Consider the following 72,089-nt stretch of genomic DNA (forward strand, 5'->3'; position numbering starts at 1 on the left):
CACAGAAAAGCTAACACAAGAATAGCTAACCTACAAGGTTACACATTGCTATTGGGGGACCCTACGGATGCTGGAGTGGATCTATGCTGTCTTTATGTTGGTGGCCTTATGAAAACCTAGGGGTTGTTTTGTCTAAGGAAGACATCTCACAAGCAGCTGGTGTGGAAGCAGTTAAACTTTTGTTAACAAGACTTTCTAGTGAAGTCTAAACTAAGTAAGGGCTAGTTCCTTCACAAATTTGCAAAGGTACAAAGTCTGCATTCTCCGAAGCATGCATTAGTATCGTGCTGAGTTAATTCTTTTTTATTTCCTAGGGTATTATTTAACTTAAAAATAAACAGCTATCTGTATCCTGTGCTCCGAGTTTTGGCAAACGTAGAAGTTTAAGCAGACCTTTGTCTACTGATTCCGACACTCTGCTATCCTTTTGGGAGTTTCATTAGGCAAAATAATAGTTGTACAGATAGGAGAAAAACTGGTCGTGAATTGAATTTGATGTCTAACTGGCAACTTGTTCTAAAATGCTAGCTAGGATTTCCAGAATTTCCTCTGAGCCTTTTCATTCTTTTCATTTGCTCTACTGTTAATACAGTCTGGAAATGGATAGCGACTTAAGTCTGGGAGAAACAATTCTTCAGATAGACTGAAATGGTTACAGTTCAGAAAAATATAAGCATTTTAGGAAAGAATGTCATTTAAGAAGTGATTCTCGATTCAGGAAGGTTTGCTGTAATGCAGGCACCCCTCCTAAGTGAAGAAATGAGTAAGGCTTGGCCTTGCTATGGGGCAGCTCTTCTAAGAACCTGAGTAATCCCAGTCGAGGTGCGGTGTCCAATACTTTCAGCCTGAAGGCCAAATGTTAATTTGAAAGAAGTCAAGGGGACAAAATGAAGTTGAGCTATTGTGGCACGCTGAGGCAATGCCAGAAAAATGCCTCTCTAAATCTCACCAGGATTTCCAGTGCTGTTGAGCAGACTGGCCTAGGGCCGGGAGTTACTGCCCGTGGGCAGCCTGCAGGCACTCCGCTGCAGATATATACACGTGTGGCTGAAACGGGCAGTGCTGCGGTGGCTTGGGGTAAACGTGGGGAATGCTGATTCTCTCTTCCTTCTTTTCAGGGAGGAAGCTGGGCTCAGAAAGGTCTGGTAGCATCCCCAAAGAAATGCATATTCAGTCTGGCCAGTTGCCTGCAAAATCCACAATTTAGGGCCACCAAACTACCGTACCAGGCAGTACCGTGGGAAATGGGTAAGGGTGTTTCTGCTGGTGTATTGTGGAAGAGCCAGAAAAGTAGAGTAGAAAACAAATGGAACACTGAAAATCCTGGCCTCTTGAAAATAAAGTGTAATTCAGGAAACAAGGATGATTTTCAATTGAATTTCACAGTAAGAAACACATTCTATAGCTTTTGTATTATGCGGAATTATACGTAAAATTATTAAGCAAATAAGATAATGTAAACATTAAAGGATTCAATGTCTTAACCTCCATGAAATTATAAATCTAAGAGCAACCCTTTGGCTGATAATGCGATGTGTCACACACATGCTGTGAATGTTTATTGTTATTTGCTTATACCAAGCAATTCTATTTTGCACACGCTGTTTGAAAGTGTTCCCTTTTTCTTAACAGTAAGATGGAAACAAAGAGTGAAATCTAAACAGCCTTCCATCATTGAAATGTACCGTGTAGTAGATTAATGGCTAGTATCATGAAAGGGAGGAGATTTAATTCTAACAAATTCAGCAAATTTAAACATACCAGTGCCAAGGATTTTTTCCTTCCAAAAAGTGTGCACAAACACCATCACCTTCTTGGAGTAGCTCTGGCTGGAGACGGCCACACTGTTTTGGTGCAAAAGTTTCGTGAATCAGTGTAAGATCTATGACAAGCGGTCACTTCCAGATGCTTCAGAGAGAGCTTTGGACAATTATTGGACAACTTTATACATCAGGTGGACTTTAATTTACTAATAGTTAATACCCCATATAAAGTAAAAAGTACTGGGAGGAGGAAACTCTTCTTGAAAATTGTAACGTGCTAGAAGTGTGCAGGCCCTCGGGTTACCTCAGCGAGAAATATGCCAAATGGTAAGTGAGCAGGGCATTGGGAGGAGAAAGTAGTTTGAGAATGAAGTCAAATTGGAGAGCTTGCTTTGTGGAAACACAGTGGAGATCAGTGAAAGAAACGTCTCAGCTTCCTTGTTAGGGACAATGTGCACTTTTAATAGAAAATTAATAAATTAAGATGGTGACTACTAAGAAAGCAAGCTTGATCACAATTTGTGGTGATCTAATGTTGAACTGCTAAGGCTAAGGAAATGCAAACACATTATATGAGCAAAGTCTGTGAGAACTAGACCACCAGGTTTTGGGGGCGCGAGCAGGAGAAAGGGCACATTCCTTGAGACTTGCAGGAGTGAGGGTAGGGAGTGCTGAGAACGCTCCAGGCAGCCCATTCGAGGAAAGACTGGACACCAGTCTTAAAGTACAAAATCTGGAAGCCTGAGGGATTTTTTGCTCTGCAATTAGCAATGAAGGAAGAAAGGACATATAGAAGAGGTGATGAAGAATAACTTTTTTGCCAGGGTGAATTGCATTAGGAAGTCCCAAGCAGATACAACTGGGGGGAAACAAACTGTTCTTTCTGTAAGAAGGGAATTATTCTTGAGAAAAAAAAAATCTACTAGATTAAGGAATGAGCATGCTGGGGAGGGGTAAAATCTCAAGCATGGTATAAGGCCAGAGTTCAACCAGAGTGCCTCAAAGCCAGCATAATTAGGTCGTTTTAGCCCTTTTATAGATGCCCAGTGGCTTTCTAACTGAAAATCAAAGTAGTGCGGGTCCCTTCTACAGAGAAGACCTAAGTAACCCTTACCAGTTGGAAACTGTACAGCGGAGCTCTGCTCTCACCTGGTAACATGTCACGTGTACTCCTCCAAACTGTTTTTCCTATTGAACAAAGAAACGTTGGGAAAGCACGCTCTGTCGGCCTTTGTCTGCTTATGCAAAAACTGAGATGGGGAATTGCACTTACGTTCATAGCACATGCCCTCTCTCCATGATTTTTTTCTTTCCTAAGAAGTCAACATTCAAGCAAACGGCCACTTGTTACCATTTGGTAAACATACAACAAAATAAAGTGTTTGCAGAGATTTGAGAGACTGAGTTTGGGGTTGTACTTTTTAAATGGAAGGCTTTTAACTGTGCTTTGTTATCTTTTCAGGTTTTGTCACACAGGGAAATATTTTTTACAAAGTCAGTTTAAACTTGGTATATGTTCCCTGTAGAAAAAAGGTAGCTGAAATCTGCAGTACTCGCCCTAAGAAGCTAGGTGTTTAAACAAATGTAGAGATTTGGGTTTGCTCCCCAGGATTACGGTGCAGACTCTTTTGAACGTGTTCCACATAGTAAATCAAACTGTGGAAGCCTCCTTGCTTTTGAGGCCAAGCTAGAAATTTCTCAATTACATTTTTTTAAAATCACATGTTTATACAAGTTCATATAGAATATTTATCGGCCTCAGCAACACTGCTGACAGGCTCACTATAAAACATTAAGGTGAAAATATTTAAGAAAAAAAATCAATTTTTAGGTCACCAAAGAAAGGTTCTCAAAGTACAGTGCTTTCCTTTGCTTCTGATTTCCAGCAAGAATCTGACTCGAGGACTGTTTCTTGATCCCATCTGAAGAACAGATTCTTCTCATGGAAATACTGCAAGTCTGACTTGCTCCATATTAATTGCTTTTAGGAGTTAAAATAATCCGCTTTTGTTAGTAAAAGATTAATCGGCATATGCTGATGTATCAAAAATGATTCTGATATAGGCATTTCTTAAAGAAAAAAAATTTACAGCATTTGAAGCTAATTTTGCTGCTTCTTATATCTGTTAAATGCTGTTTATTTACTCACAAAAGCTTCCATTTATCTCAGCTGTTTGCATCTTCATTAACACCAGTTCAGGTTTCTAGTGACATTTTCTAGTTTCTAATGACAGTCGAACTGCTGCTTGGATAAGCTCTGCAACACTCACACAGATTATATTGCTCCTCCCTCATTTTGGCATTAAGACATCAGTTTACTTCATAGTCTAGATTTCAAGAAATATATGAGAAAGTGAAGTAGAAACTTAGTGGTGAAAAAAATACTAAAAGTATACAATTAGCATAGCAATCAAGGTATACATAAATATATATAATATAGAGAGAGTGGATACAGTAAGTAATATTACTTTAAATGGTAAAAGAATCCTGGAGTGCATGAGGGTATCCATAATCAGGTATGTACTTGCATTATAAACCTGTTCCTGAAGTGTCTCTTCTGCTAACTATATACACAGATCACGTTTATTTAATGATTTGCTGGCATCTTCTCTCTTTATACGTCTACAGTATTCCTGGGTAAGTCTGAGAGCTGCACTAAACATAAGCTGATACTTGTTCTTGGTTTTTTAGAAAACGAACCCAAGCAGGGAACTAACTTTTATCTGTTTCACATTTAGTGTATAGTTTTTGTAGTATATAGTATTAGCATATAGTTTAGTATATAGTAAATAATAGTATATTATGCTTAGTATTACATTAGTAGTACATTTAGTATTAGTATGCAGTTTTCATTCTTACAGGGTGAATATTGCACTACATATATATGTGCCATCTAATTTACCTGTATGAAAAATCAACATTAAAAATATAGATCTATTCTTAAAATCTTCCTCTGTTAAACCAGAAAAAACCCCACACCAGGTAAAACACCATTGGACAGACTTTGTTTCATTGTTTGCAAAACACCTTTTTTTTCCTCCTCTAAGATGAAATGAAAATATCTATTGCAAATTTTTGTTAACAACATGGGTCTAAATTCTAAGTAACGTATCACAATTTTGGATGGAGGTATGTATAAGCTATACAGTGTATTATGAATAGAAAGGAAGAGAAATCTTCTTATTCCCCAGACTGCATTGTGATACGGACCTGATTCCTGCACGAAAACTATTTTCATGTGAAAAATTCATATACGCACAGTTCTGAATTGAACAGTCTTATTTCATTGCTGGCATCATCTCAGGGAAATAATTTAACATTCTTAAAGGATCTACAGTGCATTTTTTAATAACATAAATTCAGTTGGATCATTTAAGAACTCCACTTCTTTAGTTTCTTTGTTTGATAATTGAATGAAACAGCAAAAGCGTCTTGGAAGCAACTTACTTTTTTACTTTTGCCCCCAGGAATTATTTTATTGCTGATTAAAATGCTACATGGCACCATGATTAGGCCCAGCATTTTACATTAATTTGTCTGCAAGTGGGGCCTAGTTTTGTCTCTCTACAATTGCATTGAGGGAAATTAAATGAGAGAACAAAGCTGTGCACTGCGCGTGTTGTTTGCTAGCACGACAATGGCAGCTGTTGCAAAGCGAATGTTTCAGCCATTCCTTTCCCTGAGAGCCTGGGAACCAGATTGCTTTGTACCTTTTGCAAGCAGTTAAATGGAACTCTTAATGTAAAATCTACGATTATCGTCGGGAAAGGCTGTTGCAGATTTCTAAGGTATCTCTGTAATTGCAAATATAAAATTCAGCAGAGCAATAACAAATCTAACTTCAGAGTTAAATAAGGTGAATAATTGAATCACAGACACACACAAACACATTTTGTACATGAGCCCTTAAAACTTGCACTACAGGAAGACACTCGTGTGTGTTTATAATACAGTCATTTTGTCACTTGTATGTTAAGGAAGCGGTTTACTTGCCAGTGATAACATAGGCTGCCTTTTGCTTTTGAACTGAGCTATGGCAAAAGCTAGAAACTCTGCCCAGCCACTGTGTAACCTGGGCTGTAAATCTAAATAGATCAGGTCAGCGTATTTGGAATAGTTTTTATTTGGTTAACCGGTACAGTTACAGGGCCATCACACAAAGATGGTTAGGCTTCCATCAGAGACAGACATTGCTACGTTATCCTCACGTCATGTGAATGCTCGTACACGTAAGGGAGGGCCTTGATGTTAGCTGAGGAACTGGCTGGCGCTCTTCCCAGAAGCAGCATACCTTTGATTTCATGGCTGAATTATTGTATTACTCTTCTCCATTGCTGAGCTCTGTTGAATTGGACAGATCTTATTGATCCATCATGTGTTTGAATGAACAAGGGCTGTTCGGCTGGGCGTGTGGGTCGTAGTTGGCCCTGCTACTCAGCAGGAGATGACCAGTGGGTTGGACAAGGACTGGCGACTCTGCGCCTTCTCCAGAGGTTGGCGTTGTAAGAGTTCACAGGCTGTCAGCTCATGGTAAAGCGTATCTAGGACTTCGAATAGGTGGGCTTTTCCTTTTAAAAGAAAATTGCAAACATTATAATTTGAACAAAAAGAGAAAGTTGCAGTTTAACAATCGTATCACAAGCTCTTTTCTTCATAGGTGCCATTGCAAGTTATTCACATAAAATATCTAAATTTTGAGACCAATTAATGAATTTCTGTCCCTATAAAAATGAGAGTGGAACTGGATTCAAGGACCATTCTCTACTAGTTCTCTTGCTTGATTCATTGTCCACTGAGTTCTCATATACTTGTGTGAATGAAGACTATTTCATGTCATAATAGAGAGTTCCCAATCCAACCATCCACTTAGTCTTGTCAAAGAGGAAGAAGATGTTTGATTACAAAGACTTAGGAAAGCTGATTAAGTCATATCAAGTGCACAGCCAGAAAATCAAAAGCAGAGAAGATGAGCTGTTTATGGCAATAGTGATGCAGAATGGACAGAGCTCTTCAAAAGGTTACTTCACTTGGTGTCATTTTAGGAAGCTGAGCTGTGCTGCCCTTCCAGAGGGAGGTACTTTGTTTCGGCAGCATCACTTGGAGTCTGTTCCTGGGCAGGATAATTAGTAATACCTTCTGGACACTTGTGAGCTGTTGGTACTAACAGTCTCCTCTTCTCTTGTGCTCACCAGGGGAATATCTGACCTATGTCTTAGATATGGTTTCTCTCTGTGTTGGTGTCCCGGAGCCAACGAAGGTCTGTCTTTGCCTTCTTTTCTCTGCTTCCTCTGCAGCCATGCTGGAATGGCACAGCTTAGCTCTGGGCTGCCTGCGTCCTGAATTGCTGGACACTAGTTATAACAAGGCTTTGAAACTGCAGAACCCAGAATGGTTTGTGTGTTATTCTCCGTAAATCACTGTTATTAATATTCTCCAAAACTAAACCCTCAGGCCACATCTAGTCTTTTATAATCTTGTCTTTGACTACAGTCTGCACCTCAAAGCCCTGTTCTTAGGCTTGGTACAGGATGTTCATTTCTTGAAGGTAAGTACAAATGCTCTGCTAATAGGAACAAAGTAATCAAATCTAAACCTCCGGGCTGTGAGCCCTGTATGGTTCCTACAAAGGCGGCTCTGGTGCACCAGACCATTGTCAAGGGAGAGGAGTTTGCGAGTTTAATTTTCTTAAGAGGAACATGAAAGGCTATTATTAGAGTGCAGGTTTGATCCAGTTTCTTTACAGAAATAACTCTGTTTTGTATATTTGTTTGTGTTGCAGCAGAGGAATACAACACACAGTGGAGTAGCAAACCTGATAAATAGGTGCCTTGCATACTTGGTCGTGTTTTCCACTTTCTCATATCAATGAAGCCCTACAGACATTAGTGGGATACTGAATTGTCTCCCTAAGGCCAAATTCTAATTAAAATTTGGCTAAAAAAAGCCCACGATGTGTTCCTGTTTCTAATGTGTCACAGACTAGAATGCATCACTTTCTACAGGTAATCTTCTTGCATAGTACTTCTTTCTCCCTAGCCTGTCCCCCAGTATTTGAAATATCTTTTTCCTACTCCTCCGTTCATTATCTAGTGTTTTTCCCAAAAGGACACTTTGCATGTTTCTTGGTCTTTATACGTGATTTATTTTCTTACCAGGTTGGGGGTCGCGGCAGGATTCCAAAGTGCTCAGCAAGATTTTCCCCAAGGCTCGCTTAGATATGTTCTTTAAAAAACAAAATAATATTATGGCACAAATATGTCCTTCACCACTTTAAATGTATGCCAAAAAAACTATGCACAGTGTATTTGCATTTGAAAATTAAAACAAAATGAAACTGAATCCTGATAACATGAGACCTGATATTAGCTTTAGTTTCAAATATTTTATCTTAGATACTGCTCAAGTAATAGCAGTTTGTGGAGGGCTCCAGTTCCTTAATATGGCTGTAGAAAGACAAACAGCAGTTATTCAGTGGAAAACAACAGAATTTTCCAGAGTGTGTGCCTAAACAAATCTAGGAGCGCAAGCAGGGCACGCACAACAAAAGCTTGTTCGGTTCTCTGCGAGGCCTGTGTTGAAAGGCGCAGGGACAGACTTGGTGGTGTGATCTCAGAAAGAGGCCTCGCAGACCCATCTGCTCTGGGAATCACTGGGAACCATTTTAGGTATAAACAAATTAGAAGAGACTGTATGTGTCATGTGGCAGGCCCACTGTTACTTGTATACGGAGATGTAATAAACATTAGCCAAAGTGAGAGGATTGTAAAAACTACTTAGGATTTGGATGGTCTTTTTCAGTGGTAGTTTTATATTAGAAATCTGTTGGGACGTTACATAATGTGTCTGGAAATATAAACTCTCTTAATTTGCTGTTGAAACACTAATGCATGCTTTCTGGGAGATGGTCTTGCAATCAGTTTAATTAGCACTTAGAGCGCCGTATCTGCAGGGACAGGTTGTTCTTGTTAAAACTTGAGGAAGTGAAAATAGATGGAAGCTATTCTGGAAGAAGGACGATGTATCTGCCAGCAGCTCAGGCAACACTGCCCTTGCTTACTGACGCTGCTCGTCTACCTCTGCGTCTCTGCCTCAGTGGGGACTGGAGCATAGTGAAAAGCGGTTTGCAGCCAGCTGGGATTACATGTGACCTCTGCAACACGGTGTGAGATTTTAACCGTCCTAACAGAGCACGCATTTGCCTTTGACGGTCATTGCTTTGCAGTAGATTCTGTTGCAAATGAGATGCTTGGGGTATTTAAAACACGAATGTGAATATGCTGGGGAAGTGACACCTAAACCCACAGTTTCTGATGAATATCCCATAAGGGATTTAGGGGATCCTTGCTAAACTCTGCCGGGAATGCTGTGAATTATCTTGTTCGTTGACAGCATCGTTGCCTGTATTGGTGCTACGGGAGTTGGCAGCACGCGGTGGCATGTTTCCAGCAATGATTAGCATTAAGTGCCATTATCACAGAGATATGGCACGTGGTGTGATGGATTGTCTCCTCAGCAGAAATTATTTGCAATAATACACCTGACCAGTGAATGACATGTTGAAGACTTGACACAAAAGGTTATTATGCTTTGTTGCCAGTCATAGTCTTTACTATTTTAATCCTTCACCGGATTATTATTGATGCATGTGTCAGAGTCGCAATATGAAAGTAGAACTTCTATGTCAAGTGCTAAAATAAGTTACCAAATTATGAGATATTGCACTTGTTCCCTAGAGTCATCAGTGGAACATGAGCGTACTTCAAAGTATAGTGATCATCTGAGGAAACATTCTCATCTCACACAGATTAGGCAGAGCTTTGCTGAAAACTGAGGAGAACCCTCAGTCATTATCAAAGAAATTAGCTCCTAGCAGTCCAGTGTGGCTCCCAATCCAGTTCACCGGTCTTTTGGCCAGCCCTTACTATTATCATTCCCAAACAGGAGATTTAAACTTGTTTTCTAAAGGACTTAACTGCCATACCGGCCACATATTTCTGGCATGTTATTACATCAGCTTTTATAAGGCCATGTTTGGATTATTAATTGGGTAAGAAACTTCTCACAAAAAATACCTTCTTGATATATAGGACGGAGTTTTATCCCTTTAATACTGACTCGGTGCCACTGTAGGATGCAGTTAAACAAAGGCCCTTTTCGAGAAGGAAGAATGATCTTATAGAACCTTTCTGATTACTAGCATTTTTGGTTTCCTTGCTTCCTCTGAAATTTTGTTTAGAGGATAATAAAAGCTTGGGGATCTACCTGCAAGGAGATCTCTAGGCCTCTTAGAAAGTCAGCCGTAGAGGTCTAAAAGTTTTCTGCAACCGCCAGGCAGTTCCCAGGGCAAACACATGTAAAAAGGTTTCCTGATGTAAAAGATTTTGTACTGAATAGAAGGCATGAACATCCTTTTTAGTTTGGAAGGGACACTATCAAAAACAGTTTTAAGTCTCTGGACTGCTTTCTTGCCATACCAAGTCTCGAAGTTGTTGAAGAAGCTGTAAAACATCCATGAGCTTTTCTTCCACCAGTGACAGCCTAACTCTCTCAGTCTCCAACATCTGCAGCTCCATCTTCAACAATTCGGTCTCCTCCACCTTTTGCTGCAGCTCACCTAGCAATGGGCCTTTCATCTGGACAATGACACAGGAAATTAAAAGCACTGGAGCTTTTCACTTTCTTGCCCAATAATTGCAAAGCTAATTTTTCCCCCTTATCTGATAAATGTCAGTTCACTCCAGAAGATTACTTTGAAAGGAAGTACATTTTTTTTTTAACGTCCTACATAGTGAAGAATCAATAGTTGCTAGGAAATGCGTGCTTTGCTCTTGCGTGTAATGGCAGTTCATTCAACACTGGATGCAAGCAGATCATTCAGAAATGTTAAGTACTAGCGTTACTATTTTAGTTTTCTAATCTTTTGCATTCCTGTTGTCCCCTATAAAGCATAACTAATTTGTGTGCCCTCACCGATGGGGTCATATTTTTGTCTAGCAACTCCTACATATCTATCGTCTGTACATTCAGTGAAACAAGAAGGTAAATAGCTAATTTCCTTGAAATATTTTGATTTAAAAAAAAAAAAAAGCATCTTAAGGAATAAAAGAAATGAAGATTCTGGTTCTGCAAAACACTGGCATGCTTGCTTGGTGAAGCACTGGTTTGCAGCTAAGCACAGAACAGTCCAGAGTCAACAGGACTTTTGAACACTACAGAAGTCCTCAGCCCGAGGGGTCTCCTCAGACCTGGACCTTCCAAAGATGAGCTGACCTGTCAGTTGTCTCAGACCTCCCTGTGAAAAAATGTTCGGGATTTGAAATGTTACTTTTGTTTCAATGCCAAATCTAAGTGACATATTTTGAACTACAAAGCTGCCACATCATTTGCAAAAGTAAATATCTTTGCTTGTCGCTGACCCAGGCCTGTGGCAGGGACACGGCCAAGTTGCTAAAAAGAGCCTGAAAAGCATTCCCTGGAAAATATGTCACTTAAATATTAATTTTGGACCTTTGAGAGCATGGACAGATTTCAGTTTTATTAATAAAAGTAAACTTATTTCTCAATCATTACTGTGCCCAGCATTCTGAAATGAAATTCTGCAATTTCTTGTTGCAAAAACAATTTCAATGTATTTATTAATATTACACTGAGAAACAAAATCATATGGGCCAAGTGCCAAATTTGCTGGCTCTGTTGAACTTGAAAAGCTGAAGGCCTTAATATGCACTCTATTTAATACATTTTTTTTGGCGGGAATTTGTATCCTAATGAATTTTAATAAATGGGAAAGAACTTCAGTTCCCTAAAACACAAGTGTCAGACTGAAAAAAGAAAACAATCCCTGATCCACGCTGCGCCTTCTAGAAGGTCATTTTAGTTTCTGACAGTGCTAATAGTATGCGTGAGTTGGCGCTTACTCCCCCATCAGATGGAAATCAGCCTGTTCCACTAGCTCTCCATGAGCTTTGCCCAGTGAGGTGCTCCAGCTCCTCTGAGCTATACCACGGCTACAGAAGTTTGGATCACTTAATCTGGTCCATCTGTCAAACGGGGATTTCAGCATCCCTGTCTGAACTCCCCTTTTAGATGAATATTCTAACATTTTCCTGTATGGAGAGCCAACTTGGTTACCACCAACGTGGCAGCAGTCCGACCGAGACATCACAAATTAGAGGCTGTGGGAGGCCTTCACTGAATTAAATACGTGGTTTCCTTTATTATATTGCAGATTGCCTCCGCATTGCAAATACCACCTGGCGTAGACATGTACTAAACACTTGAAGTAGTAATGTTCCCCTGTACAGCTGAAGCAGTGTCATGTCAAATAACGGAGAGGTCAAAAGGTCGTTATTTTTAAGTGTAAAATAGACTTTCCCAATATGCAATTAGCCAGACGCTCATGGAAATTTGTAGCGGGTGCCCATCTATCCTGGTCCTGCACTCTGTCAGGCCCCTGCACCCCTAACATCGCTTATCTGCTGCCTTTGGCTGCTGCTTTAGTCATGCTCGCAAAACTGCCGCTCTTGGAAAGCCACACAGGGACGCCTCTGTCCTCTGCTGGGGGTTACTGAAAGGCTGTAGGCTCTGCAGTGGGTCTCACATCCAAACATGAATAGGAGAAGGACACTTTCTCCTCTTTAGTATGCACGCCACTCGAGTTCTCCAGAGCTGCCTGTGTCGGGACCAGCTGCTCGGTTTTTATGGAGAGCACAGGCAATATGCTCAGCTGAGTGCCACTAGTGCTATTTGGGCAAAGCATTTGTTGCTGCGGCCTCTTTTTCCTCTTCATTTTGACTGCTCCTACAAAGCCCTTTTTGTTTGTATTTCCTATGCTATAGCTTGCAAACGGCAGCTATACCTTAACAGTCACCTGGTGGTATATCAGGATGCGAGTTTCCTCATACCTTTATTTCATTTATATGTACGGCTATGCAGGTTTTTTTCTTATTGTGCTTGAAGACAGTGGCTCAGTGTGCCATTAAAACATTCTCCCACATTGTCTTCCCTAGCTTGGTTACATCTAGCATCTGTTCTTACCTTAACGCTTGCAATAAGATAATGATGATAGTTAAGCGTCACCTGGTTTTGAAACGTAGATCCTGAGGAGGGATGGTCAGTAGTTAAGTCATAGGGCTCAGAGGAGTGGGTTTTGTTTTGAGCTCTGTCAAAGTCCCTCAGCAGAGCCTGGTTTTGGATCTGTGCCGTGTTTGTGAAACGGAAATATTACCTTGCCAAATACCAGTTCGGAGAGTAAGTCAGCTGCTGATATCCAACCCTTTTATAAAAGGGGATTAATGCTATGGGGAAAATCTGAGCTCTGGAGTTGTGTGTACAAATAAATCTAGGACAACGAATAATTAATATGCAAAAATCCCTTAAGGAATGTAAGATAAAGTAATTCTATTCTATTTTCTATGATATTTAAGGAGGCTGTCATATTAGAGTCATTTTCACAAGCAGTGAACCTGAGAAACAATTTTCAAAATGGGGAGAAAACAGTTAACAGAATGGCAGAATGAAGTGCGGAAGCGTGTTGTGCAGGTTAACTTTTAAATCAGTTCACTCCCAAAGGACTGGAGGGTGGCAAATGTAGCACCAGTTTTCAAGAGAGGCTGATCTGAGGAACAGCAAATCACCTCAAAAGTATCGGTAATTCTGTCAGGCAAATTGATAGGAACCATAATGGGGAAGGGAATTGGTGAATATATAGATGAAAAAGGTGAGGAATCGATTAGATTTCTTTGAAAGGGTCTATGAATATATATGAATAATGCTAATTCAGTTGATAGAGTGAATTTTGAATCTGCAAAAAGCTTTTGATAAGGTTCATCACCAAAGACTCAAAGATATAAAAAAAAGCAACTGCCACAGGGCAGTAGCGCAGGTCCTGCCATGGACTTACAGCTGGTTAAAAGGGGAGGACAGAGCACAGAGTGACAGACCAGGATTGAAGGTTTCACAGTGGAAGGGGATAATCCTTAGGGTCTCCCAAGGAGCTGGGTTAAGAGCTGACCTGTTCAGCATATTCATAAATAATTTTTAAAACAGGTGAATGTCAAATTGTATTGCTCTCAATACAATTTTTGGGGGTAATCAAAACTAAAGCTGCCTGTGAAGAATTACAGCAGGAGTTCATGATATTGAATAGCTATGGACAATAAAAGCTCAGAGGAAATTCAGTGTTGATAATGCAAAGCAAGGCATGTGGGAAAGGTATACAATGTCGTACTTATGCAGTAGTGATGACTGCCACTCAAGAAGGAGATACAGAAGAGCTGCAATCTCCCAAAAATAGCTCAGTGGTCAGCAGAGGTCAAAAGGATACAGGTTAGGAGCTATCAGGAAAGGAACTAGGGACACAACAGAAACTGTGAGCATGCCATGAAGGGCTTGCATTTGAATACTAAGCGCATTTTCAGTTCTTATTCAAAAAGGGTAATAGAGCTTGAAAAGTACATGGAATAACACAGAATAACAGAAGTAAGCAACGGTTTCTATACCAAGGAGCTGAGGGAGACTAGGAATTGGGATAAGCGAGGTAATATTTCTGGTGTTAAAAGTCTGTAAAGTTATGAGGGAAAGAGCATTTGCTGATTCCCAAGCACAAACCCGAGGTGACAGTGGATGATCAGGCTGCAGGTTTAAAGCTAACAAAACCAAATCCTCAAAACCTCTTCCCTTCTAACTAGTATGTGGAGATACCAAAAGCATTACTAGCTTTCAAGAAAGAAAAGGTGAATTCATGGTAAATAGCTCCAATACTGGCCATTAAACATGATACTCCGTGCACCATCCAGTTCAAGATGTGTCTGTCCCTCGTGTACTGGGAATCAGGTGAGTAATACCAAGAGGAAAATCCTCTGTACTGTTTCTCATTGCTTTCTTTAAGCAACTGCTGCTTGCCATCAGGCGCGTGATATTAGGATGAACTTTTCATTTGACCCTGTATGGCAGGTCATAAACTAATTGTCTTTTTAATTAAGCTGACAGTTTGCATGTGAGCTTTTATAGAAAATCATTGGCATTTCTTTGCAACACTACACTTGGCAGCCTATCACTTTATTTTTAGAATTCGCTCATGTTTTCTCCATCTATTATTCCCAGGTCCTGACACCTTCGTCACCCTGTCTTCAGTAGAAACTATTTTTAAATGTTTGGTTGTTGGAAAGCAGAACTTTCTAGATGTGACAAATTTCAGAACTCTTTTATCCCCTGGTTTTGCAGTCTTAGACTGAAGCAATTATTAATTGCTATTTGAGAGTGTTGCTTTCCACTTGCCTGCTGAGTTTGTTACTTGTTAGCTTTGTTGTTTGTCTAATTTTCAGCATTAAGCAGGTCCAAACAGAAGTATATAGAGCAATGTATAAGGTAGTTTTGTCAGGTCATCAGAGAAAGTGTTCTTGGTGGTTTATTTATTAAGCCAGTATATTTAGTTGCAAGTTAGATGAGAGAGAGAATTTCTCAGTCTTCCAATTTGCTTTGTGTTGATTACAGGAACAGTCACCTTTTTGAAAGCAATTACTTATTACTTGTCTGTCTGTTCTGTAGTATCAAAAAAACCCCGACAACCTGTAACCGCACACAAGAAATAAATGCTGGCTAAATAAAAGTAAGAAGGTTTAAGAATATGAATTTCTAACAGGCTCAAAATGATTCATCCTACTGATTTTAAATTCGTGCTGCAGTGAGTTGGCACTGTCTTATTCACCTCCCTGCTTGTCTTTAAATCAAGACCAACTGATTCCATTTTTTTCCTGGGATTTTGTATTCATCTATTGATAATAGCACATTTCTGAACAAGGTGCACAGAACTAATATAAATCAGCAGAGATTAAAAAGACGGCAATATGATACTGCAGAAGAAGATGAGTACCTTAATGGAAAAAAAGGAGAAGAAAATTGGCACTACCTACAGGAAGGTGGTTCATTTAATTTAGTCAAGGGGGAAATTGATATGAAATAGTAATAAAAATCAAAGGATGGCAACATGTAAAGAAGTTGAATATTTTACTCTCACTTTAAATAGTTTACCGATTAATACAATCCTTCCAGAACTACTGAAATCTTTACGCTCCTCTTAAAGAGGGGATATAAAACGCTGAACAAGCACTAACTGAGCCTTAGGACAAAGCAGACCAAAGCAATGCATATGGTGTGCTATTGTTGTTTCACAGAAAGATTGCAAGCATTGAAATCTATGCCCATCAATGGCTGAAGTTTGCAGTATTTAAATGGTAAGATCACACGGGACTACTAGGATGCTGCACTGAGACTTTTAACTACCTCTGCTGAAGGGAAGTTGAACGTGCTGCTAAGCCTGGGAACTAGTTTTTTAAAATTTATGAATACATTGGTCTGAGCCTGAGAACCAGCCATAATAAACTGGATGATTTCCTCTGAAGGATTCCAAAGCGGTGAGCCCTGCAGCTCAGCCAGCTGGTGGGGTTTCTTGAAAAGTCATTGTGCTCCCAGAGGAGCTGGGTGTCTTGGGACATGTGGAGTGCTTCATCCGCAGCTGAGGAACCACTCAAAGCTGCCTGCAGCAACCCTGTGGTTAATGTGCAGCTCTTTGGTCTGTACTAGTATCGGTCCCAAACACAGCATCAGTGAACATGTTAAACCATTTAAATAAAGGGTAGGATTTGAAGAGCCTGTGTCTGACTGTGGCTGGTGTACATCTCATCCTCCAAAGGAATGGAGGTTCAGGGAGGAACCAGCCTGGAAATGCAGGTGTTACAGGAAAGCACTGGATGTTTGAGCTGACGAACTAACGGCACAGGGAGAAACATCAGCAACAGAGAGCAGAATGGCCAGAATAAAATATAAATGCATGTGGATATAAATGCTGCTACTCAAAGATGCATAACTAACTCTTTCACACTCAGCTTGGCACCTGTTACCTCTTCCATATTTGTTTCCAGTTTCTTCACTTCGTGCCCTTTAAGCTCAAGCTGTTCAGTTAGTTGTGTGATTCTCTCCGTGAGCTCCGTAGGGGCTGTGTCGTAGCCATCGGTATTGGTGGTCTCCAAGTAAGACATTAGCTTTTTCCACATTTTTTCATCACATCTATTGAAAAAATTAAAAAGTTAGTGAAACCTCACAATGAAGCTGTTTGTAAAAGCCAGTTTTCCTGCAAAACACTTGACAGCACCTATCACAAATCGGTGTCCTATCTGACACCAATTAGGATTAGGCAGGAATATCCAGCATGTTGTTTCCCCTGTGCCGCAAAGGATGCGCAAAGGGGCCTGCCGATTTTGCCATATAGTGGTAACTGCTTCTTACTGGAGTCATAGTGCCTTCAGGTCATGAAATGGCCTCTGCGAAGGACTCAAACAGCACTGATCTCAGAAACGTACCCGCTACCACAGCAAGGGAGCTTGGCCAGTATTTTCTTCATTTGGTCCACCTGGGATTGCTGGTCACCCGCCCACTTCTCCTCCTCTTCATCTGAGGCAGCCTGGCCTTCCACAGACCGGAACAGCTGATCTTCTGCTCGAGAAACCAACAACCGCTTAGCAACAACACAAGAACCCTGATGAGCCACAGCTGTGGCTTTTTAAACTCCTGAGACTAGAAAGAAGTGCGATTTGAAGAACCCCAGTCAAACAGCACGCAGGGTCCTTCAGCAGCCATGGGAAGGGCCTATAAAGCTGAGGCAAAGGGGCCTCAGCAAAGATCATCATTTTAAGAGTTTTGACTACTTCAGCAGTCTTTTGCAGGTAACTTGTAACACTTTCACTTAAATTCTCTTTTTTTTCCTTTGAGTAACTATAACATAAAGATAAGTGTGAAGGATTAGTGTGGTATTGGGGGGGGCAATTACTCTTCTTACTACAACTGAGTATACACTTTGCAAGAGGAACGAGAAACTGTTGTACTGTGTAAGATTGGTTTGCGTAGTCATTGTAGCAGTTGAACACCTATTCAGAGTGCAGGAATTTGATACAAATGTTCTCTCATTCAATCTCTTACTGTGTTTTGAAGGGACAGTGATTTTAATATATAAATATTAGCTGTATAGCTATCTAATGTTTAGTTACATTTTTTTTACCTAAGCCTCATGTCTCCTCACGTGCCAAATAAATTATAAGTGAACTGTTTATAACACTTGTAAGCATGTACTGATATAGTAATATTTCAATACTCTTTAGCTGTATCTTATAAAAAAATAGTGCATTTAACTCCTTTTTATCACAAGAAAATACTTACTGAGACTTAAAGGACTATTATGATGCTTGTAACTTACGTCTTTTGAGACAGCGAGTACATGGAAAGCACCGGTCGCATCTTTATTCTGAATGTTTATTTTGAGTTGACATCAGGTTAAGCTAACGTCAACGTGATTTTAAATTTTATAATTATTTACCTTAATCACTGTCGGGCAATTAAACAGGTTTAATGAAGTCTAACAGAGCAATCAAGTCAAATGCTGTTTTTTCTTCAAATACCGAAACCCATTTGACCTTCGGTAGCAGTACCGGTGTTGTGCGCATTTAGTTCATTGAGCCCAGGAGGGGGGGGGGCTCAAGGGGATGAGTCGCCCGGCAGAGGCTCTCAGGTAAACGACTTGCAGGGTGGTTTCGAGGACAGAAGCGCCTGCGGTTGAGGCCGAAACACCATTTTGCAGTTGTGGCCGTCCGAAGGAGGCGTACGGCGCGCGGCGTGCCCAGGCGCGGGCCGGCGGGCAGCGCTCGCTGCCACCCGCGGAGTTTGCCAGGGCGCCCTTCGGGGGGCAGCCGCGCTCCACCGCGCCGCCCGCCTGCAGCCGGGGCTCTGCCCTCTCCGCTCTGCGCCCAGCGACGAAGGAAAAGCGGCCTTTTTTTTTTTCTTTTCTTTTAGTTAACGCTCAGCGTATATCTGTTTACGCAAGTTTCGTTCCAGTAGCATTCGATGTGCCTAATTTATAGGTTATTATGTTCAATAATTTATTGCTGAAGCAGGAACAAAGCTTAGTTGCATGCAGTATTGCTTTTTAATTAGAAAATGAACGTCTGCATTTTCATGGCAATCCTTACTCAGTACAAACTTAACTTATTTCTTTCTGTGAGGCTGTGCACTGCTAAAACAAACAAACAAAAAAACCCAAACAAAAAAAAAAGACTTTCTATTTTCAATCTGTGATACCTTAGTAGTGAACTTTTTTCTATCACGATTTATTTTCTTGCCGTAGGAGTTCAAAGGGATAACAACTAGAGTTTACAACTGTTGTGGCAGCCATGGGAACTGATCGCCCAACACTATGAATTCCTTGAAGAGCTTCGAACTGGTATGTTTAATCCAGTAAATTAATTGCAGCCTCTGGTATAGCAGGCACTCGGATTAGGTTTTAAAAATGGAAGAAGTCTTTTACGTTCCTCTTGTAGGTTATGATTAGCAGGACTGGAAACCAGAGAGGAAAAGCAAAAGTTCTTATGCATCTCTCTTAACATCAAGCCATTATTTTATTAAAATTCTTCTACTGAGCTAATATTGAAAAAAAAAAAAGTATATATTCTGTCAGTAGAATCATAGAGCCCTTTATTATTGAGATATTAGGCATTAATTTGTAAACTAGCTAATGTCAAATAACTTGCCAAATTCCACTGATGCAAGTGCTCTTCTGCTTTAAGAAATTAATATTTATTAAAGTATACATGAAAAATATAAATAATTCTGCATCTAGATTTACTTATCTAGGTTGATCCCTGATGTTCACACAACCTTTTTATTTGCTCAACTTTCTGAGTTATTTTTCTTTTCTGCCTAACTAATCCTTTTTATTCAATGGAACACTCTTGTATTTTTAAAGCTATAAACCCACAATTTATTTGTTTGTAAAGCTTTTGCTAAAGAGCTGTTTGTACTTGAAATATGGGTAGTATAGGTTAGACGTAGGACCTGTCTTTGAGCTGACAAAGCGTCTGATGTGATAAAAATATTTGTAAAAGCAGGTTTATTTTATAAGTCTAGCCACGTGGAGAACAGGCTACAATGTTAATTGTATTTACATGTCATTATTTTTAGCATTCCCAAGCAGCTGCTTGCCAGTTAGATTCAATACATACCTAAAAGCTAATTTTCTGTCAGCTCTCCAGACTGCAGTAAAGATGCCTTGCTACTTACAGTTAATTTCAGATAAGTGGGTTTGTCTTCTTTGAACTAGAAGGTAAGCCAAACTTGCCAAACTGCATTTGCTGTCTCCTTGGCATGTAAACCTAGCATAAATATGCCTCACCATTACAGCAGCTAAATGATGACCCCCATCCCCAAATTGCCATCTCTTTGAGAGCCCTTGTAGCTGTCTGCTCTATAAAAGCCTAGTTGAGGTTACTGACGAGAGCCAGCCTTGGCAAACCCAGTGATTTTAGAAGACTTTCTTTGAAAGCTTCGTGCAGTCCCATGAGAAATTGCATATGTGCAATGTTGTGGCAGTAGTTAGCTCTACACGTGCTAAACAAGTTGGACCTTTCCAGAGTTACTGAAGCGGCCAAGATGTTTCCAAAGAGTGTGACTGTACAGAATATTAACTGCAAATGGGTTCCTTGGAAATTATTTTAGCTGAAGTTCTGAGTTTTATTTATGAAGAAATGAAAACTTCATACTTTTAATCCAGAAAAAAGGTTTAGGTGAGATGAATCATATAGAAAAGAGCGGTTTTAAATTATAGCTCTTAGTGACTTGTTCAGACTTTCATTAAACACAAAATCTTGTGGGGAGTGGGAAGTACAAAGCTGGGATATTACCTTTTATGTAGGTCTAGGATTTCAATATTCATTAGGATTTGTTTGTGGCTTTGGTGGTTTAATATCTGTATTAGTTTTTCTGTTGAGGATCTTACAATCAGTGAGGAAATAAAGTAGTTGGTTACTGGGTTTGATACCGTTCTCAGAAACACCAGCTCCACCAGTGGGAGATCGTCGATCTTGTTGTGCAACAGACAGGCAGTATCTTCCATCTGGTAAGGCTGCTCCCTCTTTCTGCTCCGGGCTGCTTCTTGAGGGAAGCTGAAATCTCACAATTTCTGACCTGGAGAAGAAGGGTAAAGCGGACTTGTAGGAAATCTGAAAAACCAAGGTGAACGCGCACAGCGTAGAACATGAATGACTTCGATTGAATGAAATTGTTCAGACTTGCTATAGATGAACAAGGGGTATCTACCTTCAGTCCCTGAGGGCTGCATTTGGTTGCTTCGCTAAGAATCAAAGGAAGGTTCTTTAGGTTAATAAAAACTAAATGTTACTTATAGCTTTTAGTTCAGGTCAAAGACATCTAGAAGCTGTATGTGGAAACAGTCTACTCTGGCCATAAACTCTCCCTTCTCCACTGACAGTGACACGAGGGCATGCTTCATTTTCCCCATGGGCACCATAACACCATAGCGAAGGTAGCAAGTCTTGCATCTGGTCACTTGGACTGGTACTAAGACTTAGAAATATCAGGCAGTTTTGATCTCAGTTGTCCGAGCACCTGAGGTGAAGCAGTGTCAGAGACTGAGAAGTCAAATAGAATGATACATAAAGAGAGTGGCACATCTGAAAAACAGTGAGTTACAGGTAAGAAGCATCTCGGCAATGGGCTTCTGAATTGCTGACAATCTCATCTGAAATTGTGTGTTTTTCTGAGTGGAATGTAGAGGATATTACATCTACGTGTTTTAAAGGAAACAGCTTTCAAGGGATGGTATACGGATCAAATAATGTAGCTGATGAATGAGTCCTGAAACTTGCCAACAAAATAAATTTTGGGGAAAAAAAAATATTAAATAATTCAATGAAGGATAATGATTGTTCAGACTGAGGAACTTATAGCTGCCTAAATGGACAGCGCTGGGGCAGTACCTTTAAGGAAATTCAGGGTAGCACACATTAGAGGAAAAATCCGGAATATGTTTACATGTAGTTGAGTAGAAAATGTTCTTACCCAATCAAGAAAAGACCCAGGCATGTAAGACAGTATAAGTCATTCTTTGCAGTAAAATGGAAACTTTTACTGTACACAAAACAAAATCTAGAAAATAAATCTATGTTATTAAATTTGTTAACAATCTAATAAAATGTTAAGTTTTGGTAAGAGTGGGAATGGAATGTGAACTGAGAGTCACGTTGAGTGCATTGGAGCTACTACTCTTTATTGGAACAGATTTGGTTTGGGTCAGTTTGGCTCCCCTCTTTAGGGACAATATCGCTATTTTAGAGGAAATACAATGGACATATGCAATGTAGTTGACAAACAGAATTAATTCAGACACTCCTATTTACATGCCAAATAGTAAATAGAGTCCATGAAATTGAAAGGCAACAAATTATACTGAATTTATTTTAGGAGTCTTGTTTTTTCATACAATATACATAATATGTAACTTTATTCCACTGAATGTTACTGAAAGCAGAGCTATGAAGAACTTAAGAAATTAGACTCTTGTAATGTAGTAAGAAACTCATAGTTACGTTGGATAAATGGAAATTTGGCATATCAGTCCACACGTGTGAGGTTCATGTCTAATGTTCTCCAATGTATGAATAAGCTACCTCTCAGGTATGGAGCTAAATGAACGCAAGTCCAGTCCATTACAAGCTTGTGTACATTGTGTAATGTAATATTATACATTTCCTAGAGAGTACATCTCCACTGTTTCCTCTTTTACTATTTAGAAAACAGTTTACTTTCAATGTTTTCATCAGGATACTTTCCAAATTAGCCCATATAATAACGTGGTTATACTTTTCCCAGTAGGAGCTGTCATGTAGTTCACAAAGAATCTCTATGCAGAAGAAAGCAAACCGAATTAAGGAGTTTTATAGTAAATTAAGTTCCCTCCAAATTCTTCTGAAGATTAGTTTTGGTCTGGTGAATATTGAATATTCCTTGAACTCAATACGTTAAATATTCATCAACAGAAAGTGAGTTAAAACACTTAGCAAATTGGTCCTGCTGAAACAAGTTGTATAACGTGATCTTTTTGTACAAATCTTCTAAATGCTTCCTGCCTGTAAATTCAGCTACTGCTAGAAACAGGACTTCAGATGCAGCAATAGAAAAGCTGATGCCAAGTTAGAGATAAGTAGCGCAGAGAGCTTTTGTTTAATCTAACACAGCTGCTGTCAGCTCCTGAAGAACCACACCAATATTGGATCCCTTGTTGCTTGTGAAAGTACGCTAAGGAAATAAGATTGTGAATTTAGCAGCAACAAAAGCCAGTGTTTCAAAATATCTGTAGGGACAGAAGCTGAGGTAAACCATGCTTAGGAACCAGCACTTCTTTTACCCCCTGGAGTAGAGCTGACTGCATAAAAACTAAGGATGTATTTCACTTACAATTTCTGGTATTATTTAGCTTAGCAACAATTGGATTTCCTGTAAAGTCAAGGGAAATAGCGGTCTCCAGAATGGAGCCTGGCTAGTCATTTAGCTTCATTAGTTCCAGAAAAAATAATTATGAAGTAGTGCTCAAATAGCAAGCACTATTAAGCCTGGACGTTCAAAATGGGGGCTCCTGGAAGCATCACAGAGCTTCAGTGTTCTGGACAATTAGCGCGGAATATGGTAACATTTCCTTTCACAAGAATGTTATATTTTGTTTTTCTGAAATGTGTTAATTTCCTTCATTTTAAGACAAAAATATTTTGGGGTCTGGTACTCGATAAGAATCCTTTACAATCTCTTGAGGACTGTAGCTGGCGTTGCACAGATTGCTCTCTTAGTTTTGAGCTGCAGTATAATTTAGATCTCTTTGGATTTCAGACATTTGCAGAGTTAGTTCACAATACAGAGATGTTGATGTTTCAGTGAATATTCATCATAGTCTCAAAGTTGGTTAACCCATAAAACATTGAGAATGTTAAAGTATCATGAAAATATTTTCTCACGAAAGTGGGTAAATGCTGTGATGTTTAATGGGAGATCTGCTGGTGGTGTTAACTTTGTACATCTGGCAGCCTGGTTCCAATTTAGCTGGTAGTCCAAGGAACATTAAGAAGTTTGCAGAAAAAACTATCCTTCCCATAAAATTTAGGACTTAGAAGAGCAGACTCCCTCAGCTTAGATGAGATTTAAGACAGACCGAAATAATAGCTTTTGCTTTCCGTAGTTCTTGTAAGGGAACTTATAATTAGTTGATGAAATACAAAGTACAAACTCTGATTATTCTATAGTAATTTCCTTGAGTGCACTTCATCAGGTCTCTCTTAGTGTGGAGTAATTAAAGGAGCCATACAGACAGCGTGTTTTGTTAGGCCTTTCTGACCAGTATAGGGCTTAAAGTCAGCTGTGTTTGTCTTCTCTGGAGATGTTCTTCTGGGAAACTAGAAAGAAATGTAAGTTTTCAGCAAGGGTCTTCAGACCCAGGTGCTCCAGAATTGAAATCTTGGTTCTGGCACAGGCATCCATCATTTGCATCAAATCACATTGTGCCTTAGTTTCTCCAACAGAAGAAATACGGCAAAGGTAGTGCACCTTACACCCTAAATAAAAAGGCAGCACAGATTAAGATACAGCCTTGTTTTCTAGAACCACACATGGAAATTATTTCAAGGTGTTCAGGAAAGGGGCAGATTTTAAATGTGCATGAAGGAACATGTGGCCAGGCGGGCTAGAATTTCAGACCTCATCTAGATAAAAATGAAGAAAAAAAGCTAGCAGCAGCATGAGTATATACAGAAGTTTAAAAAAAAGAAAAACAAACAAGAGATTTTATATTTGATCAGCCAATATATAATATCAAGGGTTCATTGGAAATAACAAAACTGGAAATTTGCTGGTTTGGTATGTCTTGCCAAGACTCCAGTATAAAGTGATGCCGGGCACTGATTTATCCACAGTAGTGACCAGGGAAGGTGACAGGAAAGGATGAGACCAACAGCCTAGTGACAGTGGTGAAGGGAGGGGGAATTTCCTGCACAATAGAGTTCCAAAGGAGGGACGGATAAACACAGCTGGCTTTCATTCATGTTGTCCAAAAAGAGTGTAAGGCAATAGTCTACCAAGTTTGGTGCCAAAGATGAGGAGGCAGAGCTAGAGATCATTTTGGCTTTACAGAAATTGGGGGGGGGGGGGGGGGGGGAAGGGGGCTGTAAATACTGGTCATGTAGCTGCAAGGGTAAACATACCATTCCTTTAAACTGTAACTAGGAACTCAACATGAGATGGGTGGAAGAAGGTTCTCATTATAGATGTTGCACAGAACTAGAAGAATAGCATTAAGGATGCTAATGAATCTTTGCTGTCTATTGGAAGAAAGGGGCTGTTTTCTCCTTGTAATTTTGCCATTGATATAGGATCCTACATTCACTTCGGAAGATATTTCCAATTTCTGACTGGATTTTCTCTTTTTCTCTGCTTTTTAGACTTTAAAGCAGACGCAACCAAACAGTACAGAAGGCTTAATTGCTTAGGGTTGCTTCATGCTCCTTAGTTTATTGTTGAAGTACACGGCATTTCATCCTCATTCCCAAGTGAAGTGATAGAGGCATGAATGGAGTCATGGTGGTGCTCTTTGGTAGCAGAACAATGAAACACCGTGATCTCCTGATTTCTCATGTGATTTAACCACTAGGGCATTTTTTTCTATCTGGCAGCTTTTTATTTTGTTTAATGCCAAACCCGCACTCTTGATTTTCAAGTGGCAGAGGTTTCGGGATTTAAAGGAGAGCATAACGTAAGAGGCCAACTGGTATGCTTTCGCTGTCATGGTAAATGCTAAAAGAAGGAATCTTCACTCATTCTTAAACATAGGTTTAATTCTTTTCTCATTAGTATTCATACAGCATCAAATGGGTCTTCATAAATGAGAAGAAAAGTGAATAAACAGCACGGTTATTTAGGGCAAAGATCAGAGGGGAAAGTAGTGCTGAAGATGCCTGGGAAGTGTTTGTGTAGGGTGCAGTGTGGCGAGGCTTCCATGGAGACAGGCAAACAGTCCACATTCATTTTAAAGCCTTTGTACTGAGGATAATGGGCAGCTCGAGAGAAGGAAAATTGAAGAGGGGAGAGTTTGCAAAGTACTGGACCTTAAAGTAATGTCCATGACTAATTGGCTTTTAATTGGCACTCCTGTTATTGTTATGGAAACTTCTAACTGCAGCAAAACCCACCTGCTTCTGGCACTGAACAAATCTTTAAGTTCAATAATTCCTGACTAATCATAAAATAACTCTGAGGAATTACTTAGCTTCACATTCATAGGTCTTTAACTAGTCTTTTTTTAGACATGTTTGGAGTAGATCAAACAGCTGTGTGAATATGTGCATTGCCCTAAGTACAGTTATACAAGCTAAGTTACACATTATTTTAAAAGTGTATGAGTTGTGTTTTTTAACCAAAATTAGGTGTGATTTTTATTTTTGTACTACTTTACCCAAACTATCAGAGTTTGGGGAACTCGGAATGGTTTTAGTTTTGGTTTATCCCCTACAGGGAATGACAGAGTTTAGAAGACGTGCATATTTTTTATTTATTTATGATTTTCCAATAATGTTTAGATCAAATATGTTTTCACACTGGAGCCAAGTGTCTGTGTAGGTTTTCTGAATACATCTGTCTTTGGTTGGTGCTGCAAGCTGTGAGCCCCTCTCCAACAGAAAGTATGAAAAAAAATTTCTGTGATCAATTCGGATTTTAAATTGCTTAATCTCAGGTTTTAAATTGCTTCATCTGTAAAGCATTAAATACAAATTTTTAAAAGTATGAATTTTTAGTAACTATAATAAAGATGACTAAATATCCTGGATTTATACTGAAATAAGGAGAGGTTTGTAGCTCAAGAGCCTCTATAATACTGGTTACAGTTCTCGGAGGTTTCCTGTTACTGACCGATGACTTTTATTTTCTTGCCAAAATCACCATCCTCTAGAAAAAAAAAAAAATAATTTTGCTGATGGCAATGTGTTTTCTTGCAGAATCTTTCCATTTTTCTGCACAATGTATATGAACAGGCAAATCTTGCAGTGGTACTGTCACCCATAGCAGAGTTGTGCCTTGCTGTCGTGCAGCGCTCTTCCTATGATGATTTCAAGTGTTTTTGGGACAACACAAACCATTGTGCAGGTGTAGTGAAAATACAGAATAGAAATGTGCCTTTTATGGTCCACACTGTCCCATTCCAAAGAGCAACTTCTGGAAGCTCAGCCTGGGGGAAATTGTTTTTCAGAAATTAGCTACTCTTAGCACACGTCTTTATCGTTCATTTGTCAACTGCTTTCTTGTTACTCCACTTCTTAAAAATCTGAAATCGGGTTAGAAAAATGTATTTCCTGGGTGGTACCTTGGTGTTCCTGGCTTTTTTGATTCTCAGAGATTTAGATGCAAAGATCTTCCATTGCGTATTGCTTTCCGTGCCATTTGGGTTGAATTTCTCACAATCCAAATATTTCTTAGGCTGATCTTTTAGGTTTCAGGTAAGCAAGAATAACACAAGTAAATGCATTTCTAAAAGGACTTGTATCTCCTTTGTCTGGAGCACCAACTGTTTTTAAGAGCTTTGAAGTATTGAATGTGCTCCAGTCCATGGCCGTGCAGAACTATATCAAACTTTGCCAACAGTTGTGAAACTATGTTTACGGTAGGCAAGCTGGCACTAACGACCGAGGATGGGGTCAGGAAGATGTTTCCCTTTTGCACTCTCGGTGCTCATGCTGGCGAGGACACTAGCACAGGGAGTGGTGGCTTTGACATACTGGAAAGACCAGAGGACTTTTTTACACCTGAAGGACTAATTCCAAATAAATTTGGAAGAAAAATTCCCTCTTTCTTGCCATCTCTGTCCTTTAACGCCACATCTTCTCAAGCCTGATCCTGTATTCTCTGAGTTGTGCAAGTGCTTGTGCTGCTGTGAACCGGATATGAAATGACATGTGTTTAAAATATCTCATCCTGCTTTTATTTTTGGAGAGAAGTATAAAATTTGGATCAGTGCATAGCCCTAGGAGTTGCATCTTTCAGGGGATGGCAAAATGCAGGCTGCGACATGAGCGAGTGGGTGGAGAGACCTGGGGTTTACTGCTGATGGAAATGTGACTGAATTACACCCTGAATGGGTACAGTGGTTAAAGTGAGAATGAGAATTACAGCAACAGCAGACTTTAACATGGAGAAAGGAGACGGGATTGGGGTAGTGATAAAGGGACACAAGATGAAATATGCAGAAAAAAGTGCTTAAGGGCCAAACACACTACCTGATAAAATTTGGGATGCTATCCAAGTTCTTGAAGTCTTGCCATTACTTTCCTATCAGTATATGTTTGGGAAAACCATCCACAAATTAATTTCTCCTCCCTCTCTCCCCCACTGCAAGTCCACATGGAGGATGATAATTTACTGTGCTGTCAGTAGCTCTGTTAACTCAGAGCAGAAATCTATGCAGAGAATGTAGGGAATCTGCCCCTCTTGGTAGAAAACACAGATGTCATGATGATGCTACCTGATACAAATTCTTGTGTTTTGACCATATTTGTGTTTTTTTAAGGTTCTCAAGTTACGAGATGTCAGGAGGTTGCCTTAACCCCTGGAGCGCATGCATTATAATATAGTAGTATTTGTAAAATCACAGTCTGTTTTTTACTACGTGGTGTTTGCCTCATTCGAGGCAGGGCATGAATATTTTCTGTGGATGTACAAGTGCTTTAAAGAGAGGGAAACTTCTGCCAGGAGGTTCCTTCTCATCTATTGCAGAAGCTATAAGTAGGAAGTCCGGTGAGACCCAGGAACAGAATGCATAGTGTCCTTGTTAAAGCAACTAAATGCTCATTTGAGGAAGACAATTCTAGTACTTCTGTGCCAGAGCCCCTGCATAATGCTAGGCAAATTACTTAAGTTAGGCTTTCTACTGTGTTACATGTGTACAGATAATAATTGGGTCCTGATTTTTTGGGGGGGGAGCACGGAATTTGAGACTACGGGGCATGAGAACTGCAGCTGAAGCATGGGATCATGGAAGTTATGATTTGTGTGGTTGGCTCTGAAATACTAGGTACTGTGAACGTTTAGGTAAGTCAGAGTGGGCACCTAAAATTAGCAGAAAATTTTTATGATCATCTTTGTAGTCTGGTATGGTACTGTGATGAAGAGTATGCTAAAAAACTAATCATTCATTTTCAATATAACAGTTAAGGCCACACTTACATTTATGGTAAATATCAGTGCATTAAGCAAGACCCACCTAAGTATAAAATAAGTGCTCTTATGCATGGATACACACACTCATACATGCATAAATGTATTACAAATAAATGACTAGGGAAGCTGAATTAAAACTGCATGGGCAGGTTTCATTCTGTGACTTACAGAATACATTCCTTTCAGCTCTGAAATGCAGCTCAAGATCTGAGTCTCACTGTTTGGGTTTTTCCTTAACCTTTTTTGGCATTGAGACTTTAGTTTACCATTATTAATAAACTATTAGTCATTTGGCTGCTCCATGGAAGATAACATTTGATAATTAGGCTAAACAGACGAGATAATTATAGTGCTTTTATAAATCCTGTATCTAGCAAGGGATTATATTGCATGGCAGTAGTTCTTGAGTATATCCTTGATGAATCAGACTTTTTGCTCTGTGTGGGGTATTTTATGGTTAATAGTCACTGCGCTATCCAGAAGAAACATACATCACTTTGGAATGATGTCATTCAGATATTCCTGCCCCTTAATGAATTCTTTTGTGACAAAATAAAGGAAACGATTTCCAGATGTTGTTCCACTGGAATAAAGAACTCTATTGCCACACCCTGCTAGCTACAAACTCGGATAGTTGCACTGAAAGTCTAGAGTTTTGGTGCACACAATGCAGACCTAAATAAAGTTAGAAAAATATAAGTATCGCTTGTTCTTGATTGAAGTATTGGCGCTAAAGCTTGCGCAAAATTTCTTGGAAGTCCGAGTTAAAAACCTGGATTTAACTTTCCTCCTAGTCATGGAAATGGAAGTCGTAGATTCATTACTCCCTCTTCTTATCTGTTACACAGCTCTGCTCTTGAATTTCCCTTCCTTCCATATTGGAGCAATTATTTTAATTTAGTGTAACTGAAGTTAGTGATAAGCTGGCAATGTCAGAATTATTCCAAAAGCCTGCAAGACCCAACAGAGTGTACGTTGGGTACACTCTGGACTTGGGACTGGTGCTAGACCCCACAATAATGCTAAGCAGCACAGCAGTCCATCTTAAGAGATGATATTGAGGGACAGCTGAAGGACCAGAAGGGCTTTAGTCGATATTCTACTGACCTTCTCATCAACTGCTGGTTAAACGACAGCATTTCCCTGTTACACCAATATGGCTAAATCTTTTCAGCCCAGAGAGCTAAGTACCCCTTGGTGGACCTTCCTACCAGGCCATGTGGGTGCAGCAGTAATTCAGAGTATCTGGCTATGTGCAGGTGAGTTGAGAAGACTTCTGCTGTTGATCCGTAACCATGCTGTAACAACTCTTTCCCAGCTACAACAAAAGAGAGGGCTGGATGGGATTGCCCAGTGGCCTGGATCCAGCCTGCTGGCTGCCATGTCACCACTCAGGTCTGAGCCAGACTGCTGTCCACAAGAGACTTTACATCTTGTGAGTGCCCTTCCTCAGGTCAACATCCTCCAACCCTGCTCTAGGACAGGACATAGTTTGCTGAAGACTCTGTATTGGCAGTGCATTGCAAGCCTGTTTCAGACAAGCAGGGCAAATAATTTACTTCTCCAGTTTATCAGGAAGGATGGGTCTGAAATGAGGCTGAAGCTCATGCGAACAAGCTCTCACTCAAGATTTCCAGCCCTCTGCTTCTTTCTAGTCAGGCAGACAGTCCCACCGGCAAAACCTCTCTCTTGGTATTTTTCGACATCTCCTTTTAGCCTAGCCCATAAGGAATACCAACAAAGGCATGTGAAAACAAATACAGACACACACCACCACCCCCCAAATACATATGCACAAGTCTATTTGTCCTTCCTGATCTCTAAACTTTTATTTTTAGAATTCTCTCTCTCTTGGTATCCTGGCTTGTGTTTCAGAGAGATGCTTGAAAGCCTACAACCAAACCCTAATTAAAATACCATGACACTGTAAAATTCTGATAGCTATAACCAAGACACTTGATATAAGGCATACAAGCCAGATAAAGAGCAGCAGAGCTGTGGTCCTGTAGATGATTTCTTTCTGCTGTTGCCTGTATAACAAACAAAGCTCCTCACGTGTTCCTTCATGTAGATGTGTGCTATATAATCCCAAGGAATCCTTTCATTATCTCCTGCGTGCTAGTGTGTGTGTGTGTCAGTAAAGATCAAATGTCCAGTGATTCTTTTACGTCTCCTAGATAAACACCAGTGTTCTTCCTAAACAGAGTCAGGGAGTACTTATCAACGGGGTGGAGATCCTACTGAATTCAACTCTTAGAGCTTACAATGTCTGACAAAACACTGTTTTTCAGTTCTCTGATGCATGCAAAACTTCAGTATAAACTCTGAAAGTACCTATTTACTGGCATGTAAATTCCCTCAGGACTTATCCCAGCAGTTCATAGATTTAGAGCCTTATGGATTTGGAGCGACAGAAAAGGAAGGTGGCTCACTTTGTGCCTTAAGCTGGCTGCAAGTTATTTCTGGCCAGCTCTTATTAAGCATTTGGGAAAATGTGACATTAATATATCTTAACAGGAGGGGCTGCAACCATCGATTTTGCATCTAAGATATTCTTAAGCTCTCACAGGACAATTGCAGAAAGGCCTATCTAGTTGTTTGGTCCCTGCAAGTTCCCGAGTGCTCCGCACAGGAGAGCTGTCCTGTGGCTACTGCTGAGCCTGAGCGCACGGGGAACACGGAGTTCCTGCGAGACCTGAGCCTGCAGTGTCAGTGCCAGCAATCATCTGCTGCGAACGTGGGGAAGTCGCAGCTTCCATGTTCCTCAGATCCTGTATCAGGAAACAAGAATAACAATTACCTCATACTGTTGTGTTTTCTGTTTCACTGATGTTTGTAAAAACATCCTTAGATCTTTAGAGAGAACTACTTCTCTATTAGATACTGTATAATTCTACATGCTCCTTCATATTTAAGCTCTGTGCCGCCTATTCTGATGCTTTTTTGAATTGGTTTTGAGCTTCCTGAAAGCAGCCTGTCCTTTGCTTTCTTGAAGCCTTTATTGTTTTTGTAGGCAACCTGCGAAAAATAACGCTGCCTTTACAGTAATCCCAAATTAATTACTTTCCTTCCCAAATGTTCATACGTTATTTGCCAGTTCATAGAGATCAGACAAGATTGATTAGTATTCCTGCATTTATTAGGGTCCTAGGTATATTTTGACAGCAAATATAGCAGCTTTTATTGAGTCTTTTATTGGTATTTATTGGTTGAATACAAAACGTTATTTGGAGGTAGAAAAGCCAATGACAGAAATGTACCGGAGCCGCTCCCTGCATGTAAGAACTGATGCCTGAGGCTGTAAATTTAACAACCTGCCTCATCTGCTTTCTCCGGGGGTGGACCTCTGCTTGTCTCAGCAGTACCTCCAATTCCTTTATCTGATGTCCAAGCAGGTTTGCATTGTACTAATCACCAAATTTACTTAAACTTTACCGAAGTTTACGTTTTACAGAATACCTTTGCTACTACAGCAGAGTACTTAGGCAGGTGCATAATTTTAACCAAATAGGTGGTCTCATTGGCATAAAACCAGTTTAATTACACTTTAGTTTCACTGTATCAGTTGGAATTCTTATAGAAAGTTACATACCTCCCTAAACTTTTTACTAAGTAAAGATTTCAGTATTACCATTTTCAAATAATTGACTTGATCCAAGTTCAGGTTATGTTCTGTACAAGTTCATTAAACAGCTTTCTTCAAGCTTTTGCTTTATAAGCCATTTTCCAGCTTCTGTAATAGGATTATACTGTATTCATTTCCATGATGTTCAATAACATAAAACTGAGATTCATATGGGGCTTACGCAATCTTTAGTACTGCCCTGGAAAAAGCACCCTCTTCTATCAGTAAGAACTGCCTGGAGTTTGCAGGGTGGCCATATCGATCATTGAAGATTGTAGAAAGTCAACATGAATTAATACAAATATTTACTGGAGGAAAAAAGCTATGACTAACTTGTTTCTCTCTCTTTCTGAAAAACCAGATGCCATAAATGTAGGACTTAGGTTAATATATGAGCGTATCTAAAAACTCCAGGTTTTACAGATGACTTCCAGTAAACAAAATATGGTTTTTCGAGGTACTATAGGCTAAAACAGTTAGGCAACTAGACTATGGAAATAAGCATAAATTTAAAGACACTTAAGAAGCATAACTTGAGTACACAGAAGGCCAGCAAAGAGAGACTAAAAATATAATCATGGTCATGTTAGCATTAGCTGAATCCCTGGCAGTGGACAGTGTTGCTTGATACTAATGGATTATTGGCCAGATCTTGATGGTTTCTCATTTCTTGAGATGTTATTGCACTATTAAGGCCAGTTTTCTGAAACCCTCTTCGCATGCGTGTATTTTTATAAAATACGTCTGAGTTTTTAGACCACGGGACTGTTGGTGTGGGATGGAAATGATATATCTTAACGTAAGTGTATATTGTGTCGGTGTAAGGGAATCATGACCTAATCTGTTTGAAATGAGTAGGTGTTACTGGGATAAAAAAGAAGATCGATAATGGTCTCTATTAGGAAGAGTAAAACCTAGTGATGTTGTAATTTATCCAGCAGTGATATTGTACAGCTGGGATAATGATCTAAAATTGCATGTACGTAGACCCTTCAGAACTGCCCAGGGTGAGGTGTGTTCCCTATTAATTAGGACAACGGTTCAATGAAATCCTGATGGGATCCCTTGAAAAGAACTATAATGTAAGTAGTAATAGGATGTCTTTTTGCAGGACAAAGGAGCAGGTAGATTTTATTAGTAAGTCACAATAACTCTCATGCCATCCCTGTTCCCGACGTGCCCTCCCCTCCCCCATTTTTTCAACTACGTTTTAACTGAACAAGCAGAAAACCTGATTAAGCAAGTAGTTACTGCCCTGGAAATTGCATATAGATTATTTAACAAGGGTATGAAAAATTGAAACAAAACCCCCTTCCATCCTTTGACAATGCCTTTGGCTCAGTTTCTCTTTAAAACACTCAGCCATCCAGCAGAACTGCAGTACTTCGGGAGTAAATTTAATCCAGATTCTGTGGAGCCTAGCAGGCTGTCAGAAACCAGAAACAGACACTAAATTACGTTGAAATACATTAAGTACCCTTTCTACTTTTGTTTTGGATTTTCTAGCTCCACAGTCTGGAAACTTAGATGTCTACAGCAAATCAGAGCTACCTTAAAGGTAATTGTAGTGATGCAAAAAGCATTTCTCGGAGTGATTCTGTTTTGGCCACTGTATATTTAAGGTATTACAGAACTTACTAACATTAGGTTATTAAAAAGATACGTTACGTAGGTAAGATCATAATCACACACGTCTCAGTGCTACTGTGTCAATGGCGGGGCACGTGTGGACATCGCAGACTGCAGTGCAGCCCTCCTCAAGTAGGAGAGCTAATGGATGAGGTGAAGGAGAGGGGGACAGATGGAAGTTGTTACTAGGAAAATTCCGCATAGGAAGGTTGGGCAGCCGGGATTCATGTTTTCCCAATCAACGTTACTCTAAATTATTCTAACAGAGGGCTCCCCTCCGTGCAGTAGCCCTGCTGCATCTGAGCTGGATGCAGCTTGTTTGAGGGCTCGTGGTTACCTCCGCAGGACACGGCGCTACTCGCATCACACACAGCCCCAACCCTCAACAGGAGTCCCACAGTGGGTAAAGACTATTCTTTTGGACAATCTTACAGGTATTTAGAAACAGATACTTCCTTTTGTTTTCATAGAGTTTCCTCAATAGATTTCTACAGGAAACGAGGGAAATCTGTATGAAAAACAGGAAGCAGTTCTCTGAAGTTCTCTGTAACATAGCACTAGGAGGAAGACTTAAAATAAATGCAGTTGTTTGAAACAGTAGGTGATACCAGTTGTATTATCTTATGGTAAAAACAATGATTAAATTTAACATCATAGGGCTATAGTAGGATTAAAAACCTCAGGTATTTCATTTTAGTTCACAGTAGGTGACTGATATTTAAACTTCTGCAACCAGGTTTTTACATCATATTTTCTATTTCCACTTTATTGCCCTGGGCAACTATTTTGGAAAACTTCTCATCTGTCTCAGCCTTGGATGAGATCCCAAACTTTCTAATGTTGATCCATTCCTCTTGCATCCAATATAGGACTTAGTCTTTTCCCTTGGCTTTTTGACGTCCTACAATACAGTTTCAAATCCCGAGATTTATGTATTAGAAGAAGGAAGACAGCTTAGGATAAAATTTGACAAAATTTGACACACAGAAATACTTAATGAAAACATTCTAGAAATTTCACACTAATGTTCCTTTCTGATGCATCTTCGAACTTCCATAAAGTTCCACAGGTCATGGAGAAATTGTTTGAACTCTTACTGTGAGCACTGCAAAGAGGTGAGGAAGTTTGGAACTCTCTACCTTAAAAGCAAGTATAGTCACGCTAGGAAAACCTTCCAGTCGACTGCGGGCTCCATTAGGAAGCTTATTAGCCTATGGAGGCTTAGGGAGGTGGGGGCAGCCTATTAGAAAATGGGGATAAATCATGTGGGATGACAATTTTTGAGGAAGAAACCCCCTTAAATTTGTAAGTCTTCAAGAAGAAATTTGAGCCTAATTTTACTGTCACTTTCTATATTTAACAAAGCCAAACTTCAGGAAGAAGTTGAATTTGGCCTTCACAGTACATTGTTTATATTTGAAACGTTAGGGATAATATATTGTGTGCTCATTTCTAATACAGAAATAGGTAAAAAATGAAAGCAGAAAGTTTCTGAGCTTTACTGCCAAATTTTTAGTAATTAGCAACACTATGTTCCAAGAGATGTATGAAATGAAAATTCAAAATCCTCACAATCCAAAAGCATCTAAACCAAAACCCCTTTTGTCCATACTATTTGGCTGTCAATGCTGCTGTTATAATTTTTAAAGCTGTACTGGCTACATAGCAGAATTTCACAGAAACGTGTCAGGCATGGCATATTATACTTTAAAAAGTTTCCACTAGAGCGAGTGAAAAAGGCTTTGTAGATTTGAAATAGTCCCACTGAAATCAGAGCAAAACCAGGCCTGATATGCTGCACTGTTCCTGGGTTCCTTTCAGCGTAGCCCCACAATAAAGCCTGATGGCTTTTATTTTCATTGAGTTAAAACTATTGAACAGACTGGAGTTTGTCAATATATCTCTCACAGAATCTAAAGATACTGTTTCGCCTGAGATGATAGACTTAAAAAAGCACCCAAGCAGTAGTAGGTCTTTATAGTGAATGTAGATTTGCTTGGTTTTGTTTTCTGTAGATACTTTAAACAACTAAATGGGGGGGGGGGGAAATCAATATAGTAATTGCATAGTACAACGCTGTTGTATCGTTAAGCCTGACATCTACCAGTAGAGACCCCTTCCCTTTCCAAACCATCAGTTATGGGTCTTAAAATGATCTTGCTTGTACTTATTACTTGAAGGGACTCGCTGCAATCTTTCATTACGTGATCGTTTGCTGCTCTGTAGTGTGCCATGTTGTTCAGCAGCTGAGAGAGACTCTTAATAGTCCTCTATGAGAGAATTTCTATAGACTGTAGTGATTAGTTTGGCAACAACAGCTACAGGTAGGATTTAACATGCTGTGCCTGCGTTTTTGATTGTAAATTCCTTGAAACAGGGCATGAGTACATTAAACATAATATATCTGGAGGGTCATTAAAAAAAAAAAAGATGCTGGCAGAAAACTAAGCCAGCTGTACATTTATGTCCTGGAAGGATTAATGACAGCATCCCGTGAGCATGCAGAAGTCTGGTTTGCATTAGCAAAGGCTCATTGAATTGCATTCATCCTGGTCAGAACTGGGATATTTTGGATAAATACTGTTTATTTTCAGATCTCCACCCGAATGGGAATAGAAACGACCTTAATTTCAGATGTAAGGGCCACTATTAATGCTTGTTTGAGAAGTGACAGGGTCCAGATTTGTTGAAGGGCCCAAGCTGGTAAAAAAAAAAAAAACAAACAAAAAAAAAAACCAACATGAGAAATGGTGCATAAATTTCATTTTCTAGCAGAAGCATTTGTTTAAAATGCCAGATCGTTCCCAGATCTCCAGTTAAAACCCAAACACATCATTAGTAACAGAAAGAAAGGCTATATCACACGCAGATCTATTTCAGATGACTTTAAAACCACGTCATTCACAACTGCCTCAAGCAGCCTTCAGGTGTATATACTGGTGATGACAGAATATCTTGTGGTGAGATTTCTGGCAGCAGCTTTAAAAATTTTTATTTAAATACACTTATCAGAATAATGGGAATTTAGGCTCTTGGGTCCGTAGCAATGTAGAAGAGGCACAATAGCATGCATACAAGTTCCCGGTATCCCTTAAGACCACTGTTTACTTCAATTCTTAGAAAGGCCATGCAGGATCAAAGGTTACTTCAGAGTGTATCGTTACTGTTTAGTAAAGGGCTTAGCAAAATCTTGACCTACGGCAGAACTTCAATGCCTGCCTTTATTTCGAAAGTTTCTTGCAGGGAGCCTTTTAATCAGGTCCAGGCAATTTGATTCTGTGGAAATGTTTCAACTCCTGTATTTTCCAACCTAGACTGTGCAAGATCCTAGGAAATAGTTATTTCTGGTTGTGTGCAATTGGACATTACAAAATAACTTTCCTGTTGCAAATGATACCTAGATGTAGGGCTCTGATAGCTGGGCTCTTAAAACAAGAGCTGCTTGTATAATGTGTCTGCTTTGTGCACGTCGCACTGTTGATTGTGACTAACCCATGTTTATAGATGGAGACAACTGGAATATTGTTCACTGTATCTTACCTTCCCAGTACATGTCTGGTAATTCTGCAGAGCCGTACCCATCACATTTGAAATTTTGGGGTCTTTTACTTCTGCGACTAATTGTATTTGTTTTCAATACCAGGGAAGAGAGTCCACGGTGACACTGTTGCTCATGAAATAATGAGGTTGTACCAGCACATCCCAGTTTAAGGGATCTGTGCTACTGGTGTGGACAGGATTTATGTGACCTACTCATGCGAACATCAGTGTGACTTCCTTGGTAACTCAAAGGGGGAACCGATACCTCTGTACTTAGGGCATTGTAATTGAATTCTGCTGCTGTCATATTCTTTTGGCTCAAAACCTGGGAGATCCAATAGGGTTTTATCTCCGTTCTGCTAGTGCTACTTCAAGGAAATGTATTGTTTTCCTGTATTTCACATTGCCTATGTATTTAAAAAAAAAAAAACTAACATAAGTTGCAGAAGGACTGAGGATTTCCCTGTACAATTCTAAACCCAGACACAACTGTACTGTGATGTAACCACTCCCTAAACTTGTACATTTAGAGTATTCATGAACACGTTCATTGTAAACGTGTCCTAGTTTGTCTGCCCACTGTCCTATCCGTTAAGCAGATACAAGCTTGTGTGAAAGTTAAATTGTGTGATCAAATGTTTACAAAGAACCCCCAAATGATGTGACATTCACCTTGGTCCAGTTTTTATTGCATTCTAAAATAGCAAAGACAGTTTTCTGAAGGACTGCTTTGAATTTTAGGAGTGACTTGAAGCAGCGGTTGTTTATAAACTTGAATGAGGACCCAATTATTATTGGGATTTTCAGTTGCTCCTGTAATAAAAATAGTAATCAAATTTCTGTACCTTCTTAAAAAGATATAAGCCCACAAGTTGGAGTTTCATCATGTAGAACCCAAATTTGATATCATGAAAATTACATCAGTGGCTCGATTTAAGCCACTTGGAGCCTGACTGGAGTACGATTCATGATGTTACATCACCATTCCATATAATAACAAATTACAGAATTCCAAACAAAATATAAGGCCTATAAGAATGTATTGAATTGGATATAAGAAGATAAGAACTTAGGAACAACCACACTATGCTTAGAGTTTCATCTTGTCTGCTGACCTGTCCTAGAGTGGACGCTTCAAAAATGCAATGCAGGCCCAGAGCAATCTTTTCCCAGGTTCCAATAATCAGCATTTTGAAATTCTACACACCACGTGTATATGGGCTTCTGTGGTGTTTTAATGGACATATAAAAGCTTATCCTTACAGACATGTAAAAGCTTATCTGAGCATTTAAGCAGTTTCACAATTTCACAGAACCGTATCATTAATTTTGACAGTGTTATTCTTCCCAGCTGAGAATGATATTGCGGTTCCGTTGTGCGGAGTGCCTGTTTTCTCTCAACGCTGGCGCTCTCTGCACACTGAAAACGGAGCCTGGCGTGGGTTAGAGCCTATTACTCTAAGGGCCTCCACAGCAGTAGACAAACAGCCGACAGTAATTCATGCCGAGCAGACCAACCACCTTCACTCCTTGCGGCGTAATAAAACCACGCTATGCTTATGTACAGTGCATGAAAAGACCCCAAAGGTCTCATAGAGGATTTTAAAAAAGAAATCATGTTTTGCTATTTCCAGGCTCTGTCTATTGCTATGATCCCACTGAACTGTAAAGGCTGCATCTGAGCAGACAAAGCTTTGTTTGCAGAATAGCCTTTTTTCCGAGGGTGGGATTAATTGACAGGTTTGTTGGCTTCTATGAGGAAAACTAGATTTTGCACTATAGTTATGGTGCTGCCCTGTTCAGTGCTGCTCTTGTTACTGACTTCTCACATCACGATGTTATTACAGAAGAAAACGTAAGCTAAAAAAATATTAACACGTTAATGAGACGCTAGCTTGGAAGTAATACACTTTCTACTCCTTAAAAATCTCCCAAAGGATTCAGTGCATGTAATTCTTCACAATTTTTAAGTGTTTGTTTATTTTTAAATAATAAACATAATGATCATACTGTCTCTAGCAACTGCATCTTCTGGGGAACTGTGGGGAATGCCTCACTTTGTATGGCTGATACAGCTGACAGAGGCGAGATTGACTTATTCTTTCTACTGTCAGTGGACTGCAAGGATCAGCAGGACCTGGGGATGATCAGCACTTCTCCAAACTATGCCTGATGTTCTCTAATCCTAGATAAGAAATGCTGAAATCGAAGTAACGTCACTTTGAGGCAATGTATTTGTCTCTTCTTCTAGCAGATGTATGAAAAGAAAAGGAAAACTTAGAAGCTTCAAGTGTAATGCCGGTATGGATCTCAAGCTGTCATCTAACCACTCATCTAGTGCATGGGTTAATTTCCTGAGCAATGGCTCTGGAATCCAAATTTAGATTATTTTAATTAAATGCTTTTTTGTTCCCTCTGGGTCTGTGGCCAGTTGAAAGGTGCTCTAGAGATCAATTTCAGCATCACATATAAAACGTAGCAAAAACCATGTATATGTTTTAGTAGAGCAGCACATGCTGTTGTGTATCTATGCTTATTTGCCAGTGTATCACCTGTAACAATGAAAAAGAGTTCCCTAAGTTGAAAGCACAAAGCAATCCATAAAGGAGAACTTTGTGGGGATTAGACCTGCAACTTTATAATCTGATAAAACACGGCTTATTTTTCAAAATTAAATTTCCTGAAGCAGAAAACTACAATGCGCTATTTACAGAGCTGGTGAATTCTCCTTGTAGAATGGAATAGTTCAGTTGGAAGGGACCTACAGCCATCTTCTAGTCCAAGCGTAACTCTTCTGAATTATAATTTGCTTTTAAAATTGTCTGTATTTGATATTCATGATAAGAGTTCTCTAGAATTCATAGCATGCAGTCTGCTCCAAGATATATGTTTATGTGAACAGATTTTAAATGAGATTTTTCTTGACAATCTAAACAGATCATTTCATCACGCTCCTTTATCACATATACATTTATCTAGGACTAAAATACTCAGGATGGGGCTGTATTTTATATGTTCCGTTCTGGCAAGTATACAGTAACCTCTGAAATAAGAGGCTTCTGAAATAACAAACATGAATGTCAGTTCAAAATATAGATAAGTCCTTGGCCACATTTGCATAGAACAAAGTAATAACATCTATTAGGCAAAGTTACTTCCTCATCGTACCATTTAAAACCAAATAGTTATTATTGTGGTGACATGAATTATTACAATGGTTGAAATAAGTGTAATAATAGTTTGAGTGGTCATAGTGTATTTATTAATAAAAGCCTACTGTTATGGGAGCAGCAGTACTATTTAAAATCAAATCCATTTATTCCTAAGCAATGGTGTTGGTCAAGTTTGGAATAACTGCTTTGCTCTTGAAAATTAAGTGAAGAATGCAGGTGGTCTGAATGCGTGCCATATATTTAATAATTTGTATCACATAATCTACTTAAGCTTTCTGTTTTACAGGACAGCTACCTCAGTCTGATTCTCTTCCATTGTATAGTCAGGCTATACCTTGTAGGGGTTTTAAAGGAAAAGAGGATTCCTCATTAATACATTTTAAACATCTTCATTCCTTTTTTCAGTAAGATACAATGTAGTAGTTCTACCTGGACTAGAAATGAGAGAAGTCCCTCTTTGCAGGGTTATACAACAGCATTTGCTCTCTCTGTCAGCCCTGACAGAGTGTGAGAAACCAAGTTAGATGTGCATTTATGGGCAGATAGGGGTGAGGCAGTTGCATATGCACAGTGAATGTAAGGTATCACACAGCCCTCTAAATTATTGAACAAAATCTTTAATAGTGCATATGTGTGCACATACAAAGCCACTTGGAGCGAGGTGAGAAAATGTAAACAGGGCAATAGCAGCAGATGGCCGTGACAGCCAGCTGCAAACAGCACCCAGGCCAAATAAATGTAAATGTTAAACTACACATTTTATTTCTGAAAAACGTACAATATTTTGAAAATGTTCTGCTTGCCCCCAGATCCCAGCCTGTGTTGATAACCACTGGGCCAACACTCTTACAAATGATCTTTTTCAATTACGTAGGAAAATATTTGCTGTGCCAGCACGTCAGAAACTCTAAGCCTAGCTTTTCAGATTAAATTTTGCTGTAGGCATGAGCGGATAAAAAGGGTCTTTGCGATATTGGTATGGCTGTCTCTTACACAAAACCTGACATCTACATTGAATAGTGCGTGCTGATTTCCAGCGCAGCGGGGAACTTCTGTGATTTGAATGGAAATGAATTAAGTGATTTGAGACCGGACAATAGGCATCCATCAAGCAGTCTCTCCAACGTGAAAGCAGACCTGAAGGCAGGGACTTGTGCAGGGTTTTGTCATACTAGATTTGGGTTGGACTCCTCAGCTATCTAATCCTGTATCCTACTCGTTATGTCCCACAAGCAGATGCTTATGAGGAGTGTGCAAAAAATGCTGTGCTAGGTTGTTAACAGGAGAAAGTTGCATCTAAAGCTGAGAGTCAGAGTTTGGCTCTCACACTGAAATACAGGGTTCAGAGATTTTTCAAAATTCTAGCTAATATTTATCACTATAACTCAGAAATTCTTCTTACCAGAGTAAAAGCTCATCCACTTGAAATCCTGGTAATATCCAGGTATCGGGGATGTTTTGTAGGAACAGTACTTCACCACCTCTCCTTTAGATGCACAAAGACTTAAACAGCATCTGTAAGCTTGTAGTTCATCTTTCCCGATCTTACAGGTAATTGTAGAACCATTAACTAAGGTGGGTAATAGCTGTCTACTTCTGTGGTCATTATAATCTCTTTAGACGGGGAAAGTGATGTGAAGGAAAATGTCAATGATTCTTCCAAAGCTACGGTCTTAAGCCCGAGTCAGGGCTAAGCTTAGAGCACAGGTCCTCTTAAATTGTAGGCGTGTGAGGTAAGCTTGATTCTGAGAGCAACAACCTGGGCTTCTTGCAGATGAAGACAAGGTGTCGTTACAGACACTCCTAACATCAAACTATATCTTGTCACTTTATGTACATTAAAAGTTCAGAGAGAATACTTATACATACGTCTCCCCTGATATTCACATACCCCATTGCATCCTTAGTCCTTCCCTGGCCTTTCGCTGCACTATGTGTGTAGATTTGCTTGGTGACTCAAGCAGAGGATATCGTCTTTCTATTTAATACCAGCTAAGGTTTGTCTTTTTTTTTTTTTTTTTAATTGGTATTTTAGTTGCTTTTTTTAATCCACGTAACCTTTCATCAAGCTAAGCATCTTGGGGGAAAAGGTAGTCCACAGCTTGCTTAACCCACTGTGTAAGAACCACTTTTTTTTGTCTGCTTTGAACCTGCCTCCTGCTTTCATGTGATGACTCATTGTTCTTGCATTGGAAGAGACTGAACAATTCTTCCCTATTCATCTTCTTGATCTCAAGGAAAATTTTATAGACCTTTTTTGTATCTTTCCTCATCTATCTCTTTTCCACACCTGCAAGTGGCTAAAGGAGCTTCTGTGTCTTTTTTTTCCACGCTTGTTGCCTTTTCTAGGCCTTTTCCAATTTTATTCTGTTTCAGGTGGAAGGATCACAATTTTCTCTTTGAAACGGGTATTCTGTGAATGCACGTAATTGTTTTCTTTGTATTGTTCTATATTCCTCACTGCAACTCAGCAACTGAACAGATACATTCTTAGAGTTACAAAGCTCAAAGATATCATTCCCGAGCAGTTATAATAAGCTCAGAGTGCAGCACTGTATCTGTTCCACTGAATCTGGAACTGGTTTTTGGGTTGGTAGATCATGGTGGATAGATCATGGTTTTTAATGTATGACAGGGTACCCTTTCTTTTAACACAAATTGATATTTTTAAAATATAAAATCTATAATGCATGTCATCCACTATCCCCTCACACCTCCCCACCCCCGAAGTACATCAGTTTTCATTAACATGGTAAGCGTCACCTGCCATCATCCAGCCCCTCAGTATCCTCAGATCATGCTGCAATTCCTCACAGCTGATCCTTGTTTTTAACATCTTGGATAATTGAGTAATTTTTTTATTTTTTATTTTCATTATTATTTTCTCTAGAAATCAAATGATAATCACATTATTGCAGCTTTGTTTACCATGTGATACAAAACATATTTCTCCAGCTAAAATACAGACCAAACGAACGTGCTTTTGAGTACCAACCAAGGCAGACTACCAGTCATGGTTAGAATTAGCACAAAACTGAAGTTACGTACCCAGCTCCCCCTCAGACAGTGACTATTCTGAGCTGAATCCAAGCTTTGTGATTCAAATGCGCTTTTAGTTGAGACATGAATCAAATTACTAAGGTGGAACTTTACTGCTTTTAATTCCAGAGATGAATTCAGACTCGCCTCTGAACTATAGTATCTTCTGCAGTGTTTTTAATGAGATAGAAGCATCTTGATAGATCATGGTTTTTAATGTATGACAGGGTACCCTTTCTTTTAACATGAATCGATATTTTTAAAATATAAAATCTATAATGCATATCATCCACTAGGTACGTTAATGATGCATGCAGTATGCATTTGTTTAATCGGGGGGAAAAAAGCCCTTTAAACTTAAGGATACGCAATCTAAGCCACAAACTACTTTTACACCTGTTTGATAGCATTCACCTCTGACCTGGCACTTTGTATATTATGTTCCGGGCCACATCATGGGTTTACAGTTCCATTTATAAACTGACGGAAAAAAAAAATCTAGCATTTTTGTAAGCATGGCAAAGACACATGTTCCCAGGGTCCTGGGAAGAATTTTGCGTTTGAAAAGGTGCTTTATTTTAGGATTGGTTAAAGCACAAACCAAACATTCAAAAGCATTGGTTTGCTTAACTTCACCAAAAATAATAAACACCCAAAAGTGGACTCGGGCCTCTGCATGTTGAATTGATGGATAATTCATAAGCCTGCTTTTAAAAACAATACAGTATATGGTTTTCTTTCTGTATTTCAATAGCTCTCCCAGCTCACATTCATCTTGCCTGTTGTAAGCCGTTATACCGTTCTCTCTCCAACATAGAACTTAATTAAAATTAGCTACTCTTGTTGCCAGTATTAAAACTTCGTTTCGAACCAGTACTCTGACCCTGTCTGAAACCTGACTGATGATAGTTCAGATCTTCATTATGCTGCTCATCTTACTAATCCTGTTCCCTTTGACCAAAGATAAATATCCAGGCATTGCTGTCCATTTTATGCATGCAGGATCCTTACAGGCTGTATTTACAGATGGAGGAGGAAGGGGGTCTGTCTTGCCACCGTGTCTGTTTAAGCACCAGCCTCTCTCGTAATGAAATCAGGGGAACCAACAGCTGGGCGTTGTCTGCTGCCTTCGGATGGGCCCCCTTTTTACCGCTCTCAACAGCCTCTTGTTTTGTTTTGTACAAACTATGCAGTTTCATCATTCATTCTGACTGTTTGATTTAAGCTTCCATTCCCTGGGTCAAAAAAAAAAAAAAAAAGGCTGGCAAGGGAGGAAGGATGAAAGAAGGTGACACTTTGACAGCTCCTTTTTCACGGTAATGAGCATAACTGCTCTTTCTTTCCCCGCTCCTGTTCACCATGGCCTTTTCTTTCTTTATAGAGCCACATGAAGGGAAGAAATTGCAGTTCAGCTCTGCCTTCCAGGGACTGACCAGATAAACTGGAGGGCTCAGGGTGTCTTTTGTGGGCTCTGCCTATGGAGTCATCGCTTTGTTCAGGGATTATTTTCTGTTTGTTTCCTGTATATAACGACAGGTAAATGCAGATGAATAGAATTAGTTTCAACTTGAATCCATGAGGCAGCAAAGCATCATTTACCTCCCGGTGACTTCTGTACCGTGTGTCACGCTCGTTCACGAAACACAGCTCCATTAATTTAGCTAGTCCATGGGAGTCTGCCACAGAAAAACTTGCTTTGCTTGGGAGAGGAAAAAATAATTGCTACCATTCCAGCATTAATACTCCTCTGTGCTAAGAACAACATCATTTAATAAAGAGGCCGGTTGGATTATAAGTAACCTGTATCCTAACTAGAAGAAAAGATGACTTTGATGCAAGACAGTGCTGTTTGCAGAAGCAGAGCCTTAACTGATAAGGTTGGAGAACTGCAATTTAAGTATAAATGACTTTTAGTACTTCATAACAAGTGCCAAACCTCAGGGATTGACAGTTTCTCTGATTTATATAAAGTACAGATCTAAACACCTCAAAACTCTTAGGATTTTAGATCTTTGATCATGATTATTTGATGTGAATTCAGAGCTTAGACCATTCATATGCTGCATAGTATTTACCTAAAAAGCTTCACGTTTATTTGCTTTTTAAAGTTTCCTATTTTTAAATGCATCTGAAGCATCATTTGGAAACTGGAAATCACGATGAACAAAAAACTGAAGAGAGCAAAGCAGGTAGGTAACAACAGAAGAGAGCGAACAGAAGAAAGCACCACACAAACAGTAGGAAGGACGTTATACTGCAAAGAACTTTTGTTTTAACAAGGGACAAAAAGTAGCAAGTGTTAGATTGACAGCACAAGAATAGACCCAGTATATAACTCTTCTGTATAGAGATTAATCATAACTTTTCTGAAAGAGATCAACCCCCTGGCTACACTGAAAGGTCTTTCGTTCAAAGTCGGTGCATTCACCTGGGAATATTCTGCCAGTGGGGTTCGTATTTCACAGCCAGAAGGCTTCTCCTCCTGCAAAACCAGTCACCTCACAGCCAGGGCTCCAGCACTCCAGAGATAGGCATTCTGACAGTTTCAGCTAAGAGCCGCCTTATTTGTACTTTTCTTATTCTTTTCTCTCAGCTAAAGGATTTGTCCTTGGGGACCGTGGATAGCACTGGAAATTAAACGGAGCTATATACATTTATTAATGGAAACACAGATCTTTCAGACTAAAGACCAGCTTCTCTTGTAACTTCTGCTTAGAGCTGTTCAGATATTTTCAGGGGGGGAGGGTGGTGGTGTTTGGTTGGTTGAATTAGGAATCTGTAAAAAATGTTTTGCATCTAAGGAAACTGCCTATTCAACATGAAATATTTCATTCTGGTTTCATTTCTTTTTTTTTTTTTTTTGGTGTCTTAATGTATATTGGAACTCAATTCAGCTACACTGATTTAATGTTTTTCAGATAGGAAAAATCAAAACACTCCAGCAAGAAAATGCCTAAATAAAAGACCACAATTTTTCTGCTTTTCCTTTTATTTTCCTCTATGTGAAATCTTACCTGACGAAACCTAAATATACAAATAGTTTAAACTGATTCCAAATTATATTTTTGGAGGATAAACTATTCATCCTTGAGTACTTTGCCTGTGTCTAAATGAAATCAGAGCAGTCACTGTAGGTGAGAGTGGTCCAAATGTTTACAATGTTTACCTCATTCATGCCAGTTCTGTCAGGCCATCGAATTGAACCACTATAAACAGCCCTCTTGATGTCTCTTTGTCCTGCAGTAGAGAATATCTGAGACCTGTGCTTTTGAGCGTGTGCCTGTGTTGTGCAGTGTAAAAGCAGTTGAATTACCTCCAAAGAGCTGGGGATTGTGCTCTGCAGCTCCGTGGAACTCGGAGAATTGGGGTTCTCGGATGTCATGCTGATGCAGCGATGCTGCCCTCAGCTCCAGAGCAGGCTCACCGGGAGTCAACACACTGACGCAGAACAAAATACAGCTGTACCCTCAGTTGCACATACACAGTTGGAAACCCCACCTTTGGATATATGCTGAGACAGAAACGGGTAGCATAACCTATTCTTCTACAATTTCCTTAAGCGTCGGCTTTGCTTTGATTGCTCATATTTGTGTCTTGCGTAATTTTCTGCTAAGCAGAGTGCTACTTAGACCCACAAGTTCTGGGAGTGTGAAAACACTATCCTCAGAGCTCAGCTTAAACCCGACAATGTTCTGCTTTAAACTTGGCTGACCTCACCATATGCAGTTCCAGATACTTTTATGTTATGTGAACTAATGCCAAGGACATGTGATGGGGTCAAGTACAGAGAATAAAAGCAGAGCAGATGTGCTGTGAATACCAGATTTTTCAGTGTTATGATTAATGTGACATCACGAACCTTCCCTGAAACATTCTGCTGTGAAAAGAGGCTCTTCACAAAACAAAGCACAGGGCCTGGTTTTATTCTGTAGATTTATTGAAAGGTTTGGGGTCTTTCCACTGTAACCTGATTCCTAACACTTGGCACCTCTTTTCTTGAAGTGGATGATGTGTGCTGTGGTGGCAATTAGAGCTTGAAGCTCAGGCACCCTTCGGAGAACATTTTTTCCACAAACCAGGGGGGACTGCAACACACAGTCAATCACAGCCTCTACTTATTTTTCAAGTGGTTTTAAGCACTGTGCTGTGAAGGCTGAAGTTACTTGTGTAGAAATTTACTTCTGTATAACATGCATCATGCTCAAAGCTTGCCTTTGACGTTTATTTTCCAGCCTTTTTTTTTATAGATATATAACGTACATTCCTGTGTGAAATGGCATTGGCAAAGAGAACACAGCATCCTGTGATACAGGTACCTGCGATAATGATCAAGCTTCGTTCCATGCTTCATGTTTTCAGTCTTTGAGCTGCAACTTTGTCATCCTTTAAGGACACATATTAATTTTTAATAGAATTTGACAGAATTTCAGATGGGCATTATGAAAAGCTATAAAAATGTATAAAACCCCCTTTTTTCCTAGATAAAGAATTATCTCTGTAAATAACAACTAAAGCCAGCCTCTTGATATATCTTACAACTTTTGGATTGCTCAACTTGAGCACACAGATAGGTTCCACATCTGGAATTGTGGAAATATCTCTTCTTTATAATGGACTGAAGCAAAAACATTGACCAGCTGATCCTCCTGCCCTTCTTCTTTCCCCTCTACCCCCCAAAAATCTCAGTCTCTCTTAGAATTTTCCGTTTGTGATTATCTCGGAAGGTGAAGCTTTAAGATCAGATGCCGAGACCATTTAAGCAAAGTTTTACTTATAGTATAGCGCATTCTTTTCTATCTTTTTTTCTAGTTTGAGGGCAGCATTTTTCTTAGGTTGTTTCAGTGGCTACAGCTCAGAATAGCTGAGACTCAGACTGCCAGGCAAATCTGGCAAAGAGAGGAAAATACGCTGAGTATCACAAAGAGAATAGGCTAAGCCAAGCACTAGGGAGGCAAATATCAGTCTGGATGTTAATCATTCTGCTAAGCAGGCAGCCAAGATGCTGATAAAGTTGAAAAAATGTACTGGAGAATGAAGGGAAGAGAACAGTACGCTAAACACGGCCAGTGATTCAACAGGACTACAGTGAGAAGATGGGTAAACAGAGCATACTCCAGCAGATGTTTGCAGTACTGCTAAATAACTGTCTCGTGTCATTGAAAATACAGAAACTGCCTACGTTGTATTTCCTAAAATCAGTGACATTTATTAGCTCGTCCCCCAACCTGCTTAGAGTCTAGGCAGTTTTACATACAGATCGAATATCTGCCTCTATGGGAGTATGCCTGGCAGTGTCCTAAGTAATGTCATGGTATTTAAAATCTTTGGATCTTGCCTGTGCTATCCCAAGGATGGGGTTTAAGAACTTAGCTTGGCTTTGGGTTTGCATTATGGCAAGTTCCCAGTGAAGTCATGGAGTCAGCTAATTTTACTTTCTAGATATTTCCCCAGGTCTCCAGATAATTTAGTATTTATGTCACATAGAGGAGCTTTTTGAGAATTTAAGTTAACAATGAAATAGAATGGTTGCCTGTGCATCTATTGGAAGGCTAGATTAATTTCTTTCTCTGGATGGCTAACACTAGTAGACAACCGGTTGAAGAAAGCTGCTGAAACAGAGCGTATTTCTTGCAAATCAAAGGACCGGTTTGAGTGGGTTGGTCCCTCTACCATTTCCAGGTTTCATGATTCCATGCTTTTTTTCTGGTGCATAAATTAGAAAAGCTTTTTGTTGGATTTTGTTTTGTTGTTTAAGCATAGCATACACAAATTTCCCTTGAACTATTCTAGGGTGACTTTACTCATCTTGTCGTATCATTGTCAGTTTGGGGATGTATTCAAGAGATAAGGCCTCCACCCCTGCAGATCATTAATCCTTCCATATTCAGAGCGCAGACTATTTTAGCATAACAAATTAATCTGTTTGAAAACTTGGGTTGTCAGCATCTCTCTTACAAACTACCTTGTCTATTTTGTATCCTGAAGGAAAGTGAGATGAGGAGCAAAGAGCAAATAATCACTTTTTTGCTTTAGTAGAACTCCTCCTCCCCTCATTTTCATGAAGTAATTTTCAGTTTTATGAATAATAAATAAAATTTCTTCCCTTTTTATTCCTCCAGCAGAATAAAAAGGTTAAAAGAACAGAGAATTCTCTGCTTGTGCCCAAATGTAGATGACCAGCAGTAGTAGATTTTCAAAGTCACTTATGTGAATTGACAGCAAAAATGACACACACTAAACCTACTCGAGATATGCTTGGTTGATTTGTTTTAATTTTATCTCTGGAGGGGCTCAGTGGAGTCATCGAGTACTTTATACTAAATGTGTGTTTAAGTGCTTGACTGAGCACTTGTCAATGCTCTGGTCCTCTCAGGATCTTGCCGCTGGTGTTTTACTTCAGGTTTTTGTCAGTATATTTGACACCCAGGGAGGTAAATGTAGAAGCCCCAAGTATAAGCCACAGGTTGTGCTTCGAGGTTATATATTACTACTTTGTCTTACAAAACTAACTTGAAGAAAAAGTAAATTTTTAAAATACTGCTGGCTCTTCAAAGCATTTATTAGGGAGGTTTGGCAGACTTCCATTCAGTAAAAGATTTATTGCCCAGTTATGGTCTTGTTAGTCCTATAAGCAAAGTTATGCTCCTAATGAATTCAACAGGTCTGATCACAGGAGTGTACGAGCGGAGAGCAGCACAGTGCGACCTGGTCACACAGACACCTTCTAGTGAGGTGGGGAAGAACTGGAGCGCTTTGGCAAGCATCCTTTCCTGCAGGTGCTCTTTTGTGTGGAATGGGCTACAAACTTGTCCGGTTTACTTAAGGAACAAATGAGAGGCCAAGTGCGGGACTGCGCAGCCAACACGCATCAGTCCTCCTGGCTCCCCAGTGAGGTTCGTAACGAGTTGTAACACTCTGTGACAGGAGGCTACAAACACTTGGCTTACAGATGCCTTTTTCTTGATAATAAATCATGGTGGGTTTTATGCAGCTTTCCTACACTGATGTTAGTTGGATTTTAGGTCAAGAGAGGTGCATAGATGCCAGTCTTGTCAAACCAATAACTCTGTTCCTGGAATAACCCCAATGCATCGAGTTTGCTGTGCTTGTATCTGCACGCAGCGGGATCTGAAGTGTCAGGGTCTGTCAGATGGATGATATCGAGGTTAATGCAGTTCTAAGGTCTCCGAATTGAGCGCAATAGCAGTAGACGCCAGTGATGCCCTATCACTGGCGAGTCAAGCCCACCAGGCAGAAGGAACCTAGGAAGCCTTTATGGCAGAAAGTGACATACTGCTAATATTTGATACAGGAAGGTGCTGTACAGGAGCTCACCCAAGTAATCCAGAGGGTTGCAACCGAGGGCTGTTTATGAGCTAGGACCACTTCTGTTTGATTTTGGTTCTTGCAATGACAGGGAGAAAGTGACTTTGTTCTGGGAGGCGTGCTTTCCAAGTGGTGTAGCCTCTGATAGGGAGTCCAGGCTTATGAAATTATTTGAAAGGGGTGGGGGGAATTGATTTTTTTCTTTACTTTAAAGTTATCTTTGTGTATGAAATGAATCTTTGATTTTTGCTGACATAAGACAAGACGGATAATATGTTGCAACACCTAGAAAGTTTGGGCAGTAGAAGGTGTCCGTTTTCTGGAGGAAAGACTATAAAGCCAGAAAGCTGCGATGCAGCTTGTCAGGGCAGCCAGATGAAGGACAGAGGTGCACTGTGGGGGTCCACCAAGCTGCTGGTGGAATTTCCAGGCACCAATTCAAGGGGAGAGTAGCTGCAGAAACACTGACTGCACACCTTCTGGGGAAAAAATAATTTCTCTGGTACAGGAGGGGTTAGCATGATTCAAATTACACACAGAAGGACGGGAGGCAGCTTTTAAAGACAACTGCATGTGTCAGATACTGCATATGAGGTGACAAAACTAACTCCTTTGGCTTGAACCTATCTTTTTGTTACTGCTGATGACGGCAGGGCTTGTAGTACGCTTTAATCTCTCCGTCCCCAGAAAGGTGTGTGTGATGGGGGCTGCTAAGTGACAGCTACAGCGAGTTCAACAAACATTGCCTGCTCAGAGCTGCGGGAGGAAGCCTGGGACACGGCGAAAGCACGTCCACCCCAGCGTCCATATGTGTGGCATTGCTATTGTGCTCACACTGAGTTACTCCCAACACAGCAAATAAGGCAAGCCAGATGAAAAGGAGGATTTAGTGAGGAACCAGGGAAAGTCTCCCAAGGGTAAACGCTGTGTAACTAAGAGCCCAGCACTGAAAAAGGCCAGTGAACTGGCTACGTTTCCAACACCAGAATTAGCGCCTAAGTACAAGTTTCCTTGTGGATAAATGCATTTGCGCTAATTTGAACGGATTTGAAGTAAAGGTTTTGCTATTATTATGGGAGGCAAGTATTGGGAATGCTAAAATGAACTGAAAGAATCTTGCATTTGAAATAAAACTAGCCCTTCCATAGAAAGAGATACTAGACGTTTTCTTCAACGTCAAGTTAATGTATTTGAATTGCTCTGTGCAGTTCTCTCTACCATATATAACAATACCTTCCATTGTCCCTTTTTGTGAAATCAGAACGTTCCTTTAAAGTGTTTCAAATGAGCAGCAATCTCATTTGCTTGCTTAGCTCGTGATTCTTTTATGACTAGAGACGTGCAAGTAGTCTAAGCTTCGCATGATGGGAACATACTCACCTGTTACTGTTAACTTCTTGAAAAGCTTAGATCTGTGGGTTTTGGCAGACTTCTATGTAATATATAACTTCTTACAGTCTTAAGTAGAAGAAAATATTAGGAACAAGCAGAATTAGAAAATAAAACGAGATGACATCAGTTCATCCAGAACAATCTGCTTGAGTGCTCTTGCAGATGCAAGAGGCTCCGCAAAGTAACGTTTTGGTTCACCTCCTGTGAGTTCAGTTCCCTGATTGTCATTGTTCTTACTGACTGCCATCAGTCACTGCTCCCTGCCTGTTGTTGCTCTTGTCCAAGGACACGCTTATCATCTGCAGTTCTAGCCAGACTTTTGTGTAGTCCAGCACGTATACACCCACAGTCTCCATGCAAATTGTGCCATCTGAAATAAACTGTCAAGATGCACTTCACAACCAGCAAATAGTTGATATTGATGACACTAGACAAGCAGAAAGTTGTCCAGATTTTCTTTATTTAATGTCTAACTTTTTAAATAGAAGAACAGTTCTAGCACGTCTAAATATAAAATAGGCATTATCATTCAGTTTGGAAATAACCTACTATATACACCACCTTTTGTGGAGTAGTGTTCCCTTCCCAGGGCTTTTGTCTCCTCACCTAACAGCTGACTCTGTGTCAGTTAGGAATATTTCCATGTTCCTCTCCTGTTCTTGGATTATCGATTTGGATCTGTCTGGTCCACCTTGTTCTGTTTTAGAGAGTAAATGATAACCTTAGAAATTATTGAAAAGATCAGGACATTGCCTCCTAAAAGAAAAGAAAAATCGAACTACTTCTGATATAGGATAACCGAAAGCGTAACTTCTTTAGAAGAATTAACACTGGTGACTTTATAAAAGAAATAAATGAGGGAAACTATGCTAGAGGGCTCCACTTTCATATTTGTAAGAGAATATGAGGGGATGAAACAAGCATCTGCGTTCCATGTGTAAAAAGAATTCCTACTCATTAACACATATAAATGCTGATGGATGATTAAGTAATTTGGGAGACAGACCATGCATATGGGAAGCATTTTTGGTATTTTATGACCCCTTCCACTGACCTATGTAATTACTGTGCTGCTGGCTAACACAGCAACATAAAACCTCTGTGAATATCTCCATTATGAAATCTACTTCAATTCTAAATGACCTTTCTTTGTATTTGTTACACTGGGATCAGAAAAAGGTTGTTAAATTCTGTTATCCCCTCCAATGCTATTAAAGAGAGAAAAGAAAATCAGTAAACTTTATTCACTAATCAATTTCTAAGCCACCTACAACATAGTATAGAAAACAGAGCCAACTTATATTTGGCAGGAACAATTCACGTCAAACCAATCTAATTTCATTCTCTGACAGGGAAAATGGCTGAATGGATAAAGAGAAGCAGTAGATGGGACGTTTTTGTTGTAGTAACATTTGTATATGTGGCACTCAAATAATATTTATAAATCATAGTATATCAGAATACATGGATGGTGTCACCTTGAGCTGGAGCAAAACTTATTGAAAAAAAAAAAAAGAGTTTAGGGAATATCTGCTAATGATTTGCTCTTGGATAAAGAGACTGTCTCAAGTGGAGGTTACCAGAATCTGTCCTGGGACCTAGCCAGTATGTTCATTTAGCCTGCCAGCTTTTGAAAGAGAAACTACAAATGTGCGATTGACACCAAGCTGGGAGGGAATGACCACAATTTGGAGGTTAGTCCCAATATTATTTTAAGAAACTGGAGGAGTAGTCCAAAAATCAAAAAGCTGAGCTTCAGTAATAACAAATGAAAAGCCCTATACCTGGGAAAATGAAATCAAGCGCACCAGCACAAAATGAAAATAACTCTTTGGGTTGCACTGCATCAAAACCGGGGTTTACATAACTTCCTAAACTCTTCTGTGTACTTACATTGTGAATTATGCATTTTTGATATAATAGCAATGATAAAGCATACAATTTCTTGTGACATGTCTTCTTCCTCTGAAATGAATCTAACTTATGCTTTCCAGTAAGGAATTCTTGAAATTTAAAGTATCTGAGCTGACTCATTAAATTGACAGGAATTAAAAAAAAATTAAAAAATAGAGCAAATTTCTAATGGTGGAGAAAATAGGGAACCAAAAGCTGAGACATGCATCCTGCGTAGGAAGAACAGGGTGTGCACCTTAAGACAAGAAATATCTATGAACTATTCGGCCAACTAGGGTGGCTTTGGAATCTAATAACATGCCAGGGATGTGTCAAACCCCGATACAGGAACCTGTGTACTCAGAAAAAGTTCATGTTTAAGTCATAGAAACTTGAGTTAGCAAACATTTACCAGAGATGTTGATAGCAACACTTTGCATCAAATTTGCAGGAATATGAATCTGTGGGCAGAAACGGCAATTGTAATTAGGTACCTCAATTCAGGAAAACATTTAATCACTTGCAGGTACTTAAACGCTTTCCTGAATAGATGCAAACTATGTTGTTTCCTGAGTTAGGGATTATAATTTAAAGTCATTGTTGTGATTCCAGGCCTAACTGATAGCAAGTTGGTGTAAGAGGAAGGTCTAGAAGTGGGATTTAGACGCTTAAAGAGCTTTGACAATTTGAACCTAAAAGAAGAAAGCATTTTCTTCTTTACTTTAGAAATGCAAAAGTATAAATAGGAGCAGCATGAAAAACTCATAGAGTGGTCTCATGCTTGAATATGATCCTCTCTGGAAGAAGTTAGACTTCGGCTGAAGTAAAACAGTGGCCGTACCAAAAGCCAGTTAAGGGGAATTCTCAGGAGACAAGTCTGCAACCTTAAATGCTTTCTGCAGTATACTCAAATCCTCACCCATTGCTTTCCGCTGCTGCCTCGCAGCATTAATCCTGCTTACATGATTACAGACTTTTTGTGGAGAAAACTGCTCGCTGGAATACTAACTTAAATACATACTGACTTGAATAACATTACAAGTCATACGCTTGCCAATTGACTGAAAAACCCATGGGATATAGCAGCTGTCTCTCCATCTCTCTGCTTTGGCCAATTCATCATCTTTCCCTCACCATGTACTTCCTAGCATCTAACTCAAACTATGCCCATGGGGTTTGGACTTCTGCACAACAGCAGAAGATGATTCTTTACGAGCAGAAGGAATTTCTGCCATCTGTAGCACAAGTGTAAGCGAGTAAAGTGAGTGGGACAAGCTATGATGCTTCTGGCTGCATAGGGTAGAGAGAGCCCCGCTGGTCTTAAGCTTTTTCATCGCAGTGACACAGAGCCCTGCACTGCTTAATTTACCTATTTTCCGCCAGTTTGGGCATCTCGGTGCCACGCTGTGGAATATGTGGAATTATGGTATGCCATATACTGCACACCTGTGGAATATGACCACAGGCATGCAAGTCACGGTCATGATTAAGCGGCTCTGCTCTTAAACTGTTAAGCCAAGAGACATATTATATGGACAGGGGGATGGCAGTGCTTTATGGCTAACACAGAATCAAGACCCGTTAAAGGGTCTTGCACCTGGTAGCTGGCCTGGTCCTACGCTAAATGTGTGGCAGGGCTAAAAAAAGGGTGTAGCTTCCAAATGGTCAGTCTAGCACCGTTCCTGAGCTTTAAGCCCACTTTAAATTAGCATGGAATTTTAAAGTAAATCTTACAGATGAAGAGTATCTTACAAAGAATATATAATTTACATTTTTAAGCTCACACTATTTGTTTTGCTGTAACCCATAAAAGTTCGTGCTCTGCAAGGCCCAGTTGACGTTTCTTATTGCCTTTAACTAGTTCATCTCTACCTACTTAAAGGTGATTTTTTTTATGCTTCATACTTTGAAAAAGCAATTCTGCAGGACAAGACCTTAACTTCAGTCTTTGGTGCTCATGCTAGGGAGAACTTGATAGACTAGACAAACAGTGTGATCGATCTCGGCACTAACAGTTGTATCATTCATCCAGATATGCCTGTAAATGACAATCGTCTTGGATGCTGTGTGCCCTCACAGCATTTTTAAAATCCTATAGATGCTTAAATAAATGCTTTTATCTTCTGCAACCACCACAGGTATTCACATACACAATGCTTACAGAGAGACACCGGATAAAATTATTATTTTTAGAATTTCCTCCCCTCATAAAACAGTACAATGGCTATGATGCTACAAATAACTACCTCCGAATTCTTCTTATAAGCAAACAGAGGAAGTATAAGTTTAGGAAGAGACTAGGAGTTCAGAATAGACAACATATTAAAATACTAGTTTTAGTACAGTTAGGAAAAAAAATACTGAATATTAGCTTTACTTTGGGTCAGTGAAAATATAAACATTTCATTCCATAGGTCAGTTTGAAACTTGGGCAGAATTGCCTGGCACTTAGTAACCAGTCATGAGTCCAAGTTTTGTCTGAGATAAAAAAGCAACAAAAGCAGTGAGCTATTACATTCGTGACCAACTTTGAGTTTTTGAAACATATTTGTTTATGCTATTACAAACGTGGGGTTTAGTTGGATGATGTATTTTTTTTGTGAGAGAGTCCCACTATATTATTGTGTGGATTTAGGAAAGTGTTTTAACTTTTCTCTTCCGGTGTATGACATATTCTGTCAGTGAAGAAGGGATAAAGTCATAGCAGAGTTTAAAACTGCTGGCGAGAAGTTGGCCTTGTGTGGTTTTCTCCAATTCGTATGACAAGTTGGACAGCTTTCATAAGGAACGGAGTATCAGCCATCTGATTACAGCTGGCTTTGTATGTGTGACTTAACTAGCAGGAAATGTCTGAATTTATATTAGTTAAGGTGAAAGAATAAGTTTGTTGGAAATGGATTCTGCAGGACTGTCAGCAATTTCTTTTGAGGCTTTGTTGAACTATTACTACATTGAGTGCTATTGCTGTGTGTCTGAGGAGTGACTTCAGCTCTCTGTAGATCTGCACCCTTATTTTGGCCTACCTTCCGCTGAATGCACCCAGTTCCGTTATGGATGCCTACCAAGAAAATGGATCAGTATCTCCTAATTTCCCTCTGGCTATATTTTAGAATATGTATTTGGAGACGTTTAATAAGCTACAACCAGAGATTTTCAAGCTAACTCATGTTCCAATACTTGGATTTTATAAGCAGTTTTTGATGGACTCAAACTTACCTATAGTGCTGCAGTTCTGACTCCAGCTGCTGAATGTATATTTGCAGATGTGGCACTTCGTTAGCTTTCACTTCTAGCTCCTTCACTTTGCCAAGGCTGCTGAGGACGGCATGTCTCGCCTCCTCAACCTTCTTCCTCATTTCTGCTTGTTCCCTCTTCAGGTTACGGTTGCAGTCTTCCAGATTGACCAGAGCTTCCTGAGAGCTCTTCAGCTCTCTTTCCAACTCTTGATTGAACCTAATTGCTTCTTCAATTTGCCCATCCCTGGAGCTCCGGATGAGTTCCACTTCCTTCAGGACGCTTTGAAGGCACTTGGTCTGGGAGTGGTTCTGCGTTAATTGTCTGTTACTCCCTATAAAACAGGTCCCCTCTTCCTTATGGTTAGCATGGCTTTTCCGCAGTCCTACCTATAATGAACAGGAGCAGAAAGGAGGGAGAAATTGATGCGTTTCAAAGCAACTGCCATTTTAATCAAGACTGAAAATAGCTGGACTGTGTTTTGTTGGGGCTTTTTAAAAGACATATAGTTGATCAGCAACTCGTAAGCTACTTACCTTTGTGAAATACAGACATAAGGAAGCAGTCCCTGGAAAGCAGTTTTTAAATACATATCTATAAATTTAATTTTAAAACTACTCATCAAAGTGGAAAATTAGGTTATTGCACAAGTTTCTGTATAGCTTTAATGTCATTACTTTAGTCTGCCCTCAAAAAGCAAGTAGTATTCTGGAAAAAAAAAAAAATCCATTTATGTTTCTTAAGTGGTGTTCAGTAGAAGTGAACAGAGAGCAGCCGTTGGTGTTCTGGACCTCTAATCTTTGTCCTCCTCCTGATTCTTTCTGGGGCCTTTGATTGGTGACTTTGTGTTTGCTTCTTATTTCCTTTCATTTTTCCAATGAAAATGGTAAAAGTGGCTTGCAGCTGCGATGCTGGACGTTGTGAAGCTGGACAGCCAGCTGATGCCAAATGGCAGTGCCATGCATGGAGCTGAGTTCTGTGGGCATTGTGTTAGTATTCACTCCAACCTGATCAGACCCGCCGGAGCAAGCGGCGAGCTCAGCCCTTCGGTGCTTTGCCTGCTCTATGCTATTTCACGCCAGAGTAATTTAACTGCTGTTCAGTATGTATGTGTTTCGCTTGAGCCAATACAGCAGAACCAGAAACCAGCCCCAGAGCTAATGGGGCTCTGCAGAAGGGCCAGAGACTATTCGTCAGCCTGTTTGCAGAACTGGCTCCAACTCTGAACTCACGTGGCCACGCTGCGAAGAAAACACGCTCCCGATGTTTCTGAGGTAAAGCTCTTGGGCATTTACGACTGAATCACTAAATGTGCTTGTGTGGGTAAGAATCAAAAAGTTCTTTCTTACTTTGGAAAAAACCCACAACGGTGCATAACTGGTATATAAGTGAGCGACTGCACGTGCAGTAGAAAAAGCGGCGTTACACACTTAGGTTTGTTAAACTGACCTTTCCTACAATTTTAGCAGGGTGGTTTTCAGTGCATCCCTTAAATATACGTAGTGTCGCAGTGGTGGAAATACAACGTTTCCCCTTAAAGACTCTGCGTAACCAAACTTTGCTAAAAAGTTGATGCCGGAGATGAAAAGAGCAGCCTCAGTCTATGCCGCGCTCCTTTCCGAAATCGTTCTGGGGCCGCATCGGTTATTAACAGCGGATTTCCCGAGGGGCGGTTAAGCGGGGCTCCCTGTTAACCGGCTCCCGCACCCACCTGCAGCGCCAGGCAGCGGGCGTCGCTGCTCTGCAGGGCGGCCCGCATGTCCTCCACCAGCTCCCGCAGGCTGCCGTTCTCCTCCTCCAGCTTGGCGATGCGGTCCTCGGCCTGCTCCAGCGCCACGATCTCCTCGTAGCACTCCCGCGAGCAGGGACCCGCCGCCCGCCCCCCGCCGCCGGGCCTTCCCGCCGCGCCTCCTCCGGCCCCGGTCGGCTCCCCGCGGCGGCGGCGGCGGCGGGGGCTGCGCAGGCGGATCTGGGTCTCGATGTGCTCGCTCTCCCGGCCTAGCGGCAGGCGCGGCGGGGCGCTGCCCGCCTTGGTGCTGAAGTAGCCGCAGAGGCGGGCGTGGAACTGGCGGAAGGTGAGCTCGGCCGAGAGGCCCTCCCACAGCCCCGCGCACTCCTCGGGGTCGGCCGCCGCCTCCGCCGCCTCCTCCAGCCCCAGCACCTGGCACAGCGTCCGGAAGTCCTCGCCGGGGATCCTGCCCGCCCCGGCGCAGTCCAGGTGGTGGAAGATCTCCTGCAGGTACTGGTCCAGGCCGGTGGCCAGCACCACGATCTCGTTCTCCACGCCGCGGTCCAGCCCGTAGTGGTAGGCCAGGGCGCTCACCAGCCACTGCGTGCGCCGGGCCGGCCGCCCGTACGGGTCCCAGCCCTCAGGCGGCTCCATCGCGCCCGCCTGCCCCGCCGCGCTCCCCGACCATCCTGCCGCCCCGCCGGCTACGGCTACGGCTGCGCCCCCGCCCCGCCTCGCAGCCCGCCCCGATCGGCCGCCGCGGGCGGGGCGGGGCGGGGCGGGACCGGGCGGCGGCTCCGGGACGGAGAGGGGCGCCGGGGGCGGCTGCCGGCCCCGGGGGCGCGGGCTCTCTTCCAGCCGGCCGATTCCCCCTTTACGGGGGCTGCTTATCGGCGAGGGCCGCCGGGCCCTCCGGGGTGCGGCGGGCAAAGCAGGCAGGTGCCGCCCCGCTCCCTGCGTTTGTCAGGGAAAGCCCAGCCTGAACTCAAAGCCTATTTCTAACTTATCAACTCCTCTCTTGCTGGTTCCTTTCTCACACGAGCGAGACAATAATGCTGCAGAATCCAGTTTGATGACACTTGTGCACGAGTGAGTGGTCCCGTTAAATTCATTAAACTAGTGTGCATAAAAGTTGGTCGTCATTCTGTTTGCTCATTTTTTTCACCTCTATAGAAGCGCGGTGTCTTTATGGTATCAGTATGTGTTTGTTAAGTTGTTTGTGATAGAGATGAATAAAAATTTAAACCATTTCAAATGACTTAGCTTTCCAAAGCAGGGATTTTTGGCACTTTCTGGTTATGGAGTAGAACCTCTTTGAAAATTAGGTGTGATTCAAAAGGAGTACCCAGCTGTAACCAGTTCTACTCTAGTGCTTGAAAACCATTCCTGTGAACACTGGCTACCTTTCCTGCATTAGCAGATCGCTGATTTCAGAGGGAGGCGGCTCGCAGCATCCGACCAATATATGTTGAATGCAGCTGCAGTCAGGGAGCTCCACCAGCAGGGCTGCTCCACCAGCAGGGATGTGCCATGAGCCAGCGGTGAGCCAGTCCAAGGTCCGCCTGGTAGACTGGGCAAGGGTGAGAGATAGATACACCTATAGTATGGCTCAGGGAAGGACAGGGGAGTCGGCGCTGGGTGCAAATGGTGCTTTTGGGCAGGGGGTGGGGGTCCCGCCTGAGGTTGTTCAGGGCAGGTAAGGTCTGCTGGTACGCTCAGGGCCCAGACACTGCTTATACTTCCCACAGTTGAACGGGAATGTTGACTGACTTCTGTGCGCTGTGCGTCATCAAGAAAAAGCATCCTTTAGAAGGCTGTTGATCTTCCTCTTTACTAAAAATCAGATATCTGATTATTTCTGTGGTGGGCTGGCAACATACAAGGCTGTTTTGTGGAAGATCTCCTTTTGGCTTTTATGTTAGAAGATCTAGGTTCCCCCAGGGTACTCAGTGCTCCACAGGATCAGCCTTCCTATCCTCAAGGGCTGAGTTTTGTCCACCAATGATCTTCTGTTTATTTATTATCCAAAGTAGTAGCATGCTTTGTAATTGTGCAGTCATTAGGAATCTCCTGTCCAGCTCATGGATTTACTTCTCTTTAGTTTGGTATTGGTTTTGTTGGGTTTTTGTTTGGTTGGGGTTTTTTGAGGTATTCTTGTACCTTTAAAGAGTGTTTCTCCCATTTTCCTCGTTTGAAGTGACATGTAACATTTTTTGTTGACTTGAGGAGTGCCTGGATGAACTGATTTTTTTTTTTTCATGTTTATCATATGTGTATATATTCTTTATTCCCTCTTATAGCCACATATACCTATAAAACTTCAGCTTTTCTTAGTCTGATAATGTTATTAATGCAAGAAGTTCACTTGGGGTCAAAATGTCTCTGTAATGCAGCACCTGAAAGATACAGATAAGACAAAACCATAAACCTTTAATGTTTTTAGCAGATATTATGTAAATCCACATCTGTTATCCACACACAACAAACCGACTGACCCCAAACACCAACTGAAAGCATCAAGGCCCCTAGAGTTTGACAATGCAACAATCCACACTTATTTTGGTCTAGCTGGTTTCAATTGTAAAAATATTTATCAAGTGGAAATAATTGATTTAAAGGCTGTCAGAATCGGTACTAGGCTATAAACATGTCAGTGTAAATTTTATTTTAGCACCTAGGGTTTCCAGTTGGGTTTCTTGGTGGTGGCTCTGGGTAGAAGAGAGGGATCGTTAATCGTGCTGGGAAGCATTTGGGCCTCTGTTGAATTCCTCATTGCCCATCTGCTCGGCTTCTGCTTTGCAAGAGCGAAGGACAGAAACGGCCTGGCAAATCTTGGGCTTTCTGTGGTGTCACTGTAGCAGGGAAATGAGTATGTCAGAATGGCGTCAGTTTGCGTTCACCGAAGTGCCGTCTGTGAAAGAAACCAGATACTTGATACTAGGAAAAAACCCAGACCTTTGGCCATTGCATGTTCTTTGACTTTTCAGAAGCAGCTCTGGCTGCTGGGCAGGTGGGTTTTGCATCATGTTTTCTTAAAAAACAAGCCCCCCACCCCATACTTTTAAACGCTAGACAACTGCGAAAACAGTTGGACCAGAGAAATCTTAAATGTCACTGTAGCCTCCCTGCAACAAGGGGGTTGGGTTTGGTAGAAGTAAACTTTCCTTTTGCAGCCTGCTTTTCTTCAAAACTAAACCATGAATTGCTCCACACTTAACCTTTTTTTTCCAGTTTCTGATACCAGAGGCACAGCAAAGGCTGTCACAGTGTAATTACAATGACTCTTGTATTTGCTCCAGACTATAGCACGACTAAGATTTTACTCCTGACCCAGACAAGGTTCGCCTGTTCTCTGACTTATTCTCTACAGCTGCTCAGAGAGATGGCAACGTTTTATTAAGTGTTCAAGGACTTTTTCTTTACTAAGTTGTTCCCAGTTCTGGTGGTGTGCTCCAGTGGCAGGTGGCTGTTCAGTACACAGAGGCAGCCAGAACTGCGGGGCTGTGGAAAATGCTCGTCTTGCCAAAAGATCACTTCATTACAGTAAAAAAAATATTTTATTCCTTCCGGACCAAGGAGGAAAGTGAAAATGGAGAGCTAAGTACCTAAAATATGTTTTCCAAACCCTTTCCAACAAAGTCATACTGTGATGTTATTGATACTTTTAAAAATGTTTCTGAAGCAGTTGCTTTCATAAGGATCTTCAGAGATGAGTTAAAATAATGTTAGTGGTGCAGCATTGTTCTTGGCATGTTCTTGAGTTTACTTACGACTCCAAAAATGTTGGGCGTTGTCTTTGTGTTTGTTAGGAGCAGCCTATTGGGACAGCTCTGTGTATACACTGAGACAAAGAAGGAAAAACGGAGCTGAGCGTCCCGATTTCTCATGTAGTTCTGCTCCTGCCTGCAGCGCGCTTTCATTTAATACTTACACAGATGAGATTTTAGATGTAGGCATCCAGGGAGTGCATAGGTAATCTGATAAACTGTGCAAAAGACTGTAAAGGTGTTCTATATCTTTAGCGACATGGAGAGCGTGTCGAGTGGATACAGCAAAGAGTTTCAGTAACAGAGGGCTCCTCAGTAAGCTTTTGAACATAAGGAAAATGTCTATGTTACAAATGGGCAAGAACTGGTGTCTGGAGCCCCTCTTGCTGTAGAGCTGATGGGAGACCACTGGTCCTCACCTAACTGCAACTTGGTTTTTATCCTGAGTGATATTACCAATTACGTTGTGGTCTTTCTCTTGGTGTAAACTATTTAAAGGGAAGAAATGATGTGTTACGTAGTCTGCAGAGGAAACAGCTGCGGCTCTCTCAATAACCAGGTGTTGTGTTTGACATTTCTTAGCGATTCAGCATCTGGAACAGTTTTAAGGATCTTCTACAGTAATTAGAAAAGAGAAATCTGCTGCTTTCAACTTTTATTTTAGTGGTGCTCATGGGGTACAGGTTTCTTTTTTATGAACAAATAAATGGGGGAGTAAATGGAGGGGGAAAATTGGAAATTCACAGCAGTGTGAGAGAGACCAGAATTTGGCTTGTAGTGCTTCAGTCAATATTACTCCTGGCTTTCTGTTTCTCCAGCTGATCAGTGTGCCAGCAGTTCCTGCGCAGGCTGCAGGGAGCAGATGTGATCTCAGTCTCTGCTACAAGGTTTTGACTCCTTTTAAGAGTGTAAATCTAAATTACTTCAGAAAAGTATTTTCTTTCTAAAATATTGATGCAATCGTAGTTTCTGCTGTAAATTAGACTAGATTCTCAGGATGAACATATGTTATTTAGATTTAGCCTTTTTAGAGCACTTTTTCTCCTGGATATTCCTAAATACCAGAGATTACTCAGTCCATATGTACAGTGACTGTAAGAAGCAGATGCAAGGAGGGCAATGGAAGCTTCAGCCTTGGTGTTGAGACCCATTTTGTGTCTGGCTGGACATTCCTGTGACATCTAGAACCTGAAATCCCTGGGAAATCAGAATCAGTTTCCTTATGTGTAGGTTGGACATCTTAGCATACAGTCTCCCAAAGTGCCATGCTGGACAGGGCGCTGCATAGAGTTAGATGACACAAAAAACGTGGGTGTCCCCTATTCCATATTATTCTGCGGTTTTGTGCACTTTGCTGAGGATGCACAGCCCAGAGCCTTTGCTTCAGAGGAGCCATGAGTTTCTGGCCTGATGGTTTGGGCTCTGCCAGCAAGTGGGGAGTGAGTCTCCTGTTCACTGCTCACTGACACTCCTCATGCACTTTCAATAAACCACAGTAGATCTTTTCCTACTGAGCTCAACAAATCTTGAGCTCCTTTTACAGTGGTACAGCTTCAGCAGAAACAGTGGAAAATGCCCCTGTGCTCTGTCTAGCGTAGAGCCCTGATGGTTAGCCAGGTCTCGCTCTTGGTGGTGAGAAGGTGTGGGTGCAGCAAGGGAAGAAGTAGGCACGGGTCTCCTGCCTGTGGGCTAAGCATGCAGGCTCTGGAACTGGTGGTCCTGAGGAAGATATGACACACTGCCCACAGCCTTTTATCTCCTCGCAGTTGTGTTTAAAACAGAAGTGATGCAGTTTGGATGTAGCCCAGTCTGGTGGGTACCCAGCAGGTGTATCTACAGCGCTTTTGAGCTGAGGGCTGAAGTGGAAGACTGGCATCTAGGATTTGGGTCTTGACCTAGCAGAGGTGTGAAAGGAGCACCAAACTGTTGAATCATTTTAAGATTTGGATCCTTCTGGACTTTATGTGTGTTTCAGTTTTGTATGAAAAATTCAGGTGCTGTGATTGGGTTTGTCTGATTTACCAAACCCCACGTGTGAAGATGGTGGCACATACAGGAACAGCGTACTGGGAATCTGTGTGTTCTTTCATTCACAGAATGTCCCCTGAAACATCGAAGCTTTTATCTGTCAGGAAAGTGTTTCATGACAATCATGTTTTATTCCATTGGCGTTTTAATTTCCACTCAACTGCTTTTTCTCAGACAATTGGGATGTCAGCCTGAGTTCCTAATGATGGGTTGTGAGACATAATCATGTGGGACAACAGAGAGAACCAAAATCTGTGAAATTAATTGCCCCACCCTTTTTCACCCTCTTTGTGTGAAATATTGTCAAACTAAGTGGACTAAAGTGGGCTTAAATACTGAGCTGTTCATATGAAAAACAGGATGTGTGGCTTGCGCGAGAAGGCAAAATATTTAATTATTATTTGGGGTATAATTGTTGAACTAATCCTGTAATGGTTTTGCTGCTGTCTAAGGAAGAGGGAATCCGATATGTAAGTTGTGTGTATATGGAATGTTAGTTATAGTTTAGGCAATCTGAGCCTCTGAAAAAGGGAGTTAGTGAAGAATAACTAGCAGGCCTGAATTCACACTACGGTTTGCTGCTCAGTGGTTCGGTGTGTGGATAATCCTGTGTTACTGTCTCCGAAAAACACACCTCTATTTGTTTCTGTCTGGTTTATTCTTATTTCTGCTGAATCATTTGGATGGTCGTGCTCTTCAAATTACTGAAAAGTGAACAGGCTTTGAACTTTTCTTGATTTGTTAGCTGCATGCATAATTAATTACACACTACCAATTCTAGACAATCCTTGTCTCATTTCTTTGCCCGCTCGACCATAAATATCATCTGTGTTCAAGGCAACAAAGACAAATGTATCCAGTGGAAAAAAATATTGGAAATGCTTGAAGGGGAATGTGTTTGCATTTTTGGGGGTTTTAACTGTAGGTTTATGTGGTAGTACTTATTAAATTTTCAGATTCATACAAGTACAGATGTAATTTGGACAGGTGTTGCTTAGGCCGCAGAGAGATGGCCACGCAGAGCTCTGTGCTGGTTGCCATCCCTGCTGCCCGGTGGTGGGGCTGGTGGTGCCAGGTGGCTGCTGTTGCTTGTCGCAGGCAGCGCAGCAGCATTGTGCCCTGCATGGAGCTGGACTGGGTGTCCAAGGCTTGGAGGAAATGATAGAATTGTAGAATGATTTAGGTTGGAAGGGACCTTGAAGATCATCTAGTTCCACCCTGCCTGCCCTGTGCAGAGACACCTCCCACCAGCCCAGGTTGCTCCAAGCCCCGTCCAACCTGGCCTTGAACACCTCCAGGGGTGGGGCAGCCACAGCTTCTCGGGGCAACCGCACAGGAAAGAATTTCTTCCCAATATCTAATCGAAATCTCCCCTCTTCCAGTTTAAAACTGTTCCCCCTCGTCCTATGGCTCCCCTCCCTGATCAAGAGTCCCTCCCCAGCTTTTCTGTAGACCCCGAACTAAAATACAGCTTTGGTTTGAGCGGGTGGCTCCCCCCAGTCGTTTCAATACACGGACTAGTCAGAAATTATGGAAATGGTGAAAAACATTTTAAAATGCAAGTCAGGTGTGAGCATGAGGGCAAGGAGAGCCTACACTGAAGCGCACGAGGAGTCGGCGCTGAGGCGCAGGGGTGTTGGTGAGATGCTTTCAGTGAAGTTTCTAGGACAGCCCGTGGCGTGGGGGGCTGGGGCTGGCACCCATGGCCGCATTTCGCCACTCCCGCGGGCGTTGGGGTTTAGTCCGCTTTAGCACAGCTGTATAAAACCTCACCTCCCCAGGGCGAGAAGCCCGCTGTGTGGAGCGGCGTGGTGACCCGCTCGCCGCTGCAGCGGCCACCACCGGTCCGAGCGCCGGGCTGCTGCGGTGCCCGTCCTCGCCGGAGGGGGCCGGGGGAGGCGGCTGCTGGCGACGGAGCGGCGTGTTAAGGCGGCTCTGGTGGCTCGGGGAGCGGCCGGTCGCCCGGTCGGTAGCCCAGCCCTGGGCGGCCGTTGGCGGCCGCTCGGCCCCAAGCAGTCACGCAGGGGCTGCCCGTGTGGCTGCGCTCCCCCCGCGCTCAGCTGCAGCCGCTCCCCCTGCCTCCTAAAAATAAACGCCTTCTACAACTCAGCTTTCCTCTGCGGTTAGGCAAGAAGCCGGCAGTTTCCAGCCTCAGGTGGTATCCCCCTTCTCAGCGTTTGGTGTGTTGTGTTGCCGTTTGCTGAGTGCATTGATGCACTGTTACCCTGGCGTGTCGCTTGGAGACTTCTGTGTGGGTTCTCCCTGCGCCCAAAAGTTAATCTGTTGGGTGTTACATACTTTGAAAGCATTTTTGAAAGGGGAATTTTTGGACCTCCTCATGCTATCCTTCCTTGCTCCTGCTTTGGTTCTAGTAGGGATTTTTATTTCAGCACTAAAATAAAGCTGTTCATCTTGTTCCGTAGCCTTTGAGTCCATCGTCCAACGGTATATCAAGATGGCAAAGCAGCAGCATAAGAATTCAAAGGCAGTGGAAGAAGAGGTGGAGGAAGATGACAAAGAAGAGATTACAGACTTGACTACAACCTCCTTTAAAAGCACTGTTGAAATGGAAAACCTCGAGGTGGTTAGGGGTGGCGGGCATCTGACCGCAGAGGGTGACAGCAGCAGGCTCCTCCTGTCTGAAAAAAGTTCAGTGGCACTGGATGGCTCCCACACTGTCACCTGCACATTCACAGTCTCACTAGCTGTCCCTGCCCTGCCTACCGGTGAGTAGCTGACACAGGTTTTCCTAAGAACCCTTCTTTTATTACTTCATAAATTTGAGTGGCAAAGTCCTGAATGGTTAAAGAGATAATGTTGGAAAAGATGTTAGTTGATTTGAATTTTCCTGGGTAGATTGCTCAAGAAAGTGGCAGTGGGACATGGGAGCCTTTTATCAATCGGGATTGTCATGAGTGACTGAAAACCTTTCCTGCCTGCTAACTCCTCAGTAGTCATGGTTATTCAAGTTGATGATCTGAACTGGGGCTTGCTAATCGGTCCCTGCCTAATAATGAAAATAAAGGTGGATTTTGGTGTATACACTCATCTTGGCTAATTATGATTTTGAGTAGTTTAAAGGTGGTTTTGTAGTTTTAGGAGAAGGTAGCAGCCATTCAACAGACAAGGTATGATTCTCCTGTGGCACAGAGGTGTTTGGGTATAGCAGGAGCAGGTACGTTCAGCCTTCCCCTGAGCGGTGTGGAACTCTGCTTTACAGAAGTTATGTGGGTAACAGGACATATGTGCCTCGGGAATTGCAATCACTGGGTGTCATGCTGCAGGAAGAGAGGATGAAGGGGGCAGTTCCAGGAACTTTATGGATCATTACGGTTGTTAAACCTGGGTAAGAATTGCAGGGTTGGGCACTGGGATGAGAGGTTCATGTTCAGCAGTTGTCATGTTTCATCGGAGTTTCATGTTCAATCAATCCTTTTTCTGTTGTCACGCTGGAATGCCTGTTACCATTTGTTCATTGCAGAGAGCCTTAATTCCCCCTGAAAGTATCATCTTTGATACCATTTAACACTTCCAAATAATTCTAATATTCTCTTTAGGACAAAAGCGGAAGAAATCCAATTGCTCTGATAAGCGAGGGAAGAGAGTTCAAGTTGATGAATCGGGAGCTATTCCACGAATGCAACGTTTCTATCACATCGAGTACTTCCTTCTACCAGATGACCTTGTACCTAGAAAACTGGATTTGGTGGTGGTTGGGGTGGTTGCAAAGCTATTTACAGAATCTAATTCCAAGGTAAAGGATATAATAAAAAAACCCCAACAAAATGTCATATATAGAAGATGGGAGAATATTTTCAAACATGGAGTGATGTAATTGCGTATTGTTTTAACAACTGCTTAGGCCTTATCTGCACACACAGATATAGGACAAATATCAAGGATAGAACTTGACTCTACTAGACCAGATCAGTAGGAACTTCTTATATGTGTAGGGAGAGACTAGTGGATTTCAGAGTATTTTACTTTTATTTTCCTCTAGATTATCAGTTTAGTTGGGATTACAGCTTTTATCTTTCAAGAACCAAGATAATATAATAATTTGAAGGCAACGATCCATTTTATTAACAATAAAAAAAAAGAAATGTATGCCTCTGATCTTTGTTCAGGAGAAAGAGATGTTTAAGGTACTTGAAGAATTTTGCAAATTTTGTTTTGCTTAGACACTTGTCTAACTGAATCCTGCACATTCAAACCCAGGAACCTAAAAATTGGTTAAATTGTTTTGAATACACCTTGGTTTGTTAAGAAATTATTTCTAAAAAGTTGATGCTAAAATAAGTTGGGTTGTTGGTTTTTTTTTTTTTTTCTGAGAGAGAAAGACTTGGTTTTAAAGCAACCTGTATACTCTCAGGTTTTGTCTTTGCATGACAATTTTTCTAATGGCCCTCTTTGATTGCTTTGCACTTCTTCTGAGTATCAGCTTGATGTTTTTGTTAAACGAACTGGACTTGCAAAGTTGCCAATTGAAATGTGTTATATTGGCAACTCTGATGAGCGCTCTGTTACAGTTTGCCAGCACGTACACGTGAAGTTTAGTGCTGGCACTTTAATTTTGCAAATACTGATTCAGCGTTTTAAAGTGATATATTTGCTTTTACAGTATTCTGTTAAGTCTTCAGTCCCTGATCTCATGCTGAGCAATAGCTTAATTGCTGTTTGTTCTTACCACAGGTCTTAGTATCAGACCTTGAGTTGATAAGTCTGGATCCAACAAAATACGCTGCTCTGACACACCAAGGGGGTGGGGGAGTGTCACATAAGACCCAGCACACGCTGGAGAAATAAGAAACGTACAGTTTGAGAGCAGTGGTGATAGTGGTCAGCATGTCAATACAAGTTCTTCAGTAGCTGTCAGCTCCTGTAAACATTTTCATCTTTTGTTTTAATAGGCTATTACACCATGGTTTGAAGATGACAAGATGTGGATATCCTGGAACCATAGTGTTGATATCGATGTCACTAATGAATATCTAATAAAACTAAGAGATCACAAAATAATTTTAAAAATCTCGGATACCAAGGGCAAAGTTTCCTCAAAAGCAAAGCTTGGTAAACCAAATATTATTTCTTTGCCAGAAGGGGAGGAAGAGGCTGTTGGTAAGTCTAATACAAACAGGCACGTTATAAAACATACCTTGAAATTGTGACTGCAGCTATTGATAAGTTATTGTGGAGATTATTTGACATTCACATGTCATTCCTACTAAAATAATTCCTACTTGTTGGTGTTTTAATGAATGCATGAGTCAGTTTCTGAAAATTTTGACGGCAGGAAACTATAATTAGGCTTATAATCTGAACCTTTGAAAACTAGCGAGTTATTTGAGGCTGTTGGGTAGTAATGAATGTATTCATTTTTCAAAGATCGATTTTTCCTTTTGTTGTCCTGAGAAGAAGTAAAACTTGTGCAGCCACGCAGTTATGCTGTACATCTTTCCATTTCATCTTCTCCCCCTTTTTGTCTCCCACAACCCCATAACTTGAATCTATACCTAAATTTTGGCCATGCTAGCTTGAAGGTCAGTGGTTTCAAAGGCAGTTATGTTATAATTTATAGTTAATTTTTACTAGTTGAGTTAATTTGAGGAGAGGCACCTTGTTTGGGCTCTTATAGACATGTATGAAATGAGGTCTCAGTCCTTAATAAATACCAGAGAACTAAGCATGAAATGAAACCTCTAGGAAATGGGGTATCCTTTGTTCTGATGTCCTGAAACTACTGTTAAAATTAAATTTGCTATGAAAATACGCATAATTTGTTAAAAAAATACTGTAATTGTTCTCTCTTTCCCATGTGTATCAGGGGATAGAGATTTACCAAATCTTAAAGGTTATAAGATATCAAAGGTTATAAGATTTCAAATGCTAGTTAATACAGGGTTGGGTTTCTTTTCCTTGAGCTGATACTAATAAATCAAATGTTTGCTCAGATGTGGTGGGGTTTATCAGCAAATAGACTTTGCAATTGGTGGAAATTTCTGACAGCATTTGGTTTTGCTCTTTAAGATAGGTTGAGCACCTGAGTAGTTGTTGAGGAATGGAGACTTGTTTGTAGTTCAGTATTTTCTGAAGAGCAGCCTTACATTTTAGCCACAGGAGGAAGGCGAGAGGAAGGTTCGAAAGCTTTCCCTCCTGAAGTTGCATGCTTTCAGAGGAGTCTGCGTGGCGAAGCCCCCGCAGCTCGCTGCCTCAGCTCCTCTGCAGGCTCAGTGTTCTGGGCATTCCCACAAGCCTCAGCTGCCCCAGGATTTTCTTCTGAATATGTATTGATGTGCAGTACCCAGGGAGTGCATTTTATGCTAGATTCTTCTGTGGGCTTTGAGGTAAATCTCAGTGACTCTGGTGATTTTCATCTATAGAGTAGGAAAAGGGGAAGAGGTGCCACAGGAAAATCATTGCTCAAAATTTGAATGGTCCAATGGGACTAAGCAATGAAGTCTAAACCAGGGAATTTATTTTATTTTATTTTTTTTTCCTGATAGATGGGGTAAAACACGCAGTGCTATTGCAAAGAAAATTCTTTGAAGAGAGTCAGCCAGCACCCAGCTGTACAAAAATCAAAGCAGCAAAGGAATCCAAGGCACAGGAGGAGTCTTCAGCCCTTCCTGTTGCAGGTAGAACAATATGGAAACTGGAACTGGTTTATGGGTGTAAAGGGAGGGGGAGCGCAGTGGCACCTTGAGTAACGGGCAAGGACTGAGGAATCTACCAAGGAAACAGGGTGTTGCAGGAAGACTTAGGGTATTATAGTTAGAATGAGTTTTTAATAGCTTTGGGACAGAAAAGAGAATTAACTGGATCACAGACAGTTTTTAAAGGATGCTAGAAAAAAGCATCGGG

General features: G+C 40.9%; 1 protein-coding gene across 3 annotated transcripts; it reads right to left on the minus strand.

The window, feature by feature from the left end:
* Positions 1–5,905: 5,905 nt before the first annotated feature.
* Positions 5,906–60,112, minus strand: EFCC1 (EF-hand and coiled-coil domain containing 1). 3 transcript variants are annotated; one of them, XM_082487890.1, is made up of 8 exons: positions 59,416–60,112; positions 57,687–58,093; positions 20,626–20,771; positions 17,123–17,255; positions 16,664–16,829; positions 10,238–10,396; positions 7,916–7,985; positions 5,906–6,331 (listed from the first exon to the last, which is right to left on the minus strand). In XM_082487890.1, the coding sequence occupies exons 1-8, from the start codon at positions 60,085–60,087 to the stop codon at positions 6,198–6,200; spliced, it is 1,887 nt and encodes a 628-aa protein (XP_082344016.1). In that variant the 5' UTR covers positions 60,088–60,112; the 3' UTR covers positions 5,906–6,197. The 3 variants fall into 3 exon arrangements, with proteins under 3 accessions (XP_082344016.1, XP_082344017.1, XP_082344018.1); XM_082487891.1 differs by lacking the exon at positions 10,238–10,396; XM_082487892.1 differs by lacking the exons at positions 7,916–7,985; positions 10,238–10,396.
* Positions 60,113–72,089: the final 11,977 nt, after the last annotated feature.

The sequence above is a fragment of the Vanellus vanellus genome, assembly GCF_965231255.1.
Source record: "Vanellus vanellus genome assembly, chromosome: 9".
Taxonomy (NCBI): Eukaryota; Metazoa; Chordata; class Aves; order Charadriiformes; family Charadriidae; genus Vanellus; species Vanellus vanellus.

Bases quoted from the DNA above. Each gene is read 5' to 3' on its own strand.
- EFCC1 (XM_082487890.1), bottom strand. From the start codon at position 60,087: ATGGAGCCGCCTGAGGGCTGGGACCCGTACGGGCGGCCGGCCCGGCGC. The intron at 20,772-57,686 runs GTAAGTTTGAGT...CTTCTTCTCCAG, and splicing joins TCAGAACTGCAGCACTATAG to GTCAGAAATTGTGAGATTTC. The intron at 16,830-17,122 runs GTACGTTTCTGA...TTTTTTCAATAG, and splicing joins CTCCCTTGCTGTGGTAGCGG to ATGTGATGAAAAAATGTGGA.